Source organism: Chaetodon auriga, chromosome 15 (assembly GCF_051107435.1).
Source record: "Chaetodon auriga isolate fChaAug3 chromosome 15, fChaAug3.hap1, whole genome shotgun sequence".
Classification (NCBI taxonomy): Eukaryota; Metazoa; Chordata; class Actinopteri; order Chaetodontiformes; family Chaetodontidae; genus Chaetodon; species Chaetodon auriga.
In genome coordinates this window covers 10,947,564-11,012,170 of record NC_135088.1, presented here as the reverse complement: position 1 = coordinate 11,012,170, position 64,607 = coordinate 10,947,564, and the positions used below count along the sequence as shown (strand labels likewise).

The following is a 64,607-nucleotide window of genomic DNA, read 5'->3' as shown; positions in this document are numbered from 1 at the left end:
CTTTAAATCTGGGAAATCTGGGAATGGATCACACTGCAAATCTGAGCGGACCCTGAATTATCGCTTCAGAGCACTTCATTCGCTGAATTTGGAAAGATGCACAAATGTTATATTTTGGTTGATTTCACCTGCGAACGAACAGTAAACTGCGCCATGGCGCTCCCCTGTGCCAAATGCCTGTCTGAGCGGTCGCGGTGAGAACATACACTCCACTTACATACCTTGGCGCTGTGAGGGAGCTGGGACGGCAATTACGCACTGTAAGGGTCCCAAAAACAGGAGAACAAAAGAAGTTACTGAAACACGAATGTGTGAATAGAGGAGGATTTTGCATGGCGCCTGGGTGCGCACAGCAAGCGCACTTACACACATACTCACAGACAGTGAAATTACGATGGAAAAGCCGGAGGGACGATGATTCCGCACTGTGGCAGTCCAAAAAAAATTAATACTAATTACTTAGAAGCGGCCTAAGTACATGACAGCTTGCAGCGCATCTATCGGCTCTCCACAGGGACGACTGTGCGTGCGTAATGTGCCCAAAGCTGCGTCTTTGTGACGTTCACACCTGAATGAGTTAGATAAAACTCAGACCCACACGCAGACAGAATTGAATATGAGGACACGGTGAAGCCCGTGATACTACTGAAAATGCATCTGAGGAGAGCTGTGGAAGACGACAAGCTGTCCTTTGATATGAACTATTTTTTATTATCATAAGGATCAAAATCAATACTTTTCCGTCTAGTTTTCTTAATATCTTATGGCTCATTAAGACCCATTAAGTGTTCTGCCTCTTTTTTCCCTCTCTGAGACTGAAGAAAGCCTTCAAGTTATTTGTTAGCTGATTTAATGTGTGTGTGTGTGTGTGTGTGTGTGTGTGTGTGTGTGTGTGTGTGCTAAATTACTAAAAGTGATCAGATGAAATGCAGTAGTGTTTTATATTTCACAAAAAATAACACAGGGATTAGGACTTGCTTTATTCTTACTTATAGTCAAGTCTTCAAATAGTTGCATTTGTTATATTATCATTTACTTTGTCTTGATGTGTAAAACAGGCAAGAAAAAAGAAAGCGCTGCTTTAGTATATCCTGTCAGTTCTGCTGAGGAGCAGATTTCTATGATGCCTCTTGGGAGCCAGGGTTGTGCTGCAGCATTACCCAATACAGGAGAAATGTTCCTTCTGAGATAACACTGTGGAGCAACAGTTGTTCTTGTTCTTGCTTGTCTCACCACGGGGGCCTGCAGATGGAAGTGTTCCCTGTGACATCTGTGTTTCCCCTCAGAAGTCACAGACAGCGCATTTTACTACAGTTCAAAGGGTTTTTTGATCAGAAGATTTGAAGCTTAAGTCTGTATGACCTGATTATTCGAATAAGTTCTAAATGCCACATAGATGTATCATGACCTCATAAATTTGATCGTTGCTTGCCTGCACTTCACTCAGTTATTGTCTCCAGAAACTCCTGAGCGAGATGTTTGGCTCTCTCTGTGTGGTACTGGGCAGGTAGTGGACAGTGGGTTTATCAGAGGGGTTTTTAGTAAACTGCTGCAGCTGTAAATGGAGTTATTAAGAGCAGAGAGAGTGAACCTAAACTGGAATGAAAGCAGCTACAAAGGTGTGTAGAGCTGAGAGATCATCAGACTTTTTGTGGAATCAGGGTTATACTACAAGTGTGTCTTCAGACTTTTTCTCTTCTCCATACAATGTGGAAGTCAGTGACATTGTGCCAGACACTCTTACTTTGCACATTAATCACACAAATTTGAAGTATATCAAAGTGTGTCATCATTTTGAACTAATAAAAATCTACTCATTAAAAGTTATGGGTCATAATTCTTATGCATTACTTCATCCTATTGGCAAGAGAACACCTAAATCTAAATTTATCTCAGCATCTGTCACACATTTCATTACATTCAGTTTGAAATATGTGGTTTCCTTGTGGCCTTCGTCGGATTGAAGCCCCTCTGTGGCAGAAAATGGGTGGTAGAACTTCAGAAAACCTATTAAATTTGATCAGTATCAGTGAAAGCATCAGATGCTTCAGAAGCACTAAAGAGACCAGAGAAACAACAATTGCTCCCAGCTGTGCGCTCACAATTAACATAAAGAGTGAAAACAGCCAAATTAACTTTTACCAGGCATCAACCCGCCATCTGCAGTGGATTACATTAAAAAGGACAAAGGTGCAAAGACACACAAATACACACACACAGACTGAAGCGGTTCATTGCACTCAAACGCATCACAAAGTGGTGTAATCTTAAGGTTAAAGATAAAGAGAACACACACACGTAAGCTCATGTTTATTCATGAGGAGTTTGTGAGCAGCTGGAAGGGGCTTTCAGCTGAGAGACACAGACAACTTCAGAGAGCTGAAAACAGACTGTTTTCTCCTTAGTCTTCAAATAAGTCTGTTATCTGAGTGATGGATGTTCAAAGCTCATCAACTGTACAATGTGCTTATTTTATTAAGATTTTCATCACCAGGTTATGGAGCCCTATAACGGGAAGAAGATAAGAAATGTTGCTTGGGGGAAATAGGAAATGCAGAAATGATTAAATATATGCCAAAAATAAAACAAATAGGAAAACTGTGGGGTTGAAAAATAGAAAGAGAAAATAAGGAGTAAAATTCTTTTATTTTATTTACTGGTGGTTTAAGTAAAAGCCCAAAGCTTTATTCATTTAGCTAACCATATCATTCATGGCTGTGTTCGGTCATATTTTTGCCTTGTCTGCTCAGTTTCAGGGCTCCACAGTGAAGCAGCGGGATGATGTCAGAGTATCTGAGACTGCACCAAGTGATAAATTTGTGTGTGATGTGTGATTTGCGTCTTGTTTGTTTGTTTTCCAGATGCTCTGGTTAACAGGTGGAGCGCTGTTTACTCACAGCACAGAAGCAGGGATTCCAGGCTGAGAATCACGAAGGCCCCGCATGTCTCTGTCTGCTTTCTCTGAGTTTGTATGTTTGATGTGCTTAACAAGAAGACAAGAAAGGTCTACATTAATCCTAAATAGACAGAACATTCTGCCCTTCTCTTTCATCTTGTTTCAACTCCAAAACATGCCTGGCTATTGGCTGCATTATCAGGCCAATCTAATCATTTCTCTTTCACTTAAATGTAGATATAGACAATTACACAGCTGTTCTCCTTAAGCTGTGTTTGTATTAATGTTATCAGATGATTATAAGATAATGATTTGATTACCACCGCAGCTCAGTAGCTTGTCTTGCCACAGCTCTCACCTTAGTGTTCAATTTCCGCAGTTGCTGGACCAAAAAGGGACTTTGCACAACCCACAGACTCATTGTATTGATTTTATCTGTAGGTGAAGAAGCAAGAGTTTGTCATTTTACCCTTCAATGCCAAATAATTTTCACAGGCACTGAAACACCCAGAGGACTTTTCACCGCAGGCATTTCTACAAAGGGCTTGTTTGTACCATCCAAAAAGCGGAGGCAGTAATTTCATGTGACTTTCTGCTCCACTGCTCCATTAAAAAAGTGGTAAATTGGGGAGCTCGACTGCTTTTTCTTCATTTTAGCAGGCAGCCTTGCAAACAGCCCTGCGTGGAGATGGATGTAACGAGCAGAATTGGACTTTGTAAGGCCAAATGACCACCCATTCATTTTAAGGGCTCCTGTGCTGTGTGACCCTTAAGTAACAATACATGTGCATTAGAGACTTTTTCCGTGGCCATCTGGGCTCATATCACAGACCTCACACAAACTGAAAGTCTCAAAAATGTTGGTAAGAATCTCGTTATACGCTGACGAACAATGAAGGTCGATTTCATTTGTTCTACAACATCTGCTCTTGCAATAATGCAACTGAGGCACAATTCATTCTTTTGCAGTTCTGTTCAGGAACTTGGCTGAGGCGAGGGAAAGATTGTGGTCTCAGGCAGGCAAGCAAACTTATTGCTCCTACAGTTTTTATAACTGTCTCCTGCAGGCGACAAGTAATACTGCATTTCCTTTTATAGCTGCTGTGTGTTTTTAGCATTTATCGTTTACATTTGACACGTACAAAATGGGATTTTTGTCAACTGGATCATATTTTTTGGAGTTCTGAGTGTCATTGTTGGTTACTTTAGAGAGGGAGAGGGGGGCCTTAACCAGATTTTTCCAAACTGGGATCAAATATAGGGGCCATTAGGCAAGTTTGATTAAGACACATATTTGTTGCTCAATATTTACATTTGGCAGTTGGGTCTATACATTGTGTGTATACATATATAATTTTCTTCAACACTTATTAACATTCAGTGCATCATAAAGCATCATGTTAGCCTTGCTTAGCAATAAATGTTATATTCATTTGCATTACAAATGGTATTTTCCAGTGAGCTGAATTGGCTCGTTTAGAAGCCATTTCTTTCCAGGTGGTGCTTTGCATTAAAATTGCAGAGGGTGAAAGGCCCAATTATTAAATTCTCACTGGGAGCCCAAAGGAGCAGAGCTGAAGGAAAAACCTCACACAGGCAGAAAAATCACTCTGAAAACAAAGAAAGTCGGCTGCTGATGAGCATCTGACCAGACCTTTGGCAGCTATTTGTCTGCAAAGTTCAGGTCATGATAAGACAGACCTGAGTCCACGCACCAGCTACATCAGAGGTTAAGGAAGTTTTGTTGCCTGGAGCAGAAACGAAGCCTTTCTAGTTTTAAGGTCCATCAGATCTTCTACCCTGCAGCGGCGTGAATGACTTTGAGCTTTCAGCCCACAATGACCCGACCAAAAGAAACTTTTACTTCTGAATCTTGTTTTGCTTGTTGTGTTGTTGTACCTTAAACTGCAATTATGTTCCTACATATTGGCCTCTTTCCAGTTGCTCATTAACTCATCCTCATTCCCTGGTGAGCATCCCTTCCTCGCTTCTTGGCCTCTCTTATTTAGAAAGGGAGGGAAAGATGCAGGAGGGTGAAACACATTTGCCAAATGGGTCATCCTCGTTCATTTGTTCACTGTGTGTCGTTGTAAAAGTGACATTCATTTCTTATGAAGTGCTGTGTCGCCTCTCACTGGACTTTCTCTAAACTTCACACTTCTTGATGATTAAATCAAATATATTGAATCAAATATGAAAGCCAGTATGTGTGGATATGTAAATTTCTTACTTTGGCAGCATCCAGTGGTGTCAAGAATGACGCTGCCAGACGAATGAAATGGGATGAAAGCATCTCATAAACCCAGTTATGGACTCATTAGCCATGTTTCCAACCAAATGTATTTCATGTATTAATTTGAGGAACAGTATTGGTCCACACAGTGCCCTGCTCCGGAGCAGGGTTAGTCCAGAGTTAGGCCTGGGCTAAGAGCTGACCCTGCACATGCAGTGTGAAAAGCCAAATCATCAGTGCCACTTAACATTTATCACTCCCACTAAATACCATTTAATCTTTTCCCAGGCTTGTGTATGTGCATGCATTATAATACCAAACTTGGAAAATGGCTGTGAGTCAAAAACAGAGGTGAGACAGCAAGAGAGAGAGAGAGAGAGGGAGAGAGACACTGCAGATGTATTACATCTGTGCAGCAGAGAGGCATTTTGTCAGGAACACCCGGATCTTTCTTACTCACATCAAATCATTGATTATTAATACAAAGAGGCTAAAACCTCTGGTCCCATTTTAAATGTCACAGGCAGGTCTGGAGAACCCGTGACACACATTTAAATAGATGTTCAAAGCTCACGTTAATTCAAAACTTAATAAGCAGTTGGAGCAGCAGTGATGCCTCTGTGCATCTCAACGCGATGTTCAGTGCATGCCAGGAGTCACTCTGAGATTCAGTGTATTTCAGTCTTTGGAGTAGCCTCGTTCTACTTCACTCTGACTGAAATTGAGTGAGTGAATAAAATTTTCACCTCACTTGAATTTCAACAGCTTCTAAGAGAAGTGGAAATGCAGTGAAAGTCTGATTTGGAGAATGGGTTATGAATGAATATTCAATGTTTTTGTACACTTTCTGAAAGGAGCAGAGGCGCTTTGGGATTGAATGACACACAATTTTATAATAATCAAAATAATAATAATGAACTTTATTTGTTTGTTTTGCTCTTCATTTCAGCTTGAAGCTAGCAGCTTGAGGCTACATGAGCCGCTACTAGCATAGCACAGGTGAACCTCCAAACAAACTGTTGGCTTTCCAGTTGCATTGTGGAAATGCATGGAGTAAAAATGATGATATCTCTGGTTCTGCTGTGTAAATGTTGATCCTGATGGTGTTAGAGGAATGCAACGCTACACTGGGTTTCAGGTAAGGCCTGTCTTTTCTTGTTGAACGGCAACCAAAGCATTCAGGGTATGTTGTGGCCTGTTTGGTAGTGTACCATAAGAAGGCTTGGTGATAATCCCACAAGATCAAACAACAAAACATTTTAACAGTACGACCTGTACGCTCACAGACCCAACAGAGCAGAGCAGCCCTGGAGCTCTACCAAAACTGGTGGAGATCGAATAACTTTGCAAGGCAGAGAAAGTTGATTAACTGCTTCACTCCAACTCGGGCCACCTCACTCTGAGACTTCTGGGCTCGTTAAGAGTTTGACAAGGGGGATCTCAGAGCTTCTTACGACAGATGTGCAGGCCCAAAGGATCCCGAAACACAGGAGGCTCCACATGTACATCCATCCATTCTCTGCCGCTTATTTGGGCCCAATGCTGTGTGTAGTTGTACAGTACTAAGCCTGCAGGAGCTTTCTAATGGTTGCAGTGGGAATCCTTAAAGATGTTAAGTTAAAGATGAAACCTTTGAAGATCCATGCCACTGTTGGCACAGACGGTTCACAGGAAACTAAATGCAAATCACACAGAAATGTCAAATTTCAACACATTTGTATAAAGCAAAGGATACAGAATTTGCAAATACAGCATAATGACCCAGTTATACAACCAAACCACATCTAAATTCGGGTGTCATCACAAAAAACCTTTTAGTGTACAGCTGGATATACTGACTGTGTCATTTTAAGTAAGTAGCAAAAATAATAGTGGTCTAAATAGTGAAAAAAAAAAAAAGTGAGAAAATACCACTGAACATCCGTGCAGCAGCTATGTCTTTCCTCCAAACGCATTTGGAACAACAAATTGGTGGTAAATAAATGTACAGTAATTTCTAAGAGAGAGCGGTTGACGATGACGAGATGTGATCACTATGCAAATTTGAACTAAACATTGGCAGTTTATGTCAGGGAGGACATACAGTAACACAGTGCGTGTCATAATAATGACATGATTCACTGTGCAGAAGATAACTAAATAAGTGTCAACTCTGCTGAATAAACATGAGTATGTTGAATGAAAAGGCTGTATGTCATCATTTACCTGTTTGCTGGTGTATGTGCAATGTGGAAGAAAAGTGTGTGAGGTCACAAAGGTCACCAAACTAAAAGAGTAAATGAAATGTTAGCCAGGCTGTTGCTCCCACATGCTTTAAAGCCAACACTGCTGTATGTGTGCCAAAAAAGTTATCTCCATCCTGTTTCAATGAGCTGCAGCCTCATGAAGTGCTTTGAAAGACTAGTCATGCAGTAAATAAGCTCCATCCTCCCTCCCTCCCTCCCTGCACTCATTTCTGTTTGCATATCAGGCCAACGGGTTCATGGATGCTGCAGTCTCTGCTCTCTACTCAGCCCTCACCCACCTGGACACTAGAGGCTCTTACGTGAGAATGTTCATAGACTTCAGCTCAGCATTCAACACCATCATCCCTCTGCAGTTCATATGCACCTCACTGCTGCTCAGAACGATGCCCCTCAATTACAGACATCTCTCCCGTCCATTTTCATCATCACCCTCTCCGACCAGTTGTCTCGTTTGGCAGTAACCTCTCTTGAAATCACAGCTGAATCATAACGTCTCAGTGACGTGTACAAATCTTTCAAGTAATACATATTTAAACTAAGTGCTGAATTTATCTGCCCCTTTGTGTTTTCATTCACATAATGCAGGGATGTTTACAGCTTTTCACTTTCAACCAGATATCTGATTCTGACCACCTAATTGCAGTCACTTTGAATAATATAGGAACTAGTTAACCCAATCCTTGTATCCTTAAGTCCCAATGTTGACGGGTATGGCTAACGAGGTTGCAACGAAACATATATGATGCGATATGTAATGTCACTGTGGTAGTTACTCATTAGTAAAAGAATCAAATAAATATGAAATAAATGCACGTTTCAATTCAAATAAACATGCATCTCACACACAGAGACATCCTGTGCACAAGGCAAATAACAAATCTACCAAAACACAGTATCTCAAAGGACTTTGGTGGTTTGCTTCTTTTAACAGTTGAAGTTTGTTAAACACTAATAAGTGTGCATAATTAGCTTGCATATGAATACTGCCTCTGAATGAATAATCAGAGCTAAAGCCATTTTTGACTGAATTAAGAGTCAGGGTGGATATTCCTGAACCTCTGTGTTGTTGCAAAGACACAAGAAGAGTGTGTCTTTTTTTACATCAAACATGTGTTTTTGTGCTCAGGAAACATCACTGACTGGCACAAAAAGAGAGGACAGACTGAAATAACAAACGGTACAAAGTTGGAAATATGCACGATGGAAAAGCAGAATGAGGGACACGCTGGAGGGGAAAGATGCAGCAGTAAACCACTTAATCGACAAAAAGCCTGGAGGCCAAGTTGACGCTTATACAGAATCTATTACTGAATGTCTGGAAATCTTAATACGAGAGCATACACCGAAACTTTAGACAAAAGTCTCAGCTTGAGTACGCCCTTGTGCACAAAGCCAGGTCGATAAACAAACGTTGAAGTCCCAGGTTGTCGAGGAAGAAGCTGACTGACCTGCACAGAGCCTTGACCTCAGCCCCATCCAACAGGAACGCTGCTCAGAGGCAGATCCTATCATCCATTGTCAGTGCCAGACTTTGCAAATATTAATGACTGAATGGGAGGACAATCACTGCAGCCAGGTTTCTGATATATGGAATAGTAAAGCAAGCCGTCACATAATTACTTGAGTGGGAATAAATCTCTAATCTTCAGCCGTAACATAGAAAAAAGGAGAGGACGTGTTAGTCTAGTAAATTTAATTTGCTCCATTTGCACAAAAAAGGTCAGTGTTTCTAACTTGGTGCTCAGGCAGCAGCATGGTTCAACATGTGGTATTTGCTCTGTATGCCTGAATATGTGCACAGAGTGAGCAGATTAAATGTCTCTCTTTTCTACACTGAACTGTTCTGTGCTATTAATGAAGAAGCTAAGTTTTCCACTGTTTCCAAGCGGACTGCAAAGCGTAGTTGAAATGTGACAAAAGCCATGTTGAGTTTCATTGAAGTCTAAATTGCTGGGAAATAATTATGTGAGTGGGCAGTCCTGTTTTCAAGCTAACATACAAGATAACCCTGATTTCTAATGATTTAATAGGGCCCCACAAAACAATGACAACAAGGAAAAACACCATGAAGCCCATTCAGCCTATTATACTGACATATCAATGCTCCATCACAGTTTTTGGCATGAAAGCATCACAATGCATGAGCCAAACAACAACCAAACGATGAATAAGCTCGGCCACAACAAGCACAATTAGCAAGTTAAATATTCCACACAAAGAGATGACAGCAGCCTGAGAGCAGAAATTAGCAGCAAGCCATCAGAATGGCATTGCCCAGATTAGTCACAGAACACGTCAATAGAATATCCAGCTGTCTCAGCAGCCACATAGCCAAGTAAGTTTAAAGCTAACATGAAGCAGCAAATATTCTGCTTGGTAAAGTGAAGTAGTGATCCCCCTCAGGACTGTTTGAACATACGCAATAAACCCCCAACATCAGATTCTGTTGAACACTGTCACATGAAAGAGGACCTGAACCCATCTGGCCCAGGCGAGGGTCTCTTTTTGCCACAAGTGACAGAGTCCATGTCTTTCACAGGACTTTCACTCAGGAGAAAGGGATGGAAATGATCACAGTTTGGGTGCAAATAGCGTTATTGATGGTTGTGGACACCTGGTTGCTCATAGAAGCTGTCTTCATTTTTTTGTGAGGAAATCTTGGTAGAACCAATAAAGAACATGCTTTCTGATATGCAGCTGGGACCAGGCCAGAGAACAAGCGGACGCCCTTGTAGAGTGAATTAAAATGGAAAAGTTATGATAACAAACTAGTGCAGTTCTCCATTTATAAGACCGAATAGCAAGATGGCTCCTTTGTGTTTGTCGTTCAGGTCTGCGTATGCCTTCCCGCCAACACACCCGCTCTGCTATCTTTCTTGTTTGTTTATCTCTTGGACTGAACATCTCCATCTGCCCATCATGCTGTTTATTGTCTCATAGCAACATCTGAATGCCACTGGAGCCCTTTTTGGCCTCAGCGCTGCGCGAGCAAACAGAGGAAGTGCCAAGTAAGGAAGGAGGAAGAGCCGTGTTTTCATGCAGAGTAGCCAAGACAGCAGGCGGATCAGTGAGATTGAAATACTTGAGATGTGACACAAACGCTGACTGATGAGTGTTGTGCTTACTTAGAAAACTTAGAAATGTGCTTCACTTCCTTCTGTCGTCTCCCATATCAGTGGATATCAGCGAAACATCAGAATAGTCCACATAGTGGCTTCTTTGACACTGCGCCAGCTGATCTGAGAGACTTTATAGATTGTGAGTACGCAAAAGGACAACTTGTTCTTATCATGGAACAGCCTGTGAACTGGTGAATGCAGGTATTTGGTTTCACCACAGAAAAGGAAAAGCGCACAATTTGATGCTCAGTCAGTCAGTATGGTTCAGTGCATTACAGCAGGTCTGTGATGATGTACCTATTCTGCCTTAATTAGTCATTCCCAATGTTCCTCATAATGGTTTTTGACAACCTCTAGGGAACATGGCTTAACATTTCAGGTGTGGGGTTTTATGTGGTTTGCAAGAGAAGAAGGAAAAATGCAACAGGCCCTGCAGCCACAAACAAACAATACACTGCCTAAGAAGGAGGGCAGTGATGCATTTGTCATAGCTTTATTTATTCACACTCATACACTTTGCTGAAGCTGAGCAGCTAATTACCAGTGAACCAGTGACCAAGTGACTTCTCCCCAGTGACCAAACTGGTCACTGGGGAGAAGTCACTTGGTCACTGGTTCAACAAGCTAAGATGCGGGACAAGACGTGTTCATGTTTGTTGGATAAGGAGACTTTAGCAGGAAAGCTAACGATGGGTGTTCAAAGTCCGTGTCAAGACAGTGTGCCTAAGTCTGTCAGGATGCACTCACTGTGATGAAAAAGGCCAGTCTCAAGCAGCGTTACAGCTTAAAACATGCTAAACTGGATGATAGATGATAGTGTTATGTAGGCATGTTTTGTGAAGAACGAGCTAACAGCTAAGAAGCTGAAACCTCATTCACAAGGAGAATGTGTGAAGGAATGCAAGCACCGGACAAAGTAAAACCATACCAAAGTGTCAGTTTGTCTGGAATCATTCACAGAGATGAAGGTAAGACCTGATGTGGAAACTCAAGCAAGTAATAGCAAGTGTGTGCTTTGGCCTTCATGGTGGACATTACCAAGATCATCTCAGAGCTGAACCTCGAGCTCCAGCCAGCTTCTCCACTCTCTGCTTTCAAATGTGAAGTCATCTGAAGCCAAACTAAAGCTGTGCCAAGTGCAACTGGAAAGAGGAAACGCTGTGCATTTCCCTACTCTGCAAGAACAAAAGCTGCTATGACACCTGAACGAGCTGCTGAGTGTGAAAACTCCTTCAGGCATTTGGTGAGAGGTTTCAGGACGTGAAAAGCAAACACAAGGAACTGAACATATTTGCTACGCCTGTTAATGTGGAACAGACTCAGCTTTGCTCAAGACTGACTGACCCAAACCTGGAAAACCAGCAGCTAGTAGCATAATCATCATCATCATCAGTACGATCAGACATCAGACACATCTTTGAAGTGTGTGCAAGTTGCATGACCTGCAGACACCAATTGATACATCAGTGATTCATCATTAGTTAAGACTAGCTCCAGGAAGCACTCTGATCCATTTATGCCCACAAACATGACTCCTAAACACTTTTTCAAGACTATGCCAACAAGCATATTATGGTCTGGTGAGAGATGAAACTTTAAATATAACACACTGTCTCATGGTGACAATCAAAATGATCTTAAAATAATGCCTATAAGACTGAAAAATAGCCAGTTGGTTTGTTAATAACTAATATGATGAATAAATCAGCCAGTCAGTGGCTGTGCCTTGTAGTCAAAGTGTGACAGTAAGTGATCCACCAGCACCAGTCAGTCAGTGGTTTAATATCTTTGACGGGATCCGTGTGTGCTTTGTTTTTCTAAATGATTCCTCTGCTAAGCATCAAAGCTTTCAGTGCTGTGAAGAAAAATATCTGAAATGAGCTTCTTTCACATCTTTGTTCAGAAGTGTTGTCAATGTGTTCTCGCCTCTCTTTGAAGCAGCTTCAGCGTGAATCATTCGTATGGATTGAGAAGATCCCCCTCACTTCTATTCCAAAGCTAGACCAGATAAGGTTGTACTAAGTGTGAGTCACATCCTCGCTTCCCATGCATAGAAATCAATGTTATATACAACGAAGCACAGCATGCACAACCCCAATTCCCAAAAAGTTGGGACGCCATGTAAAACATTAATAAAATGGAATTCAGTCATTTGCAAACAGACTGTGTTCACCGACGAAGTGTCCCGAACAAAGTGTACTAATATCCTTTTTTGGAATCGGGGTTGTACAAAAGGTCAGTGGATAAAGCTTGGTCCCGCTGAGCTGCACCTGGGTGATCAACTAACAGGTCTGACAGGTGGCTGGTTTCACCATACAACAACATGCATTACGCTCCATTACACTGAACAAACCCACAGACAGACAGGCTGGTGGAAAAAAGCAAACAAAAGCTGTGTTTGCAGCATTTATATGTGATCCTCATAGGTGCCTCGGAAACAACATGAGCACTGCTCTCAATTGACAGAAAGTGTATGTTTTCCTAATTAATCCAGGGTTTTTTTTTTATTTATTCAACGATCAGTCTGGAGTCTGTCTGGAGTAAAACATTTTAATGACACCTCTGATGGTAAAGACTCTGCATCTGCAGATCTGAGGACCTGGCAAAGTCGCCATCAGGCAGAAGGTCACGTTTTCCGATGCTGTGGGGTCAGGGCATGAAACATTCAAGGTACAACAGATGACCGATGGACACTGAGTCAGTGTGACCTTTTTTTTTGTGAGTGTGTGTGTGTGTGTGTGTTTGTGTGAATGAAAGTGCAAGAGGAACAGAGTGATCCATCTTTGTGAAGTTTGTAATGCTGCATTTACACATGAAAGAGCGCAGTAATGATCAAACTCTACTGCATGGCTGCAGCTGTAACTTCTCAGAGTTAAGGAGAGCAAAGGACAGCAGGCTGATAACCAAAAAAAAAAAGTTACCAGTTACCAACGACAATTCAAGCAATTATTCCGTGAATAATGTGACAGTGATGCATTTCTATCTTTTTGGCAACATGTCACCTGCCTGGCATCATACAAAGCCTTTCAAAGAGTGACTGTCCCTCCGGTCCGCTGATGCTCCTATTGCTATAGTAACTAATGTCACAGTGACATGATACTCAGGTGCCTGACAACTTAAGGGATTCTGTCCTGAATGAGAGCGGCACATCTGTAAAAATGAAAGAAACACTCGGGCTGAGTCAGAGAAAGGAAAAGGCAGAGTCTCCTGTAACATCATGTGGTGACCAATCAGTGATTGACAAGCCTGCTTTTTACAACTTTCATCACAGATACCCACTTAAAAAATGTTTGGCGGTGCAGCTGATGGTCTTCTGAGGTCAAATCCTACTGAATTTTCTTAATTTTCGGTATATTCTGCCTGTGTGTGAAATTATTCTCTAGATAAGAGAGAAAAGTGGACGAGGACAGATGTCACTTTAAGTTTCTCTGTGTGTCCTACTCACCTCCTTCACACAGTCGGTCAAGAGGAATAAAAACACAGAAAAAGTTTTGTTCAATCGAATGAATATTTTATTTTCAAATGATTAAAAAAAGCCTATTTTTATTTAAGGAAATAACAGGTTGTCAGCAAGCACGCACACAAACATGAATACTTTCTATTCACAAAAACAGCTTGTTGATATTGATGCAGGCTTGCCAGCTGTGGCTGCAGTTACTCGTACACACATCATCACTGACTAACGCACACACACAGATCAAAAATAAAGTTCTTCTATTGAAAATTCCTCCATTAGAGACTCATTCACACAATCATGTTCCAGTGTGGCAAATTCATAAAAATATGTACACACCACTGAATTTTACTTCAGAGACTAAAAATATATCTTAAAAAAAAATGTAAAATTTAAAGGAATAGTTGGACATTTGGGGAAATCTAACACTGTGTATATCCACAAATGACTGTTCTTATAAAGTGTATTTGTCTGAAATCTTACAAAATATTACTGAAATAAATTGATTATTATCATTCATCTGGTTGGCAGTTAAAATGAAACTTAAATTGAGAAATCTGATATGACTTTTTTTTTTTTCTTTTGTATTGTCTTTTAGCTTTATTTTGTATTGTTTTGTCTGCAAATGTGCACACTGCTGTCATGACCAGGTCTGCTTTTAAAGAGGTTTCCACCCGTCAGGCTTAATAAATAAAACAAACACTGAAATTCTCTTCACTGAAACAGCACAGATCACATTTTTAACCTTTCTCACCATCACGCCTAATTACCCAAATGAGAAATATATTAACTTTAGAACAAATACATAAAAACACAAGAAACATTCTTTCTTCAGTACATTTTTTTGGTTTGGTTCAGATTTAGTGTGGGGATGACAGCAGTGACACTCAGACGTCCCCTCTCACCACACAGACAGCGAGCAGTGTCTTAATGTTGAATCAGTGTGCACTTTCAGGTGCCGTCCCTCTAATGGCTGCTGGACACAGGAAGAAGCTGAGACTGTACTGAACGTCCTCCTACGTGTCCAGAAATTTTAAAGTGTCAGCACAGTCAGTGGGTTGGTCCACTTCTTTGGTCCAGACTGAAATATCTTAATAGTTAATCGATGGACTGTCAAAAATGTGTGAGGGTACAGAGTTCTGATGTGATCCTCTCACTTTTCACATGTCGACCGCAGCGAACGCATGGTCGCATTGTCAATGTGAGCATGTTAGCATGCTGACGTTAGCATTACAGCTCAAGGCACTGCAGAGCCACTAGCGTTGCTATAGACTTTTTGTTAGAAGTGAGGATTTTAGTGGCTTAAATAGTCAGTTTTCAAAATGTTATGGTCCAAGCTACATTACAGTAATCGATATTAGGCCACTATCAGGCAAAAAAAACAACAGACAGCCATCCTGATATCTAGGGTAACAATCGTCTACTGACACATCTAGCAAAGGCAAAGAAACGTTAGCATTCACTCAGCACATTTCCTTCATTTTTTCATGAAAATTCTTTGCTCTGACTCCAGGCCAGGAACAAAAACAATGAGCTAAAAGAGGCTAAAAAGGTTCTGCAGAGCTGCAGACTTTGATGACACACAGTCATTTGATTTAATGTTGATATCAAAAATATTCACAAACGCAGGTAGCAAGGGTGTTAAAAATGGCATTGATTGTCAGGTATTACAGTTTGCGTGGTGGTGGCTACGCTCTACGCTGCGGTGCAAATTTGGATCCAGTGTCTGTCTACAGGTCAGTATATTTCACACTGTACACACGCAGTGCTTCTACAGTTCATCTCGTGGACGTGTGTCCTGCAGCCAGTGTTTGTAGACAGCCACGGGATCTATGTTCCAGTGCTTGTGGAAGGAGATGGCCTGCTGTGAGGAGATCAGTGTCTCAGAGTAGTCATCCGGTCGGGCCTAAAATATCAAGAACATGGGGCTTATCTGTTATGTTTGTGTACCCATGTATTTTCCCATCTATATTTCAGGAAGACAAACAAGAAGAGAGCTTCATGCAGAGCATCACCTGATCCTGAATAAAGGTTAAGGTTGCTTAAATCTGCACTTGGAAGTGCTTTTGGCTTATTTAGCAGTTTCTGTGTGCTTGTCTCCGTGTGAACAGGATGAGAGATGGTTTTGCAAATGCAGAAGAGACAAACTGGGTGAGACAGACAGAAATTCATCAGGATGGCAGAACAGTGTGATCTTCCACAATCTGTGTTCTCTACTGGCCAAATGCACCCCGTCCATTTTTTCATTTGTCCATTTCCAGTTTCACTAGTCAAAATTTGTGGTCCTGATTAGTTCACACAGCCTGATATGAATGTCTGAAAGCTGGGACCACATGTCCACATTTATGAGGATTTCATATGACCTTATAACATGACATCATATTCATCATGGAAGCTAAGATTTGAGTCCTCCAAAACTAACCAGACTTAGTTAGGTTCAGGGAAATGATCCTAGTTTGGGTGCAAATGGCATCGGCCTTAAAAGAGATGATCTTTGGCGTTAAGTTACCCATAAACCAGGCACCATGAGTATAATTAAAGTAATATGACAAGCTGACTGCAGTCCTGTGCAGGAGAAATGTAAGTGCTGCTGAATGAAAAGCGCTCAATGTTTGACAGGAATTTAAAAGACAGAACAACAGAGTTGGAGAACTTCCTTCTTGCTAGAATGCATAAGGTCAAGATCAAACAGCAAGTCCAGTCGTCTTTGGCTTTCTTCTAGATGCCCTATGACCTGGATTCCCTTCATAGTCTAAAGCTAGCGGATTAGAGCAGTAACTCTGACACTATTTGGCAACGACTGAATACTATCACAATGATCTACTGCTCCAAGTGCCTCTCTGAAAATAGCAATCAACATTAAAAACTGTGTCCAAAGCTGGAGTTGTCCTTTTAGGCTAATACATACTCAGAAAGAAGCTGCTTTTCTGCCAGAGAAAAGCTCCTTTCCAACTCTGGGTTCAGTTTGCATCACCCACTTTTTGTAACACTTTGTTTTATGGGGCTGTAATTTCCTCACAAGCTCCTTAGGAGATTTTAGCAAAGCTAGTGTAATTAACTGATGATGAAGTTACTGAAGTTTAGGAAGCTGTGTTCAGTTCGTAAACTGCGGATAATTTCCAGAATTTTTGTCACTTATGTTGAATTGTATGCTTGCCGCTGGACAAATTTCACATTTTGGCACATTCAGGTGACCTGCTGTAACGCTGACCATTAGCTCTTGGTTGTGTCACATACGTACAAATTGTACTTGTGTGTGTGTGTATTGTTCCCTACCTGGTGGAACAGTGGACTGTGTGTGATGGGAACACCCAGGGAAGTGAAGCACCTGCCCAGCACCATGTCATCGGGAGCATCATCACTGTAGCAGCCACAACCACTGGAAAGTAGCCTGCCCACCGCCACCCGACTCAGGACCATCCTACACACAGAAGACAGAAAACAGACTTTTGAATAAGGAAGTAACTGCCCAGAAAGAAAGTGTGTGGTACAAGATTTATTTCCAATCTGATGACTGAGTTTAATCATATACCCATGGCAATAAAAGCTCTTCCAATTCTTTGCAGTGCTCCTTGAATTCTGGGGTACATTAATCACTTCCTTCATGGATCAGGGAGTTTGGAACTTGCTTTGTGCGTCATTGCTATCAGTGCTTCCACCACTGTTTTTCATTTTGACATGATGTGTAGCCAAGAAGTGTTCGGGGCGAATAAACACGAACAGTCCAAGAGTGAAATTCAAACGACATGTGGCCAGAATTCAGTGTTTTCTGTCTGAACACACCTTAACACCAACAGCACAACCACACCCCCCTCACCCCACAGCCTCACCCTCCTCCTCCCGTCGTGTAGCTGTATCCGTTCTGGACCAAGCCGTAGCCGTATCTCTCCCCCAGGCTCACAGCTTCCTTTGGGTCATAGCAACGCAGCAGTCGCCGCAATCTGGGTAAACTGCACATGGACAATAATAATAATAATAACCATTAGTAGTGGCAGGTTAAAACAAAAGCTCTTCTTCCAGTTACCTGATGAGTGTATCGTCATCAACAATGAGCAGCCAGTTGGCCTTTGGCACAGCTTTGCTCAGGAACCGCCTCAGGATGGCAAAAGTCTTCCCACAATGTCCTGCAGGGAGACAACAGATGGACAAGTTCAGGTTTGAGGTTCATCAAATTGCTAGAGAGGAGCAAACTCCCCAGATCCCATTAAGCATGATATAAAAAAGCTGTTTCTGACCACTGGGATAAACGAGAATTTAGCGATGAAACAGTGAAAACTGTGAAAACTTCCTATTGGCTGGCTGGTTGTTGTGAGCGTTCCAGCGCTTTGCACTGTAGGACACAGAAGGCGAGGTAGACTGGTGCAATGCGTACCAGAGATTTTACTTTTGTTTGCATACTGCTTCCTACATTTTGGCCAAATCAATACGCGCTGCTAGTATAGCAGGCAGTTTTTAATACAGCCAAAGTCTTGTTCACTATTTTTTATCAAGCATTTAAAATAGTGATCGCACCATCAACGACCTGTTTAGATTTAAAGGTAGAGCGAGTTTTTGTTCTGGAGACAGACTGTTGATACTGCCATCTCTCCTCCCCTCTCACTCCTTCCGCCTCCCTTCCCTCCACCTGTTGCTTATTGGCTGGAGCAGTTTTATGTGGCTCTGTCGGAGCCACTTTGTTTATTTCCCATTTACAGAGCCGAGGCTGTGTACCAAAAAAAAAAAACCAGATTTTTTTTAAGCACAAACACAGAATCGACAGCTGTCGGACTGAACAGATATTCATTATTGTTATCAATATCTTTCTCCAGAATGCCTCAGCCCCCCTTGAACACGCCCATACAAAATAATGAAAGATATTTACATCAAGACAAAGAAACTAGGAACAGCCTGTAAACATACCAGTGAACAGGAAGGCCAAAACAGGACAGGACAGGAAATACTGTGGTGAATAAATGTGAAGAATATGTGCAGAAAAATCTGACATCCAAGCTGATATACAGTATTCACAAGAGAAAAAAGAACATAGGGAGGGACAGGGGCCTTCGCTTTTATTCTCCTGAACACAAGGTTAATGTGGTTCTTCAACAAAAGGAAAAAAGAGGAGAGAGTACAAAACTACAGGGAGAGAGAGGAAAAGATGAGAAAAAGAAGAAAAGCAGTGGCTTGGAAAGCATTAAGGGGTGTGTGTGTGGGGGGGGGGGGGATACAAAAAGAATGAGGAAGAAAGGCAACATGACAGGCCAGACTTCCATCAGCCCGTGAACAGGAGCAGAGAGGAATATAAGAAAGGACAGGAGAAAGAGATGGAGGTGTCATTGACACAGTATCTGTGCCCCCTGCTGTGTGACTGGACTCAGAAGTACAGAAGGAGAGTCTGTAATCACAGACTGAGAATCTCAGACAGGAATACGTGTAACTCAAAGATGAAATTTGTGGCTGTCAATGAAACTGATCATTAGTGCAGTTATTGTTTCTGGTTCTATTATGAGGAAGTTGAAGTGTCATTACTGTTCATTCACTGTGTCATTGACTGTTGTCCATCCATACACCGGTTCTTTTATCTGTGGTGCACTTCAAGTGTGCCAGGACAGGAAGTTGGGACCATCACACCTCAATCCTCAAAGGCCTTAAGGACTTCCAATCTACTTTCACAATGATCTCACATCAGAAACAAAACACAGGAAGTCAAAAGGGGATGGAGGAGTGGCGGAGTGTGAACGACCACTTCAACAGATCGATTGCTGAGCTGTTGGTCCGATAACATTTGGAAAGTCGAGAGGAGCTGCACAGTGACAGTCCCGGTCCTGCAGGGATCAGTAAACACTGTCTCTGAACAGCTCACCTCTCTCAGTATTGGGCACTCCCAGACTGATCGTGGGTATGGAGGCATCGGCGACATCGCTGTAAAACTCTAAAAACCCAGCGTCTTTCTCCCAGGTTGCTTTCACCACTGGTACTGTGAGGAGGAAGGGGAGAATAAAGGAAAAGATCGGGTCATTGTCTATGCAGTGCACATGCAGGGCTGTGTATGTCGAATCGCTTTTGATGGCTGTAAGAGCCCATAATTAAAACTCCAACTCCTTACTGCATACCGGTGAACTCCAGAAGACTCTGTACTCAAACAATGGAAGAAGTCTACTAACTCTGAGTGGGGGGACAAAACAATTAGACTGTCTTTGAACAAGAAACCAGACGACTACACTCACTGCATGTTAATGTGGATAAGAGCAACATTTAGATTAAAATTACCAAATGTTAACTCATAATCACACACAAATAATTCATTTTGATTGAAGTGGGCCCAATCCTACATTAATTTATTCTCAAACAAAACCACTAATTAATGGACTGAACAGAGCACACTACTGTGATGGTTTGCCACGCAATTCTGAATTTAACCTGAATTTAAAGTGACAGCCAAGTTAATCACACAGTGTTCTTTCTACTTTTGATTTTGTTTATTGCTTTTAAATAGTCAGTCCGTAACTACTGGCTCATTTCGATCCTAAAAACAGATACCAATGTTTTGGATGATGACTCAAAATGTTGCAATTTCAGCAGTCAGACTGGATGAGGTTGTGAATTTTAACAGGTAGTTTTCACCTGACAGGTTAACTCGAACTGAATGACCAGCAGGCTGTTAAGAATGTGGCAGTAAATGGAAAATACAAGCGACTGTGGCAGAAGTTTAGCATCAAAATGTCATTTCCATTTGATTTCCTTTTTTTTAAAACACATTTTGTTGGGAGATACTGCAGTTTCTCTTAGCATCACTTGAAGATTATCCAAAGACAGACTGCAGTACATTGAAGGTATTGTGCGGGTTTTGGGTAAAATAAATAAAATAAAAAGATATAAAATGAAGGCATTGCAACATTTCTATCTGTTTTACAGCTCGCCATCTGTAGCACCAGTGTTGGTATTTTTACTTCAGTAAAAGATCTGAATGCTGGTCTCTCTCTCTTTCTCTCTCTCTCTCTCTCTCACACACACACACACACACACACACACACACACACACACACACCTCGATCTGAGTGGAACTTCTGGCAAGTTTTCACAGCAACAAACACGTCGTTCTTCGAGACTGGGTCTCCCTGGAAAAGAGAGGAAAAAAAACAATGTCCCCCCCTCACAAATGATGCATTGTAGCTAGAAAACGGTAAAAAGTGCACAGGTGAACATAAACACAGTGTGAGGTGCAACATGTGCAGAGTGGAATGGAGCTGAAATTGAGTCAGGATGGCAAAATGAGGCACATCGAGTCCTAACAGCGTTGTCATGTGGGAAGAACAAATCACAGCCATGTATTAGTGCACTGCTGAGACCTTCTGAACAGGCATATCAATACTTACATCTCTCCTGCACTGAATTCCTATTTCGGGTGTTCTTACTCCAGAAAATCGCCAACAGCAACCAGGATGTTGTTACTTTCTTATGGCTGTCATTTTTGATCTGCACAATATGAAGTATAAATACTAGACTTGTCCTCATGACAGAAGACAGCCATTCCTGTAATCTCATGGTAAGTGCTACATTAATCATGTCATCTTTGTGTCAGCCGGTCTTTACATTTCTGCTCCCATCAGGCACTTCAAGCCCTATCATGTGAGACAGCATATATATATATATATATATATATATGTATATATACATATTTGTAAATAGAGATAAATGGAGATCTGCTCAGAGGAGATCCTCAGATCAGTCCTCTTCATCCACCACTAGCTGGTTTCTTCAGTGATTAAACTTTCTCTACAGCATCCTGTGACTGCATCTTCCTCTCCTGCTTTCTGCTGCAGCCACATTCACAGATACTAATCCTGCCCGCAATTAGTTTCCAGCTCTTCCTTTGCGGTTTGGCAGCCTCTGGCGTTTTTACCATCGCTGTCCTGCTGAGCACCTGCAGTGGATTTGAAGCACTTTGGGTGTTTTGATTTCTGCTGGTTCTGGAAGGTGATGAATGATTGAGCTGCTTTGGTGTTTACCTCCAAACAGATGACAAAGTTGAGTGAAGTTAAGTTGACTAACAATTACACTTCTAAGACATTTAAAACTACTGACAACTGATTGTCAAAGGTCGCGGTTCATGTGCTATTGGTTAAAATAAGCTATTTAGTTTTAACTACATTGATTTCAAGCGAACTCTCCTACCGTCACTGCCAAAGACAAGCGTGTGCTAACTGTTTTACTCGATGAGTTATAGGCGTGATTTAAGGTGATGGATTATAAAAGCAACCATGAGAGATGATCTTGACCTCCTCCTTTTGATCATTACCTTCATCCATATGTTATATTTACTAATGATTAAAATGATTTAAATGATTACCAAAATTCAACTTTCAGCTTCTGACACTTCCATCCACACACACCCATGCCCACATGCACAAATGCATGCTCAAAACACATGCAAGCACACTCTCTAAGAGCTGAAGTTTAATTTCACCTGAATGTAGTGACTTCAACATCAATAAATAAGAGTTGTACATACACAGTTGGGCAGGTAGGTTGTAAATGTCGTAGCACAGTTGTCTCTTATCTCTGTACAAAACTCTGAAACTGCTGTCAGCTTTGGACCGTTTCCTTCCTCCCAAATATACAATGCAATCTGGAAAAACGGAGATAGAAGTGAAGATGAATGTAAATCTTATGGCGGTAAAACTTGGAACAGGGATTTGCGATTTATTTTGCTATAATTTTTGGGCTAATATAGACAGTACAAAAGCTCATTCTGGGTCCTCAAACAGTAAATATCTTCAGTTTCCCAGCAGTTCTTAAAAACTTTGTCTCTCTCTCTCTCTCTCATACACTTTGATGATTTATCCTGTATCCTGTATAAGTCAGCTTGTATAAGACTCACTATGTATTTCAATTACATCATTTTAAGGAGAATATTAAAGTGAATTGATGTTTTTGCTGGGTCTGGACACCAGGAAAGTAAATATTAATATAAAAACATCAAATAGAAAAAATGACATTTTGTTTCTCCGTGTTATTTCAACCTGTTCTAAACAACCTGATAAAAAAATCAGTGTAACCACACGCGCACACACAGAGTTAGACCCATTCGGAAGTAGAGCTTTTGCATTAATAATATGATAGTAGATCTGTTAAAAGCTGCAGGCATAGAAAGCTGCAGAGGTTGAGCCTGACAGCTTTTCACCAAAAGGCTAGTCCGTCACTGGGGGAATACTGTCTGTTATCGTTACATGTCTGACCTGTTCAGCTCAGCAGGCGGCCTGAAATACGACACTGACGACACTTTTCACAGCAGTTGTTGAGGTGCAAAGCAGAATTAAAGCAGAACCAAGTCTTAATAATAACACAGTGACAGGCAGGAGGAGACACACTGATTCACGAAGCTTCGGGGAATCATTTCAAAGTACCTCGTGTTTCAAGTCGATGGTAAAATCTGACTTCAGATGCTCGTGTTGGATCCGCTCAGCCAGTCTAAAACACGTGGAAACGAAAGATGTGTAAAGAACTTTCCTGCATTGTATATGAGAATGTACCAGTCCTGGTTTGGTTCAGCAATCCTCCTTTGTGTTTAGACCAAATGCATCAAAATGTGCATTTTCTGTAGATTATAGCCCTAAAATTATTTTCAGGCACTATAAAATAGCAAAAGTTGAAGATTTGAGACAGGTAAATGCAGTGGTAGAGATTGTGTCCTATGAGTCTGTGTTTGGTAGATTAAAAAGGTACTTTTGAAGATGGGACTCCTTCAGGAACCTTTAACGGGCCGATGCTGCTCAGCTCAGCTCAATGTCAGAAAAGATAAGAGCGGACATTTCAGTGACAGATTCATGCTCATTCATCTGCACACACACACACCTCTGGAGCAGCGGCGTGCTGAGAGCCCAGCCTGCTGCGGGATCGGGGTAACTAAAGGAACCGGGGTCTTCAGAGAAGGCGTAGTGGTGGATGATGGAGGCCTCATTATCGTGGAGACCCTTACCCAAAAACCATTCCTGTGAGTTTCAAAAATGAGCACAGGGACAGATGATGTGAAAAGGTCTTGCTGGTTTGCTGCAAGACATTCAGATAACAAAACAGGCTGTACTGTACAGTATAGTGTATAAAATCAGGTGTGTGTATCTCACCTCTTGGACTTGGTATCTGTGGAGGACCTGCAGCAGAGCAGGCAGTGTGACTCTGGTTTCCTCCTCTATGAAGAAAAACCAGGATGCTGATTGGCCATAAGTGGCAGACAGACTGGAAAGATCCACAAGAAGCCATTAACTTTATGCCTCCATTGCCCCTGAGGAGTCATTAAAACTAAATGAAATCTTACTGAATCGGATTTAATTAATTTGTTTATCATCTCCATATGTGTGTTTAACGCTCACTGAGGAAGTGCAGGGAGGATACTCCAGTCCCCCTCATGCCCTGACAGCTCGTGGAGAAGAAGAACAACTGGAACTCCCTGCGCGAAACAAAACAATTGAGTTTTACAAAACGTCCTTAAATTAATTCACCAACATCCCGCTGTCACATGAAAAACACTCAACAAACACTGCACAGGGCTGATTGAATTTAAGTGTAAACGAAATAGTTTGATCTACTGTATCTCAAGAAGATCTCACATCCTCTGCATAATTGCCCCAAACAAAGACGTCGGCCCTGTGGGATGATGGTGCTAGAGGGCACCACTAGAGGGCACTGTAAGAGGGTGATCGTCTCCCTGAAGGATGCCTGATGGAGGGAAGTGTATGGACACAAGATCCAAGCACTGAAGTGACACATTGGAGGAAAAGACCGACTGACGCTGACAGATGAGTGGGTGGTCGAGGCCTTGATCAGCAGCATGTTGAGTAATAACATCTGCACATCCTCCTCTGTGTGTGTGTGTGAGTGTGTGTGTGTGTGTGTGTGTGTGTGTGTGTGTGTGTGTGTGTGTGCTGTTTGGGGTTTTACAGAGTTCTGATTACAGTTTTGACAGGCAGACTCAAAATGAGGGTAAAAACAAGAGACGAGACTCAGAAGCTGCTGTCTCATGCCTCCCTGCTCACTAACTGACTCATGCTGAGGAACTCACAAATCTCTGCCATGCAGCTATTCATAGCGCGGACATAGACGCAGTTGTAAGGATTAATGTAAGAACAGACAAAAATAGCTTTGATATGAAAGTCTGTCTGCTTATTTCTCCCTATTTCCAGGCAGAACTCGGGTCCCTCATTCAGTTAAGTCCATGTTTAACACCAGTACCAAAGAGCAATCAAAAGCAAAGTCGGCCTCTAATTCATGACGAGTGGAAGCTGTCCCAGGCTGCAGTGCTAATGAGGCGTTTGAAACAGAAGCATTATGTCAGTATAATAGGTCATTACTGCACACATTAATCCCTGCAGGCACGTGTGACTGAGTAACGCAGAACACGCTGCCATTTAGCAGAGTGTCTACAGTGAGGAAGAGGAGCAGCTCCCACAACACCTGATGTATAATCAACACATAAGGTCTCACTCTGGTGCAATGTAGCATGCAGGGCACATATGCATTCAATTGCCAGTTTATTAGGTACACCTTGCCCATGTAGTGGTGAACCTCGCTCCATCCTCGCTTGTGAACAGTTGAGGATGTCCCTTTCATACCCAATCATGATGCTATCACCTGTCACCAATGAACCTGTTTACCTGTGGAATGTTCCAAACAGGTGTTTTTTGTTTTTTTTTGTTGCTCCTGCCCCAACTTGTTTGAAACCTGTTGCTGCATCACATTCAGAATAAGCAGATATTTACAAAAATCAATTAAGTTGATGAGGTCAAACATTAAATATATTTTTTCAGTGTACTTACAACGGCAAATGGTCACATAATAGTGACAAAAAGCATGAAAATTTTACTTCCGCGCAGACAACCACAGACTGAAAGATTGAACTTTCGCATGCAGACACGCCTCCTCTCGGGTCCACTTTAGATTCTGAGGGTGCAGGGAGGGTTTTTAACCATCTGCTGTAAATGCTGCGGTGACATGTGGGCGAAAAGAGCAGCGGCCAAATGAGACGACTCTGTAATGAGGTTGGATGACGAGGCTGAAAAGGCGAAGCACTGGCACTGACGTCTTGGAATAAAAGCCTACGTTTCCAGCCAATAACCAAAAAAGAGCCATGTGACACGGCTGTAACGAAATGTTTTTCTCTCCCAATAATAAATCCGTGCAAACGAAGCACTAAAACTTCAACTGACCCGCTGCTGCTGCTTATATTTTGGTGACATCATGACCACGGCTGTGTCGCTGGGATTTACAGTATGACAAAACTCTTTTGAGTGTCACCAGATAAATGAAAAAAACAGGCATACGTCAAACAAGCTGTCAGAGTTTCTAAGTGTTTGTCATCCTCAAACCCTGCCTGCAGGCGAAATAAACACCTGCTCGTACGTCAGTCAAAAAACGCATGACGCACAACTGCTTGCTACAATCAAGCTCTGTCTGGCTGTGATACACCTTCCTCACTTAGACGACGCCGCAGCCTGACAGCAGACATGCGGAGATGATTGTAGACACGCATGCATCCAAATGTGCCATTTATGGACCTCGCCATATTATTATCAGCACCTTGAGTAGACATTTACACAGCACACAAGTCTGATTTTACATAGATGATGCATTATTTGACACAACCTCTTCACCGCCCTATGCTCATAAGAATTATCCCCTCATTCAGTTCAGAGACAGCTGTTTCTGTGAATTTGTCTTGTGGATGAGTGTTACAGCATGCAACCAGCTATATCTTCACTTGAATATTATGGATGCCTCATTTTCATACTCTTCTTCTCAGTGAAGTCAGAACCAAAAAATGAGAAATGCTGTAAATGTAAGTTGAAAGTCCCAAGTCCTCGAACAAGAAGAAGAAGAAGAAGTCACGTGTTTACTCAAAGATCCCTGCACAATACTGCTTTACTGCTTTCATTGATGTTTTATTCCAAAGAGCCCCAAAACCTTCATCAACCACCAACCTTTCATGCACACTTGTCATAATTCAGATTATCCATCATTCACTGTATCTAAGACTATAGTCTATGCAGACACTGCAGCATGAAAGAGTAAAGCTTATATAACATATTTCCACTCAGGCTGAAAATTTCAAAATGTCATGTGGGAAATTATTAATAGAAATCTTAAATCTCACAAGGATTCTTGCATTTCACAGTTCAGCTAATACAAAGTGATTTTTTTATGATTGACATGGGTGTGAACATGATTGTGTTTATGCTGAATCCACATGACAGTTTCAGAGAGTTTAGTGAGGAAATCACAGCGAAACAGGGGACACACGTCCTCGATTTCCATCTCTTTCTTCTGTTCTGTTTTATTATAATCTCCGTCTAATGCCTCTCTGGCATATTCCACCTGAGTTTATAATTGCGCTTCACAGCTGCCGTGCACGACGAGTCATTTAACAAGCTACGAAACACGAAGTGGAGTTCATTGATGTGCATCTCGCTCCTTTTATATTTTGTAACGACGGCGCTAAACTGATGTTTCTCGACATTCTCACTAACTGGATTTTCTTTCCGCCTCTCAGGAAGAAATTGGTGCGTAAACACCTCAAATCACCGCGTGGTTTCAAATCAAAACAATCATATGTCGAATTCAATCAGCGCTCCCGCTCTGTCAGCGGTGAATCACTCACCGAGGTGACACTCACAAAGCGCGTGTGATTACAGTTTTTCCAGCTGCTACATCACATTTGCTGTTTACAGGCTGCAGTGTGATTGCATTAAAAAAAAAAAGACGAGAGAGACTACAGTAAAGACCTCAAATCCAAACATTTTAAAATCATTACTTCCTGCTTTGACCACAGCCTGATGAGACATTCATCGGAAACATGCGAGACGGTTGAAATTTTCAGTTGTCAGGGGAAATAAAGATTTGAAATAACTCCTCTCCTTCGTAACAAGAATCTGAGACTGACTTTTTATTTCACAGTCACATCAAAGGAAAAAAATCAACATTTCTGTGTATCTATTCAAGGCTGTCGTGTCCACATGCCCGTCACCTCATTGCACTGAGGTTCATAACAAATGAGGTTTCACAGCTACTCTGCAGGCTTGTATTATTGAATAACTGGTGTGTGAGAGCCGAAAGCTTGGCTCCTCTCAGCCCAGGGAGGGGAGCGCTATGACAAGGAGGACACCTATTGGTACCAGTGTAACACCACAGCAGTGCAGCTGCAAGTCAGCCTCCAAAGCCACTGACGAGCATGAAAAATGGAGAAATGAATAATAATATTCATAAATAAAGTAACAAGTCAAGGAGTCTTCAGCCATTCTAGCATCTCTGTGAGGCTGTACTTCAGGTGCAGTGCTGCTCTGAGCTACATGCTAACATCAGCATGCAAACATGCTCACAAACACTCTGCTAACAAGTTGATGTTTCATTTTTAGCATGTTCACCATCTCAGTTTAGCGTTTTAGCATGCTAACATTAACGAAGTGCAGCTGAGGCTGATGGGAATGTCCATTTTGTGTTGCTCAAAGGGGAAATTTGAGCTGATGATACAGATTCTTATTTTCATACATATTGTCTCAATGAGGCAACAGTGCTAACAATGAAGCCATCCACTGCCTGCCAGATGTTACCTGTCCCAATCCAGCTGCCTGCTGCAGAATCTCCAGCCTGCTCTGATCAGCTCGACGGGCGTGGTATGAGTTCCTCTGACTCTGGATCACCAACACCACGTCCTCCAATCCTGAGAAAAACACACGGAAAAGGGAGAGGGATGACAAATTAGGGAAGAGATAAAGAAACAGAGGATAAAGACACAGTATCTCCCCAAATTTTAAACTACTCCTTTAACTCCATTCAGATTCATGTATTGTGATGAACAATCCTAAAGATTTTGGAGTCAGGCCATCTGCAGTGAGATCCCTCACTCACCAACAGAGCTGTGTGCGGTGGACTCCCGGCGCTCTGCTGCCTGCGGGAAGTCAGACGGACTCTCGTTAAGTCCAACACACACTGTTGAGACATGCGATGAAGCATAAGCACAGCAAAGAGACTGGAGGCAGCGCTTACCTGAGCAACACCTGTGTGTTTGTCTGCAGCAGAGGGACCTGGAACAGAAGCAACAGTGTTATTATTATATCATGATGCTGTAAAATCAATTTACAGCTGAAGTGATCATTGATTAAACGTTTAAGTCATTTGCGGTGGTAAATGTATCCAACCTATGAGAGTAAGTATAAAGGTGTATATGTACTGCTGGAAAACACAATTGTGATGTGAGAAACTATAGTTAATATTAGAGGCAATAAAATCTCTCAACAGTACAACACTCTAATTTGAAGTGAAATTTCCCTCCAAAATATTTGTAAACACACAGTGACAACTCACCTGGCAGAGCATTCCCACAGTTTTTGTGCCCTTAATACATTTATGTGACACAGGCTGGATGTAAATGAGGATGGAAATGATGGACAGTTGCTCCCTTCATCTCCCTCACTTGGACGTCAATGCAAATACTGTTCATACCAGATCAGGCACCACTCGCTGGGCTGTTATTACTTATTATTCCTATTGGAAAAACATGGAGGCTGCCTCCTTCACCACCGAGCGGCAAAACAAATCAGCTGGTTCCTGCTATGAACGGTTAGAGCTGCCATACTAGCAAAATAATAATAATAATAATAATAAAAAATTTAAAAAAATCATATATTGGAAAAAGCCATTCTGCTCTGTTTCATATCCAACTAAGCTCAGTCAACTGGTATTGGGTATTTCAAGCAAATGATTATCCAAAGTATCTCAGCCTATATAAGCTGGAAGGCCTCTCCCATGACAAACATTTGGATTTGACGCAGGTGTAATTAATAACATTAATGACTGTCCCTGCACACTCATGTTACGCCCCCACAGGTGTTTTCTTATGTAGCCTGACTAGACTTCTTCTCCGGACTATGAACCAATTTCCTTGCCCTCTTAGTTCTGCTGCTCCTGTGAGATCAGGACAACTTGGACCTTCATCCTTCATCAGTACCCAGAGGTTGATGACCTCATGTATTCCCCAGCATAGCTCCGCCCAGCTTAACCCTGGCCAGAGGTCTGATTAGACAGAGCAACTGGGTGTGCAGGGTTTTTATTTCAATATTTGCATATTTAAAAATAGCTTTGCCATCATATGATTAATTAACTTAAACTGCCCCTTATTTACAAAGCCCCAGCCCTCACCTGCGCTTGTTTGTGATGCATCAAGTTATTCAGAATACGACGATGTCCTGTTTATCGTTTCAAAATAAATTACGCCGATATTCTCTACCACAGCAAGTATCACTGAGACAGAAATTAATAAGTCAAGTGGGTGATACTTCCTACAATACATACACTGGTACACTTTCAAAAACTATAATGTACTCTACTCTACTTCCTTATATTACATTGATAACTTTAATTTGGAGGCCACATCAAATCAACTTCCCGTATTTATCAGCCGGCCTGATGCAGTGTGTCCAGCTTGGTGTTAGCTTTTAAGCTAACAGTAGCTCCCTCAGCAGGGCAATGACCCCACTTACCAAGCCAAAGAAGGAGCACGGCGACCAGTTTGCATCCGATAACCACATTATGGTGTGACATGGTTCCGGTGGCTGCTGGTTTTCGTTTGAAATCACCGTCTTTTCATGGCGAACTGGAGAAATTGATTAGCAACATTCCTGTAGTGGCAGAAGTCTGAGCTCGACTGTAGTGACTGTTAGTGCAGAGCTTTAGCGACCTCTAGCGGGAACCCCGTTTATAGGTTACTGCCATGAAATACTGGAGCTCAGTGTATCAGGATGATGATCATTTTGAAATAATGTATAATGTACATTTTACTGACAGGACCTACTTTTCATGCTAAGCTACAGCAAATTGTCTTTTTTTATTTTAAACCTACTCACACCTCAAAAATAGGCCTTTATGTGCACCGAAAAGTCAATTTTGAGGGACTTTACTTGAGTATTGTTACTTATTCTATACTTCTGCTTCATTACACTTAAAAGAGAAATATTCTACTATTTTGTGCACAACAGGGGTTTGATAGCAAGGGAATAATTACTAGAAGATAATAATTTTATTTTATTGGCTGATAAATATATATTAGACTAGCCAACATTATATATTATAAAGTAGTTAAAATTTGCTCTGCCTTGACTGGATACATTAAAATGTTGTTTACATATTGACTTTTCAGTTAAAATAATAACTGACAGAAACCAATCTGCTACCTGATGAGTAGTTCAAGAACATTGTAAAAGATCAGATTTTTTTCTTCCACTGCTGTTGATGAAGATAAAGGTGATTTTAATCTAATCCCTCATGCAAATTTAGAAAACTATACTGTTGCACTTACAGTGTATTTTTATTATGTGACATACTGACCCTGCTCATGTGCTCATTAAAGTGAAGTGATTTCCTTTTATACCATGTGTTTGACTTTTAAATGACCAAACAACTTCACAGCTGAGGAGTCTGCGAGATTAGACAACACAATTATCTCTGTCTGCAGCTGGATCCTTCCAATTCAGCCTTTTTTGTCTTATTTATGAGCCTGTTTCAGCTATAACAATTCGATATAACAACGATTCTCTGCACTGAGCAAAACCTTGCTCATGACTTTAAAACATTTGTTGAATCCTTCAACTCCTAAATCCATTCAGAAGTACATCAGACAAATATTTCCAACAAACCTCCTGTGTCCTGCAGATCAACAAAAGCTGCACTGACTTTAATCCCTCCACTGATCTGAGAGCAGCTACAGCCTTTGCTGGGTCTGTCTGCCCCCACAGGGAGGTCAGAAGTTAGCTACACAGCAAATACATACAAAGCAAATGAAGATAAACTGAACTTTTTGCGTTTGCAGAGTGGGATATTGCATTGTTTCAGCGTGTGCACATGTTTGTGCTGGTCTCCCCCCGGCACATACAATCCATTACAAGGCAAACCATCATGATTTATATGAGGGAGAGGTATCCAGAAAGGAGGCATGTTTTCTGCTGTAGGCCATGCAGACTGATGGAGACATCCAGAACAAATGAGTCAACAATCTCCTGACCAGCGGAGTCTAAACATGGACTTCTCGGCCACAAGAATTAAACAGGCTGGTTCTGCTGTGAAACCACGGCTGTGAGTGTTCACATTTTTGTGGGGGTAAAGTGAGCTGTGGGGAAAGAAATCCAAATGAGAGCGCTGTCCGCTACGGCAGCTTGGAGGAATCAGGAAAGTGTAAATACCGTCTGTGCGGAGGGACAGGCTGTCATAATTCACAACTGGGTCACTTTATCAAACAGCGAGAGGTGGAATAAAACCAGACAGCTGGAACTGGTCTGTAATTTGCTGATGAAAGCAGCAAACCCTCCAGAACTTCAGATCATCAGGTGCTGGTCTCTGGTGGAGGTGCGTTCAGTTTCTGTGGGCCCACTCTCTGCAGCAAAGTGCCTGATGTGCAACAGCTGTGCCGTCTTTTAAAAGCAAGCTTTAAAATGTAGGTAATATGTGTTCATGTTTTCTGTTTAGTTTGTTCATATTTGCTGTGTGTGAAGCACGTTGAGCTCATCGTTCTATGAAATGCTGTACAAGTAAATTTGATTTGATCTCATGACTTCATTTACAGGAAAAAAAGGTCTGAACAAACATCGCTTATGAATGAAAGCTCACGTTGTTAATGTGAAAGACAAACATGGAGACTCATAAGTCACCGGTGTTTCAAATTAGGTGCTGTACTTTTCCTTCAAGAGTTCAGGAGACTGCCTGCTGTTGTTTCGAAGAACGAGGCCAAATGCTGCTTTCAAGTGGCGTCCCATAAAGTCGTGCATTCCAGCGCCATTAGTCTTAAAGTGTGGAACAATTTAGTTTTTCAATTTGTTTGACCGTCTCATCTATTTATTTATATAGTCATAGTTTATTCGTAATCATCATGTACTTTTTTATTACCTTGTGTATGTGTGTGTTATGTATGAATGCAGGGTGTTTACGGAAGAGCCAACCAGCCCCAACACGAGCCTTGGATCAGTTAATGAAGTGCTCAGACTTTTGGAAGAGCTGTCTCATGCCCGATGGGTCAAGCCATGTATACTGAAACAGGAAAGAAATACGCGTGTCTTCAAAATAAAAGCACAGTCGTTGTTAGCGGTGGAAGAGCATCAGAATCAAACTCGACTGTTGTACTTTGTTGCTGTCACTTTTATGTTCCAAATTAACTAAATAATTGTTTGGTCGTCAGATAATAGTGAAGCCATGGTGATGTTTTCAAATTGTTTTGTCTGACCAACAGTCTAAAACCCAAAATATGCTCAATGTCCAACAATTCACAATTATATGAAGTTGCCATTTATGCTTGAAAAATGACTTTTAAAAAGTTCTCAAAACATCACTTAATTTTCTGTCAACCAATTTATCGACTTAAAGATGAACAGACCACATTCGGGACTACTAATTAGTGCGTTTTTATGATATTAATATAGTGCATGTACAATGACAGACAAAAGCAGCAGGTGGTTTTGCTTAATAAAGGACTTAAAACGATCATCCAACAAAACAGACATAAAATATTCCTGTTGGAGGGTTTGACTTTGGCCAAGGGACACCGGAAGTCTTCTTGTGTTAACGTCTCTAACTTGACAGCGGTCGGACGTTATTAAAGCTGCAGACTTGAGTCAGTGAATATAAACAGCCGCAGCCGCAGCAGCAGGAGGTGCTGGGACAAAAGTGACACCATGACGATTAACGCGCTGCCCCTCAGCGGGATGACCGTGTCCCGGGTGGAGGAGTTCCTACGAAAGCCTCCGGCCGGCTTCTCCGTGGAGGCTCTCGGCTCCGGCTACAGAGTCCACAGCGATCCGGAGGAGAGCCTGGTGCTCATCGATGACTTCGACTCCTGCAGAGGAAAAATAGTTTTCCAGAACTCTACGGGAAGGTGAGAGACAAGATATATACATACAAACACATATTGACATTCAGCTGATCTTAACCTCGTTTGTTTTCCACGACAGGAAAGTTAAGATGCACAATCTGTGGGAGTACACCAGCACGAGAAAGAGTCTGCTGTCCAAGAGGATCTATGTGCTGATGTCTGCCTGCGAAGAAAGCCGCTCAGTGGCCAACAAAAAGGCACTCAGAGAGGCCAGAGGTAACTTCACAGAGTGAACTGTGTGTAATTACACAGTGGGAAAAGAAATGGTGCTCAAAGGCAACAATGGCTTTTTTTTTTTTTCGTTTGCACAAAACTGTATTTTTGAACCCAGTGTGTGCTCCACAGCTCCGGGCTGCTAAATGCCTCATGCAGTTTGGTGGCATGGGTGACTCATGCTGGCCTCCAAACTTGCAGTGGGTGGAGTAGAGAAATTACAATGGCACCACAGTGCTTGCACCACATGACAGCATGCTTTTCTGCACTCTCTCCTTTCCGCCTTTTTCCCTCCTCTCCCCGTGAATTATCCTGACCTCTGCATCAGTGCTGCAGCAGTACGTGGTGTCCATTGATGGCAGCAATCCTTTCATCAGGTGGCAGATGGAGAGAGGCCTGGACTGGACCATCTCCTCTGTTGTGGGGGAAAGCTACAGGGTGGATGTAAGCAGGACATTATGCTCTGTTTGTCACTTTTTACATTGCTCTGTGCTTGATTTGTTCTTGAGAAGTGACTTTTCTTCATGTCAGATTGACTTGACTGAACTTCTGGAGAGCTGGACAGCAAAAAACATCCACATCATAACTGAGAAAGGAGTAAAAGTCAAACCTGTGTGGAGAGATGCCTCCTTCACCCTCAAATACCACTCTGATGCCCTCTTTGACTTCCCACACTGGTTTGGCTTCAGCAAAAGAAAATTTAAGGTGAGTGCCTCTTCCTCTTCTCCTCACCACTCTCTTCATTTGTGAGTGCAAACTTGTCTAACTTGTCCCCTCTGCTCACATCTGTTACCATTAAAGCTGAGGCTGACATGAGCCAGCAGAGGATGGCGAGCAAGTCGGGTTTATCCGCTCAGGTTTTGACGGAGTCTGCTTCCTCAAGAGGGCCTCTTGATGGACAGATGAACAGCAGCCTGCCAGGTGAAGGACCAGCCTTCCTCTTGGGACTGTAGGAACTACTTTATAATCGTTGTCTGGGTGCAGATATGTCCTCAGTTCAGTGGGTGGAAGTCCACTGACAAGGACTGACAAGGAAATTCTGAAAGCCATGAAGGTTATTTCAGCAAATTCTGTGTCTTAATTTGATTTTAAATGCACATTTTTATAACCATTTTACTTGATTTATAACTGTTGTATGATGGGTTGAATCTGCGCTCTTGCAGGAATCAGAGATTTGTAGACTTGTGCACTTTTGATTCAGCGTTTGTCTGTGAGATGTCTTTATTATTATTTTTTTTTTTTACCAAACTGAAATACAATAAATGCTCTTTTACAACAAAAAAAGTGTGAGTTTTAATTCAGTTTCATGCCGTGAAAAGATGAATGTGGAGGAAGTGCTGCTGTGACAAACTGGACTAAGGCAGGAGGAGGAGAGCGGATGCAGCGTTGGTGATGGTCTCCACATATTCTTTATAGTCGCTGCCGTAGTGACGCGTCAGCAGGTAGTTGAAGATGCCCACGACGCACATCAGGAACAGGAAGAAGATGATGCGTTTTCCAAACAGGTAGCCGGGGGTGCTGTAAAAGAAATTCAAGAAAAGAGCAGTTAGAGGACGGCCTGTGAAGACACGCAGAGCAGTCTGAGCAGTTCATCTACCTTTGAGAGGTCTGGCCCATGTATCCAACAAAGTACTTCTGCCTCACGACAAGATAGATGATCCCAGCGAAGGCAGCAGGAGCTAAAAACAGATGAGAGAAAAAGACAAAGAAACACTGAATCCTGGATATAATAATACACTATATGGCCAGAAGTATATGGACACCCCTGACCACTTTTGGTCTTGTCTTATTATTTTGCAATGCAGTCACATTTTTGTATTCATATTATCTTAATGTAAAATTTGTTTTGCATAAAGTAAACTCCCTGTAAAATGTACTGATATACTATTTTAATGTGCAACATGAGTTAAACGTCCATTGTGTTTTCTGTCAGCTGTAACAGTTTATTATCAGTATTCTCAGTGAATCATGTATTGGCATTAAGAGAGTGTAAATATGTTAAAAGTTGCAGATAAAACACAGTGAATCCGAATGTGGATTTAAGATGTCAATAAATTCGGCAGGGAGCAACAACAAACACTTGTCTCATCATTTCTGCTGTCAAACAGGACATTTATTGCTTGCCCGGCCATCTGGGACCAGTTCCACGACTACCATGTAGGCAAAGGTCCATGAAGAGATGGTTTTCCAGCTTTAGTGGCCTCCACTGATCCCATAAAACACCTTTGGGGTCAATTGGGAGAACAACTGATTGCCCTACAATAGATCAATGCCTAAAATAGCTCATTTTCATGCTCCTGAAGGGGAGCTAATCCCTGCAGCCAGGTCACAGAACCTTGTGGAAATCCTTCTCTGAAGTATTTTAATGCCTGTGAGATGTTAACAGATCACATTTTTCCACATGCTTTTGGCTGCATAGGGTAAATGTTGCCAATTTGAGGTGCAGTTCTGGATTTTTACTGCGTCTCAAGCAGTAAAGACATCATCTGTACAAAGAAATGATACCTATTGAACAAAAACTACTCTTAAATGTCTGCCTGTCTGTCTTACCTCAGTTGAATTTACTCTGTGAGGGTGTGTCTTGTTTACAATACAAAAGAGTGGCTGTCTCCTTTACAGTAACTGATTAATGATTACCTTGACTGAGACACAGACCGGCACACCACATCACTGCCAGGAAAGTGGGATAAGCATCCATGCAGTTACGACTGGAAGAAGCATAAACAAGAAGTGTAGTTAGCACATTTCAAGGAAGTCACCTGCAACGAGAAGCTATGAGGCAACCTGCTGCGGACGGACACCGCGGCCTTTTTCTACAGCTTTTTGGAAATGTGTTGAAAGTGCAGAGCAGAAGCAGCTGCGAAGAGTCAAAGATCCAAAGGATGAAAACAGTCCATGAGCTGCAAAACCCAGTGTGGCTTTCTGACTGTTGGTGGAACAAAGTTGAAATGGGGAGCCAGGAAAAACTGAGCCCTCTCTCAGAGTCAGCGCGTGCTGGCTGGTGCAATAAATTGCAATAATCAGTACAGTATGTTGCACAGAGCTGTGGCGCTCAACCTGCGCACAAGGAGTCCCAAGAGAAGTCAGAAAGTTCTCGAGCTGATTTGTTGAACAGTTTTCATATATTTTTACCTTATTTACCCCTAAAACTACACAATCCGAGGAGGAAAAATTCATCTTTGGGTGAACTTTTCACAACTGTCCACACTAAAGCCTCAACCTCTGATCAGGGATCACATGTAGACTAAAAGAAAGATGGATCACCAAATGTTTGCATCTCATTTTTAAGGCAAACGTTTGTTTTTTGTTTTGTTTTTGTTTTTTGGGAAATTCCTTACGTTACTTACAAGACAGGATGTGGCTCAGATATTTCCTTTAAAAAACAGGAAGTGAATTGTTGCTCATGGACTAGTAAGGCAACGAAGGCTGAGCCGCTGTGCTGCAACTCATGGTTATTTTTAAGCCTATTTTTCTGATTGACGGATTGATCGTGTACTTTTTTAATTGTTTGGAAAATTACAATGTCCCAAAGTCTAGGGCGACACATTCAGATTGTAAATTTACTCTTGAGGTTTTATTAGAAGTAAAATTCTTAACAGCCAAATTTCAAGACACCAGTTTGAAATGCCACGAACTGCAAGACTATGAGCAGTTTTCACTCCTTTAACTTTAACAGGACCCACAGATGACGATGAGTCACCTCACCGAGAGAATGGAAGAATAAACGCTTTCCCAAATGCAGTTGACGCCTTCCCAGCAATAATTCAAATTAGCTGTATGGCAGCTTTTTTCCCTGTCTATTTGGGAGTGCTCAGGCAAATGAGGACCGCCTATTGATGGTGGTAATATTTGGGGGAAATGTAAAACCAAATGGAAAGTTTATGAGCGTTATCGTAGGAGACCAGAATAACATAGATTCATCCGTTGTTTCATGGTCTTATATTAGATTATCTGAGTATTGAGAAGAGGCACTTACTTGGCACAAGCAACCCGTTCAAAGGCAGATTTCTGAGCATTTTGACTGCATTGGTTGCATTCCTTCTCTACCTTCTGGGCAAAGAGTGCTTAAAACACAAAGATCACCACAACATAATTACAACTACAGTTTTTTTTTAAAGATTATGACATGATTGACAGTTACTTGTAGCAGAGGATGCTTCTGGTTTTCTCTCACCGTTCTGAAGTACGCTGATGAGCGTGACGATGACCAGGAGGTAGATGTTCTCCACTACTTTGCCGGAGTCCATGATCACTGTGCGAGCCGTGGGAGCAGGTGGAAGGAGAGGCTGAGGGAGACGGAGCTTCTCGATCACTTTCCAGAAGTGTGTCTTCACAGCCAGATGCACAGCATGAACCTGGCCTGTCCCTCTGTGACATCATGCACTCCCCCATCCCACCTCCATTCCACATGCATACTCCTTTGTGGCTTCCTCTTTATGTAAATGATGCTCTGGGTAAAACAGAGAGGTGCAAACAAGTAAGCCTGTCACTTCCTCTGTGTGTGTGTTTGTGTGAGATTGCCAGATTGCACACACATACAGGAAATTTACACCGCTGTTATTGCATGATTCGGTTTATCAGCCCTCTTTGAGGGGCCTTTACAAAGCATTTCTGGCAAATGAGCAACACTAATGCATGGGGAATGTGTTAATATATGACAGGACTGTGCTGTAGACAAGTTGAAATATCAACAGGCCTTTTCACAGCAGACATTGGGACTTTGCAGAGTAAAACCCAGGTGTTATCATTTCATAGCTCATTAATGCTATCAGTTACACCTGTGTGCTTCCCTCTGTGACAGGTCAAAGGGTCCGCGGCAGTGGTGAAAGGTTTTGAGTGTATGAGCACAGTGAAATAAAGCTATTTACAAGCCATTTCAGTGACCGGCTTATTATGATTTGGCCTACGTACAGTCAAACAGCACCTGCATGTGCTGTTGGATGGTAATGCAGCTTCCTCTCTGCTTCTTTTCTCTCTCTGTGATTAATTGTACAGTTGTACTGTTTTGTTGCCACAGTTTAATAGATGTAGTATGCATGCAGAAAAAGCTGGACAAAATAATATTTTCCAATTAATGGAATGAATCCCATTTAAGTTACTCCCCCTACCCCAACTGGTAGTGTTCAATCATTATTGAATGAATACATTTTATAGAGATATTATAAATTAATTAATTTAAATGGCCAGACATTGTTGGCATAAATGGAGGGAAAGCAAAAGGCAAAAGGTTTTTAAAATTAGTTGTGCAATTCCTTGTTAGATTTATTATCATTAATTCATCACTTATGATAAGGAAATGCAATTATTAAATGGCGATTAAAAAAAAAAAAGTTTTATTGAAATGCAACACAAAATTAAAATCCATGGATTTATGATAACTCTTTAATTTGACACGTCTTAATTAATCACAATGAATACTGGAAAAGTCTTCAGTAATTACACTGGCAGGTAAATGAGGGAGTGTGCTGTAGATGAGGGGCTAGCATAAAATAAAACCACTGTGACGACTAGCAACAATGCTAACATCATTATCTAAGAGGAACATGGCGCTAATCCTGACACTACAGGATGTAAACAGTACAGGAGCCTTGTGAGACCGGCTGAACTCAAGGTCTGCGAGAGTGTGCGTGTTTTCGCATAAATATAACAGATAACTACATCGAAATGCCTCATGTCAGGTCGTAATTGAAAAGTCTAAGTATGCTAATACTAACAACGCTTCCCATATGGTCTAGCGGTTAGGATTCCTGGTTTTCACCCAGGCGGCCCGGGTTCGACTCCCGGTATGGGAACGACTCTTTTGCGCTATAAAAGAGCATCGATCACGGTATGAATGTTGTAAACCCACGTTGTATTTGTGTGTCTAACAATTAACCATCTTAGGCTCATTCGACACACTGGTGTCCCCCGTCACACAGTGGCCGCTAGGTGGCTCATGAACGCCTGCCAAGACAGGTTAGTTGATGACCATCTTCACTCGTTTGAAAGACATGAAAGGAGCAGACAATTTAGACTAAATGCATGCTGTCCAATAACAAGACAACACTCATTCGTTAGAGTTCATGTTTGTTTATCTGGCTGCGAAAACAAGCACCAAGCACCTGGCAATTACATCAGCACTGTACATATTTTTCTAAAAAAAAACATTTATGGGTCCTAATTAAGAGGAATTATGTTCGCTTGACATCAGTGCAAAGGGAAACTTGAATTCTTTTAGGCTGCAATCTTGCTAGATGCCAGATTTAATGTATTTACAGGTCACTTTTAACTTTTCAGAATTGGTACCTAATTACTATTTGTGACATAAATAATTGGGTACTTCAATGACTACAAACACTTAGATCCATGTCAATGTTTAAAAAAAAAAAATCAAAGTATTTTATTCCCCTATTCATTATTTTAGCAAAACAGCACAAACATTTACTTAAATTTTAGAAAAACTCCAACATTTTGTACGACAAACACAGGAGTCATTTAAAGTATTTATTAAATGATGCAAAAAATTTTTCAATTTCATTTGTCAAAATAACAAAACAGCAAACAAACGGCTTTGACTGTCAAAGCTTCATACAACCGAGTTACATACAATATTTACACTTCAAAGTATGGAGTCAGATGTAACACAATGCCAAACTTTCAGAAAAAAGTTCAAGATGCATGATTTACAAGTGTTATGCATGATACAACATGCTGCCTGCATTATTTCACATACATACAAACTTAATTAACTCATCTAAATGAACAGCAACATACAGTAAACACACCCGGCACTTCAAACTTGCATCTTCATGTGGACTCGGCTGCTGAGGACCAGCGCTTCTGAGTGATAGATGAGGTGTAAACGAGTGCATTTTGCATAATTTTCTCATCATACCAAGCCAAGGCTAATATTATCTGTGCTTGGAGACAACATCCGCCCCCACAGCTTAGACGAAAAGTTCAAGTGCACTTAGTGCCTCGGTCTCCATCTCAGTCGGTCTCTGAGCCACGGCCTGCGAGAGGAAGTTGTCAAGGAAGTTGTCGGCGTTGGGCTCGTTCATGCAAGTGTTCACCTGTGGCGCTGCGTCGGCCGCACTGACCCCGCAGTCCAGCTGGTTCGCTCCATCTTGCCCGTTGGTGAGCATCTCCAGGAAGCCAGTACTGTCTGGCGAGAGGTTGCTTGCTGTGGTTGCCGGCGAGAGCAGGTCTGAGAAGAAGTCGTCGCAGATGGAGCCGTCATAGGTGCTGGAGGTGACGGTGTTCGGAGAGTCCAGGTAAGTGCTGTCCGGTCGGAGGCCAGCTCCTCCCTGATGACTCAACATTTCATTCAGCTTAGCGAGCTTCTTCTTCTTCGCCTTCAGCTTCTTTATCAGCTTGTATCGGAGGGCTTCGGTGTCGCTGAGGCCTTCAGGGACCTTCGAGGACCGGCTGCTGCGTTTCTTTGAGGAGGACATTTCAAGCAGCCCCTTTGGTCCAGGCACAGGAAGTGACGTACCACACACCGCTGTAGTGTTCATTAGTAATGTCTGCTGGTTGGAAGTTATGGATTGGCACAGCTTTGACTTGCCATTGAGGAGTGCCGGGGGTGGGAGCGGCGGACTCGAGATGCTTGAGCTCTTGGCGCCGAATGCGTTGTACATTTCTGCAGCTTTTGGCGGGAGACCCTGACTGTCCTCTGTCTTCAGCTGTGGTTTAGGGAAGAGTCTTCCAGGAACCTGCTGTTTCTTCACAGGGATGGGGGTAGAGTGAATGGGAGGACTGGGCTTTACTTGCGTGGCCGGGGTGGAGGCGAGTTTATCGGCTGGCTTTTGAACTTGATGTAGAGGATGTTTGCTGATCAGGAAGGACCAGCAGCTGTTCTCATGTACTGCTGGCAGCATTGTGGGACTTTTCTGACTGGCGGACAAGGGCGAGGTATTGGTAGAGGACACGGGGGATGTTTGCTGTGCAGTTTCAACAGGTGGTGTGTTATCCTGAGTGGGATCAGTCCTCGCAGGTGTGTTACTGTTCACTTTGGAGGGCTCTGAAGAGGCAGACGGTGAAATATGTGGAGCTGCTTTGGACGACGCTGCTTTTTTACTCATCTGTCTGGTTTGGCTCCTGCCAATTCCTCTCCCTCTTCCTCGTCCTCCCCTTGCAGCAGGCACAAATTTAAGCTCACTCGGCGAGCCGTCCTCAGGTTCAGATGCGTTGGAGGTGGTGGGCAGCTCAACAACAGGACCATGAGGCATTTCACTACCTATTACAGTGGAGGAGCTATCCGGTGTAGAGTCAAACATTTCAGTCCCGCCGGGAAGACTCACATCCTGAGTTTGTCCATTGCCGTTTCCAGGCTGCATTTCTGAATCCGCTTTCAATTCCACCAGCGTGAGCGTAATGATGTCATTATGGGAAAGGCCCTCAAAGGCGTCGAGCAGCGTTGTGGAACCTATCGACGTATCAACACCAGCTGTGACCGTCGTGTCCATGATGTTGCTATGGTCTTCAGATGCTGTGAGTGCACAGACGATGTCGCTGTCACCGTGAGACGCGAGGAGAGAGTGATCCAAAGAGGGCGCCAACAACGCATCCACCATCACGTCCTTGTCACCAGGACTGCGGATACTCTCCTTTTTAGATGGGTGGCATTCTGCTAAAGTGCTGGATGGAGAGCAGGCTGCAGGCTCTTTATGCTCCTCTAACTCCCAGAAGACAACGTGGATCTCCTCTGCGGGGACCGGAAGCTGTTTATGGGTTTTACAGTCGGGATGTTTCAAGTCGTCATATTCCAGCCACGATCCTGCCAGGAACAGGTGCCACAACACAGAGTTAGAGCATCAAAAAAAAACACATGCAGCAATGCTGGTGGTCATTTACAAGGTGCCAATACATGTGTAATCAGGGTAAATAGGCAAGGTGTAGCCATGATAACAACAACTGCGTGACAGGGAAATACAAACTTGCATTAACTGCATCGGACTCAGGTCGTAAATGAAAAAAGAGAAGGCCTGTTGGATTCGGGTCACGCTTGGACAGAAAACATGTAGCCCGAGCTGCACTCTGCCGCAGATACATTCTTTATAAATGACAAGGAAACAAGCCCTAAATGGCTTCTGTAGTTTTAACACTGCATGAATTATCCAGCAGAATGTGCTGTTGGCTAACTACGATGTAGAGGAATATAAATATCACCCTTCATGTGACTCAACCATGAGCTCCAGCGTTTGTAGTTTGAAACTGCAAATATAACTTTAATTAATAGAGAGAAGAAGAGAAAGTGTTCTCTGACTTTCGGCTTCAGTTATTCGTGTAAATATACTGCAACTAATGACAGCACGCAGAGCCCATTGACCTATATTTTAGCAAAGTCAATGGCATAGATAACGTTCACTTATCACATCAGTTAAAAAGGGGAATAAAACCATAAACTTATAATACTTACCATCAGAATTACAAATCCAGGTGACAAAGTGCCTCAGTTGCTGGTTGTACTGTATGACAGTGGTGACGGAGTAGTGTTTCCCCTCGAAGGTGAAGGTGTACATTCTGACATCGCTGTCAGGCAGCCCCTCCACAAAGTGCAGCACAAACACTGGAGGCACTCTGAAGAAAACACAAAGTGTGATTCAAACTTTGAACTGCACCTTTTTTCTCGTTCCCACCCCTCCTAATGTGTTATCATTGGAAGAGGTGTGCTACTATAAGATGGCTGCAGTTAATATTAGCTTGTGGACATTCAAATTTAAAAGATTAATCTCTAATTCTGCAAACAATTTATGCGTCGAGTCATAATTAACTGGTAATTTCATTCGTCCTGGCGATCAGTTAGAGCCACTTTAGACACAGAGAGCTTTGGCTCAACATCTGTAGGCGTTTGATTGGTTAACGTGGAGGTGGGGGTGTACACGTTTCTTTAAATCCTGGAACTTCTGCTGGACTTGGAAGAGAATATTTGTGTGTTTTCACGCTGACTTTGTTGTGAATAATCTGGAGACACTGAGAAAGCCCCTCTGCCCGTATATAAGCATTAATTATTCAACAACTAATACTGCATATTAAAAGGACGCCTGGTGTTGACATAGTAATCATGTTAGCCTCTGTGCTCCAACAACTACAGTGTCGCCATTTCCAAAGAGAAGATGTCATTACTTTGCAAATCCGAAGCAAATTCGGACTAAAATCACACCATTGTGTATTCCAAAAAGGCGAGTCATTGCAAAAGCCTCTGTTAATACACAACATTTAAGACTAAAAGTGGACACACTAACAGTTTGATTCTTACCTCTCCAGCACCATAGTCCTCCTCTGATTCTTCTTGCGGCACACGTTGCACGGCGCCGACTGAACGGCGTGAAGCGGACGCCAATCAGGGCAGATGTTTGTGAGGGTGGGGAGAGTCTTCACAAGCCTGAAAAATCCAGCACGAGATGCATTCAGCTTTTATACACTTACACAGCCCAGGTAGCATTTAATAAGATGGAGTGGTCAACTGCTTCCAGAGGACATGGTGGGAGCATAATGTTACATCACAGGGCCAAACTATGACCACAAACTATTACCCTGAACAGATCATTTCCACTCCTTGTAAAAATCTTCAGTCAAAACCTCCTAAATAGCTTTAGAGAACACGTTTTTTCCCGCCATCAAACATCTTGCTAATTACCCAAACGTAATGAACTGAGAGTTTTAAGCCGTTACTAGATATCAATCAACAATCCACTGTTCACCCTCACTTGTGGATAAATGAGGTAATGTGTTAAGAGATTAAAGGGAAAAAAGAAACCTTATTACAAGGAGTTTATAGCAGCTTGCCTTCAATGACTCATTACTTCATATACTTCCTTTTCTTTCCCCCAAACAAACCTGAGGCAACACGATTACTTTCAACACAATTACTTTCTCTGTGCTTTCTGTCTCTAAAGCAAGTTTCCAAAAGACAACACGCTCACTGATTCAAGTGCGACATGTCACGTGTTTCACGGCCTACCTTTCTTTTGAGGCACTTTTGCATTCGCTGCACTCGAACTCCCAGAGAAAGGTCGACTGGAAGAGAGGCTCCGCGCAGGAGTCCATGGTAAGCAGCAGAGGCAACGCAAACACCGGAGTTTCCCTCTGGCCTGAAAAGCACAAACACGCAGCAGTTAGAGCGCCGCCACAGGGACGAGTGCTGACAGAAGCTGTGTTTACACTCTCCATTTCCAGGCAATTTTAAAGAAGTGAATGTGTGCATGAGGTGCGGGCTGGAGTTTAGAGATCACATGTGTCAGCAGACCTGAAAATGGCTAGTATGCCTCTTCTGCCTGCGTCTGAACTATGTCTGCATTGCTACCCCGTCTCCCTCTCCGCTGTCAGTTTGCAAAGAGTGACAACCACCAAGAAAGCTTTCCCTCTTTCATATAATGTAAAGACTTGGCTGCAACAAGCGAAGCAAAATCTGAGGTTTGCACGCCCAGACTCGTCACTTTCTGTGATTATCATGATGATAATGGTTGCTTTGAAACAAAGAGATTAACTCTTGCTTTGGTTACTAAACAAGGACTCATGAGCAGCAAGTGAGACGCCAAATATGTCGAAGCACAATACATCAGAGTAGAAAAAAAACTAAACATTGAAGCCCTTTGAAAAATTCACATGGAGCTTTAATTACATGGTGTATAAGCTACGCGAGTTCATTTTGCAGACGAAACCAGACAGACTTCTCCTTTAAATACTTTCTTTTTGTCACTGTAATCTCTCAGAAAAGTGGCATTAGGTTATATGAAATCTAATATTCATGAACAGAAGGCTTGAGGGGCCTGGGAGCGTTGTGTTGTTGAGTTTGAAAAGTATTTGCTCAGACATCTCTCCTTCGCTCACGGTAGCTTGACACAGTTTGCACACGGTTCCTGTTCTGCTGGTGGCTTCAGAAGCACACTTTAAAAGAAGCTATGTTTTTATATAAGGGCCGTACACAAAGTTCAAGGTTCGGTGTATAACTAGCACTCACATACGGTCCTATTGTCAATAAGAAAAATGAATAATAATTGATCGTTCCTGCAGTGCTCTTCAACACAACTGCAGCCTGAGCTCATTTATACAGCGCAGCACAACAGACTGACTAAAATGCACATGTGGAGGCACATAATAGTGAGCCTCGTGCGCTCTGACCACACGCTGACATTCTGTACCCTCTCTGACCGAACGTGGGTGGAGGGAATCGCCGTCCACTCTTTTTGTCTCATTGCGTTAATCGACACATTCGGGCGATGCTGTCGTTCGTGGCATGTTTGAAGTGTTTGCGCAGACGAACCCGACGTCTGTCAACAACGTCAGCTCGCTGTTTGACACTAATCTTTATCTATTTTCGCTGTAACTAATCAGGAAGTCTTAATGTGCCCATACAGGAATGGGAGGATCCTCCAGCTTCGGTCGCTCATGTGTGTTGACACGACACGAGCTTGACTAACCGGGTTAAGCTGACTAGCATGCAGCAACTGCCAGATAACTGGTGCGCTGCCAAAACTTTCCGGGAAAAACTCGCAAATAAACCTCAGGTATGACACGTCATGCATCTCTAAAACCACTCAGAACTCATTTGCAGGGAAATGATGAATTTAATTTATTGTAATTACTGTAACAAAATTGCTTTTTGTGTACTTTTTTTTACAATTAGCCTTGTTAATGACATGGTATTGTACTTGGCCACATTTCAAGTCGCATCCATTACACAGTAAAAACAGAAGTCACACGACGAAGTGTCGATGAAACGTGTGTGAATGGAATAAACAAAAGGAGGCAAATCAGCCGCTGCAGCAGAGAAGAAGCTGCTGCTGTGTTTGTTCACCTGTCTGTCTGTCTGTCTGTCTGTCTGTCTGTCTGTCTGAGGCTGCAGGTGTGTCTACGGCTGCAGGAGGGCAGAGCTCCAGAGAGCTCCATGTACAGACAGGAGACACTTTTAGCTGACACTGAGGAAAGCATACGTGTTGAATGTGTATGTTCACCGGCTCAGCGTCAGGGGGCGTTGGGTGCAGTCTCACCTGAGCCGAGCCGGGCCGGGCGGTTTGTACAACAATGCACAATAATGCACTAAAATGAAGGATGATGTCATTATGGGTTAAAGGTAGGGGCCTAGCGAGCAGGCTGAGCGACACAAATCAAACAGACCCAAGATGTTGCATAACCATGAAGTGCACGCTGGGTTTGGCTAAATGCTAAGATGCTCATGGTGGATCCTCCAGCTGTGACTTCTACGTTCTACGTTTTCTACACTGCTGAGGAACTTCTTCCCTCAGTGACATGTGTAAGGCTTTAATGCTGTTTCTGAGAGGCTGAGGGGACTGGTGTGTGTGTGTGTGTGTGTGTGTGTGTGTGTGTTCTATGCCGTGTGTAAAAACTGTGCAGCTCTCTTTGCTTTAAAATATGTGTTTGTGGCTGCAGGCGCTGCAGTTTATATTGTTCACGCATCTCTGTTTGCTCTGGTGATGTTTTATTCAGCTGTTAAATTGGCCGTTTTTTTTCACTTGTGTAGCCTCATACTGCTTGTTGCATCCACCGTGGAGTCCATCACGCTTTCATTTGTTTCCATTCTACATTTATAATTGATAATCTGTGGTATGCACACGCTGCCTGATCTGTCTGTAGAAATGAATTTCTTGTAGGTTTGGACATCACAGCCTGGTGGAGTGATGCTCCTCCAGTGTTGCTGCGTTGATTTTAGCCTAAATGTGTTCTTTAACAGTGCCATCATATATCACCACACAGGTACTTCTTTCCACCTTCATTCAGCTCTGAGCAATAGTATCATCTCCTGAAACGGACATGACTATTCGGCTGCCACTAGCCTGAATCTGTACGACGCTGACACCTTTTTGATGAATGCAAAAAACCTGCGTCTACAGTTAGGCTTCATCTCAGAACTGTGGGTCAACAGAAACAGACATAAACTGAGTAATCACGATTCAGGGTATGTCCTCAGTGTCTGCGCTTACCCAGTTTGCAATGCAGCTTGGGCTGCAGTAGTTTGAAGGCCGACATCCTGAGACTCTGTAGGTCAGCATTGGCCTTTTGCAGCACGTGATTTGGCACCATCACGACGCCATCTAGACAGAGACAGCTTCAGATGAGTCAACCGCACATGAAAGCATCGCATTCTCTGATAAAAATGAAAAGCTTATTCACCAGTGAGTTAATTTAAAATGCTTTTTGCACAACGGGATCTGCAACTTGTCGCTGATGGAAAAACAGTCAGATGGCAATAGGATTGGTGCTTGTCCAAAATATTTTCATTTCATGCAAACAAACAAACAAAACAGTGTTTTCTCAATGAATACTCGTGTTATCCAGCAATGCAGACTTTCAGTTTGACGCACACAGGTTCTGATGTGTGTCCCCCTCTCAAACATCCGCCGCCATCGCAACACAATGGAGCAAAGTCATATCGCTGTTGTGTTTTTAAGAGCACAAACAAAGTTTCATTCATCACTACTGTACTGAGGCTGCAGAAGAAATCTCTGGGAAGGATATCTTAAAAACCAGGCCCTGTTCTTACCAAACGGATCTTAACTAATCCAGGACTTTTTAGGACTTTATTGAGCTCCGATTATCCTGTTAATTCTCATCCATCTGATTTGGGTCTTCGAAAGCAGTCTGAGAATTAATTTGCTGATCCTGGATGAAGTAACGCTGCGCTCTCATTTTAAAATACAGGCTAAACGAGCAGAGAGTTGAAAACATTACGAGCAATCACGACTGGCTGAGAGCTGGACATGTGGTTGCAGTCGGGCATCGGGGTAATTGAGTCAGACACATAAAGCTCATGTTATGCACGTTCCTGCTGTGCTTCACAACGTTTCCCCTCTAAAATAGTTGTTAGATAATTTGAATGAACGTGGTTCGGCCTGTGACTGATGTTATTGTTTATTGTTTTAATCCATGTGAACAGTCTGTATTTATGATGTCACTGTCATCATGTTGCACTCAAATGTCATGTGTTTTCTGTTTCCAATGGTCAGAGTTTATTGAGTTCATGACTGTCTCTTCAGGGTTTCTATCTGAAAACGACTGTAATGGGTTCACCCCCAAAACATCTCTGTCGTGATCCAACCAACAAAAGTATTTGCTTTCCATTTTCCATTCTGTGTTTTAAGATTTAAGCATAGAGAGGGTGTGGTGGATGAATACAATTCCAACAACTCAATGAGAAAATCTTCAAATTTTAATGAATATCAATGAATCTGATGCAATACAACATTGCACTGTTGTTCATTGAATGGATCTTCTGCAGGACAGCCTCCATATGCAGCTGGAGCACATAGGGTAAGCGGGTCTGATGGAGGCTGCTCTCACGTCCCGGCAACACTCCTTGTTTACAATGCTTGACCAGAAACGGACATTGCTATTTCATTTTTTCCAGCTGAGCATGTGACTGCACACAAACAGCCAGGAACCCTTCAACAAACTCGCATCTTTCATCTGCCAATGCGGCTGCACTTCTGACATTTGTTGAAGTGATGAGCTCTTGCTCGCATGCTGTCTCCCTCTCTCTGAGGACCTTTTCCACATGACTGTGTGTGTGTGCGTGTGTGTGTCTCTCAGAGCCACCAAAACATTGCAGCATATTTTTTGCAGTTCATTCACCTTCAGTTTTGTGAAACAAAAATGCTTATAATGGTTGAGAAAACACACATTTTTGTAAACTGCATCCAATCGAGCTTTTTTCTGCACCATCAATGATCAACTCAAGCTAAGTCAGTTATCCACGTATGAACGACAGGACTCCGGGCAACTGAAACCAAAACAATCTGCACAGCTGGATACCACTGGAGGCACAGAAAGTGAGATAGCACAGGTGGCTCAGGTCTTTAAGTGACAGCAGTAGTTGCGGCTAGGTGTATTTTAACAAACAAGTACAAAGGAAACAAAGAGTCAATTTAATATTTCTAAATTTCACAACACTACAAAATGCAAATGCAAGAGTTCAACAAGTCTCTCGACTGTTTAACTTACCTCTGCCAGGCTGTTGGTGGAGTTTGATGGCAGCACAAATGTCTTCATATGATCTCATCAGCCGCCAGATGGACGACTGCTGAGGCTCATCTTTAGGTTGACGCCTTCTCAAGTTCTTACAGTTTACCAAAGCAACCAGCAGTGAGTCCAGCCAGCACAGGTTGTCGCTGTTCCTCCAGAAAATCCGATTCGGAACAGGAACAAGCTCCTCTGACTCTGTTATTGCGGTAGAGGACAAATCCCCAGTTTCTGATTTAATGCTTTGTGCGTCCTTAGATTTGGTGCCATCGGCAGCCAGTGGTTTCTGTCCCGTCCTCGCCGTCTGCTCGTTGTGCCGAGGCGACCGAGTATCGATTTCAGTTAAACGAATGATCTCACCTGACGAAAAGGGCTGACTGGACTCAAGACTGCAGCGTCTGTTTGGTGCCTCAGGAGGACTTTTCACCTGCCTGAAGTCATCCTTCACCTCTGATACGCCAAGAGCAACGTGGTGAGGAGAGCGCGCAGGCTCAGTCCCATCAGCGTCCGATGAGCGCTGCAGGTGTCCAGGTGAGACCGAGCACGTAGGAGGGACAAGTCCATCCACACAAGCAGCACTGTTTGATTCCTCCTCCAGTCCACCAGCCTCATCCTGTGATGAATCCCATCTGGTTTTCTCTGTAACTGGAGAATCCCTGTGGTATCCATTTACCTTTCCACCATCTGTTTTGGGTGCTGCGCGTTGGCCATGACCGACAACGTTTGCAGCAACATGCTCTTCTTGGCTGTTATGTTTGTCAGAAATACTTTGTGGGCCAAGATTGTCAAGCCCATGTGATCGCAGGTGTTTGTTTGGTTTGATCAACTCTTCCTTTTCCAGTGCCACGACATTCTTTCTTTTGTTCCCAATAGTGGGCTCCACAGGATCCAAGCTGGCCAAAACATCGTCCAAGGACCGGCTGACCAGAGGGAAAAGGCACTGTGTGGGAACAGGTGCAAACAGGTTAACATGACAGCAAACAAAAACATGACATGAAACCCTGCAGATCGATTGGCTGGTTTTGTGTGTGTGTGTCACCGCAGTACTTGGGCTTACCTGTGGGTTTGTGCAGAGGGTGACTGATTCCTGCAGGTTGATGCGGTAAGAGCGCAGAGCATAAGTCAAGCCCTTTGAAGTGCACCAGGGACAATACTCGAGTGAAGCAGCTCTTTCCTGAACCTTAAAAAAATTAAATCAAATTAAGAAAATGTGATATTCATAAAGACCACAGACCTCAAAAAATAAATGAGTTGCACTATTTCATGTTAAAACTTAAGATATCAAAGAGTTTTAAAGGACATACAGAGATGGATGTGTAATGTTTGACATTAAAGCACATTAAGCACATTATTTGGATTTGTACTTTGGCTGCAGATTTCTGCTCACCAGCCTCAGCCTGATCAGGCTGAATGGCACATGTGAAGATGAACTTTATCAGAACCAGCAGGTGTGAAGTACTTAGAAAAGTAAATGAAACCTAAAAGTAAACAGTGTAGTGACCCATTAGTTTCTTGAATGAATAAAGTTGGAACAAAAACACGTTTGTAGTACAGAACCAAATACTTTCGCCTTTTACTACCAAAGATTTCCGTTTTCTTTTGTTGAATTTGGATTGGTACTGCCCAGTCACAGCATCGTTCAAATTCAATTCAGCTTTGCGCAAGTGACAACACTGAGAGGAAAACATGAGCTCTACTGACTTTTCCCAAATACCCCGCCAGTGGTGAGGCCAAAGCCCCCAAACCAGTGTCTTCACCAGTCATTGGCAAACCACTCCTGCTCTTGTGGTCCATAGCTGTCCGGTGCCATTCAAAAAGCATCGGCATGTCACTGCAACTTGGCTCACCTCCGAAGGAGCTGAGGAGAGAATACAGCAGCACATTGGACATGTTACTCAATGCCTACAAGTTATGAGGGTACATGGAAATGCACTCCACTTTGACCACAACATGATACCATGAAGGTGTGTACAAAAATTTTCATGCCTGCGTAAGAGTAGAAATTTGTCAGCCAAGCTTTTTCTACATTGTTTATGCAGTGATTAATTTAATATCCATACTTGTATATAAAGAGCAAAATGCATTTACAGTTTTGATACAAGTGCACATAATATGAAGATTGCAAGGATTATGTGAGTCCTTTTACCTGAATAGTTTTTGCTAATATCCATAATATTACAGGAAATAAGGCAGGATCCAAGCAGTTTCCCTGTCTCTATACACAAAATTAGCCTGAAGATATGTTTGCAGGCCCACACGTGGGACGACCAGACCAGCTCGGGTATGATCTCCCACCTGGGCTGAAGCACATGAGTCTGAGCACTGGACTGCTGAAACAGCACTCAAAATAGTTCGTAATACAGAAGAAAACGTTTTGTGTTAGGATTAGCGTTACATATTGTATTGTGAGCCACGGACTTATGCGGTTGAAATATAAAGCTGATAACACTGAATGAAGGGACATCTCCAAAGTCAAATACATCAGATGCATTCCACTCCATTTAATTACGAGAAAAAATATGTACGATGACACATAACACTTGTTTCCCCTACCTAGGCACTGCATTAAGACTGTATTGACTTACTTTAAATCCAATCAAACTTATTGATGAGAAAAACATGAACAAAGCTTACAGGGACGAACTATCAATCTAAACACCTGGCGACTAGCATGCTAACATGTTAGCCTAATCCCGGGAAAAGATTTTAGTCGCTCACGAGTCTTATTTTCAGTTTTCATGAATAAAAAAATATACGTACCGATACCAAATTCAAATTATATTTAATATTACAATGCTGATCGATGAAATCCATCCACGCAGAGCTGTATTTGTCGATCCCCGCCTGCGGAGAGGGTCCATGTGCATCCTTCTAGCAGATCGTGTTAGAAACGTTCTCTTTCCGCTCGCCGGCAGTTGTGCGGCGGCCTTTCTCTTCCCCCCACTGACGAACATTAGTTCCGCTGGCCCCCACTCGGTAGTTCAAATGAACTGCAGTATCTTGTGATCAAGTTATTGTTCATGTTGGTACTGTAGGTTTGTCTGGCACTGAAACCAGTGTTGATCAGTGCGAGGATGAACGCGTTAAAATAACTTTCCACGTGTTAAAAAATCTTTTAGCACAAAGCACCTAATCACGTTATTAAGTAGCATTATTATCATTAATTAATTGCAGTAGGCGTAACTAATTATTATTGTTACTGTTATTATTATAATTATTGTTTATTGCAATCAAAGGTATCTTTATAAGAAAGGGATACATAAACATTGCGTGCCAAAAACTGAAATATATAAAACAGCTTTAAAGTAGGCTAAAAATACAACAGGTTAGATTACAATTCAAATTTTTAATATAATTTTTCAACTTCAGTAGTGGCAGTATTACTTTTCTATCTAATAAAAGACCATTTACCCCACAGAAGTTTTGCTCATGTCAGGGTTAGTCTGAGTTCATCATAAACAGCAGAACTGATATATTTCAAACTGATATGAAACAGAAGACTAACCAGTCCAAGCAAAATTAATTAATTAATTAATTAATTCACATAAAATTTCCTATGAGACCAAAATGATGGACTAATTGTCAAAATGATTAGCCTAATTTTCTGTTCTACTATTTCAGATGCACAGCAGTAAGCCATCTGAGATACTTATTTTGACATACAAGCTTGTATAAATTTCTCCCTCATCCAGTCTATATACTTATCCTTGAAGACCTACTGTATGAGGCTTCTTAAGATGTAGAAGGGTGGAGTTGTTTGGATGAGGGTGGGATGGGGGTTACATATGTCCCTCATTCTGGCTCTGTAATACAGCCCAGCTCTCACACCTCCTGTTCTTGTACCCCCCAGCCCACACACACATTCATAGACATGCACACACAGATCTGCCAATCCCGCCTCTTGCATGTGCCCTCCTCCCTTAAGCCCCTCCTGTATCTGCTGCTCTCCTGTCCTCTATTTTCCTCTTGATGACAAAATGAATTTGCATATTTTTCCCAGGGAGCGCTCATTAGAATGCATAAACCGGCCGCCTCCTAGCCTCATGAGCAGGCTTTAGCTTTCTGCCGTGGCATCTCCTGATGCAAAATGAGACACAGACAGGCAGCATCACAGGCAGACATGTGGCCTGAGTCTGGGTTGTGATTGGCATTTGGAATCAGTTCACCCGTCCCATTCTTAATTCAAGGATAAGAATAAACTCTGTGTCAGCCATTTTTCTTTGTTTCTATATTAGCTGTTCAGCAGAAGCATATTTCTGAGATTCCTATTTCCTCATTAACTGCATGATGAAAAAGAATAATTTCTAAGGCATATATAATATTATCTCCAGTGGGCATATGGCTACATTTTGCAAATCATAAGGATCGTGGACATTTCTCTATTCTAGCACCCCAACCCCCCACCACCACATTTAAACACACAGACTAGCCTTTAAAGTCAGATAATTCCATTAGCTCCACTTTGGGCAGTGTAAGCAAGTCATCTTGAGGAAGGCCACTTTCGCAGTCTGAAATGACTCTCATAAAATTTTAGAAGGCTGGCCAACACAATTTCTCCTCTGTCTGTATCTGAAATTTTGTCTATGGTGTTGCTAGAGAACAAGTCACAAGGTCACACAAATCAGTATTGTACCTACTGGACAAGTGAATCTAATCAAAACATGTGTATGTGTCATTCTTCTTGTCATTACACTGACTTATGTTAAATTATACTAATGTGCAGCACTTTTAGTGTCTGTGGGTTACTGCTCAGGAGACACCATAAAGACCATTTATCTGAGACACATTCATTAAATAAATTCTAATCTTTGTCTGATGGTGGCGCTAGAGCCAGGTCACGGGGTCATCAAACATGTTACAGTAGGTTTCTCTGAATATCATGAATTTGCACAGCAAATTTCATGCCTGTGTAAGCTTAGCTTTTAAGATCTATCATTGAGAGAGAAACAAACAAATACACAATCACCTCTTTTCACAGAGCTAATGAGCAGAACTGTTTGACTGTACAACAGCAGCACAACAAAATGTGGTCTAAGAGCACTGTTTAAGTTGAATTGGATACATATGAGAGGAAAAAAAGGTGGAAAAACTGTTAAAACCTTAAGTGATTAGCTATATTATACATTTTTTATAGTAATCTGTATAAAATTATCAAAAATGAAGACCCTGTTAATATTAAAATATTAGTTATTAGTCCAGACCAACACAGATTGTAATTTCATCTAAATAAATAAATAAATAAATAAATAAATAAATAAATAAATCTATGAGCTGCTTCAAAAGCCCTGATCTATTTCCAGTATATAATATGACTGGCAACAGTGTGTTGCATTGAAATGAATGGATTCCACACACCTGTCTTTTTCCAGTTTAATGTAATAATTTAGGGCTTCAACCTTTTGATTACACAGAACACTGTGTTGCTGTGCATGAAAAACCCACTGCTTTGAGGCTAACATACAGACCTGTTCATATCAACGGGTGCTGCAATTAGCAAAACAGTTGTTAAAAAAAAAAAAAGCTTGCATATATTACTGCAAAACAACAGACCTATAAGCAATACTTGACGCTATCTCATTAGAGGAAAAATCTCCTTTAGATTTAAATTATTGCCAGATTTCTCCTTTATAAACTGTTTTATCCACTAACTTTAGTAACTCTTTGATCCCACTAAGTCTTTTAATTAGGGATGAGCACACTGTCATCTTTTAAATTAGCCACTGCATATGAAGCCTATAAAAATGAATACTGTGCTGAGAAAAATAAAAATGATCAATCTCGAGGCCTAGCTTGCCTATTAAATGTATTTATAATGATTTGATATCTGTTGCCACAATCTCATCTTAATAGGGACTGTATGCTCATAAACATAGGTATATCATTGAATGAGTGCCTGATAAAAGTGATTATTATGTGTACTTGTCAGAAAGACTAAGAAAACCTTGTTTGGTATGTTCAGAGTAGTTACATTTTCTCAGTAATGGGCTGAAAATGAAAACCATGGTTTATACTGTAATTAAAAGGTAGTCCATTAACTGGCTTGTTCCTGTGTTTTAATTCTAACTCAGAGCCAAAATGCTTTAAAATATCATATCCAGTGCGTAACTATCCCGTATGGGATGAGCAAGTGAGTCTTCTGTCTTTTACACGTGCATACGCGATGTTTCCTCATGCATTTTCAAAGTCATAATTTGCAAATAAGCTCACGTGTATTGAGGAGAATGCACAATGGAGTCGGTTGATGAAGAGGGGGACAGCCCGTCCAACACAAGCAGACAACATTTTTGAGCCGCCTCGTTCACTGACTACAAGTGCTCCACGTTGTCTCATTCATTTAACTTGCCTACTGTACACTGTGCTCAACGTAGTGAATTCAATACTATGGCAAACACACTACACTACTACCAGCTCCAGCATGCTCGCACAGAAATATTTTTGTATCCACGCGCCTCAGAAAACTTCAGTGACGTTTCACAAAAGAGAGCCAATCGGACCTCGTCTTCTATTAGGACAATGAAAAGCCTCTGTCCAATCGGAGGAGCGCCAGACGGAGCACTGGCCAATGGCGTGAGAGCCCCGCCGAGAGTAATGTTAGAGAGCTGAGCAGTGAAGACACTGCGTATCGCCTATGTTCCCTCACACACAGCCATTGCAGAGCATTGAGATCCAGCGATAGTCCCTAGGTAAGTATCACACACGGAAATTTTAAGTGTTCGTAATGATGAGAATGACGATAACATTTCTGAATATCTTACTTATGTGTTTGCCACGGTCGAAAATGAAGCATTGTGTTGCTTGCCAATGATTTTATTGCGGGGGACCGTCAAAAAAACAACAAAAAATAGCCGGCGCTGAGCAGGTAACATTACATTGCCCTGCCTCGGAGTGGGGACCAGACGCTCTGTAAAAAGGAAGAAATGAAAATTAACATCAACTAAACTCGACGAAAACCGTCGATTTCGTCAAATAAGAATAATTTTGTATATTACAGTCGTGTCATTTTCACAAAATGGAGTCGAATCCAACGGTAGTTATCGCGTAAAAATTCAGGAATGTCTAGCGGACAACACGGTTAGCGACAATGGTAGAAGACTCACCGTTAGCTAGCCATTGGCATTGCAGTGCATTGCGAAGCTGAATGCCTGTCATGTGAAGCGTGCGGGGTTTTTGGTACAAACGCCAAAATTTCTAAAAACAAAAGAAAAAGAGAGACTGTTTCAAAATACTCACGGGCCTGTGTTTGTTTACTGCAATACACCCGACAAGACGGCGAAAAAATTACCTCACGATCTGCGCTTTACTGTAATGGCTGACTGTATTCGCATAGGAGGCAAGGCAGCGAGGCGAATGGGAAGCCAGCGACAGAGGCGCAGTTCAGTTCAACTTTTTCTAACCGTGTTTTCTCGTGAAACAAACCCGTAACTATAACATCTAACGACGGCAAAATAAAATTCAACCTTCCGTGATTCGAACGACCCCGCTGCGAGATTTTTCCGATGCTCGGAAAGGGTTTAAATCGGGGATTGAAATGAAGTGGTCGCCGCGGTCGCTCTGCCCTCTATTGCATGCAGTGCAATGGCTGTGCGTTGACACAAAGAGAAGGAGCCATATTCTCCATGTTAGTGGATGAAGACGAGCGGCCATTAGGAGCTCATAGAAACCAAGTCAGTAGCACAGCCCGCTCATAGACACAGTGCAGACCCAATGTATTACTATACAAACCGGCTAGTGCAATAGGAATCAATCGGGGAAATATTTTGTCAAGATCGCCGGCTTTTTAGACATATTTGTCGAGTTGCAAAGCGAACTGGGAGGCGGGAGGAGACATTTGAGGGGGACTTTCTTTCATGAAGAAGGCATTCTCACAAAATGGAAGAAGAAATATTGCCGTCGTTGTTGACCTCCTTTTCCTCAACGAAAGCCTATGCGCCATTACTACTTCGGTCGACGCAGTTTAACTGGGAGTTACAGTAGCATTTAATAGGAAAATGTGAAGGGAAAAATGTCGGTTTTAAAGGTTTTAGATCCAGATGGAGAATTATTTCCACAATAAGAGAATAGGAAGGCGAATAGGAGAGGAGTGTTAAATGAAGACGAATCGCAGCTTTGCGTGTTTTATTTTCAATAAATACGTATTTATCTGTAATTTGTGTCTTTTTTGTGTCAAAGTTATTGGTTTGATGAAAACATCACATGAATGAAACGGGGGCTTTCCTGGAGGCCTATTCTTATCTCAGATGAGGTTTGGGGGTATTTTTCTCCAAAAACACGAGTCTCTCTCTCTCTCTCTCTCTTTTTTTTTAAGCCAAGTCCACCGTTATAGTCCCGCGGAGGGTTGTAGTTTATGTTATGCGGTCGCGCTTTTGAAACTTTTGCTGTTTCTTGTGAAAGTCTATCCCTGCAGGGAAAATACATTTATGGCTGTTTTATGCGATTTCCTCCTTCAATCTGGAGCGATGTGTTGGGCCAGTTTTAAGCCACCAAAATGGGAGTTGACCACGGATCAGTGATTTTTATGTAAAGGCCACAGCACAGATTGCATCAATAAATGGAGTCATTTTCATTGCATTAGCTCCGCGTGCGCCGATCGCGTTTATTTGAGCGGGTCTTAACTTAGTGCAGTTTGACAGCCGCGAGGGCGGGTCACCCCAGCAGCGCTATCAATACTACGGCCAATGAAGAGAAATACAAGTTGTGCCTATTAGGCAGTGCAAGGAACATGGTAACAGCAGACAATACATTATTTATAATTATCTAAATTTAGAATAATTGTTTGAAGGGATAGTTAGTAAAACAATATTTTTTTAATGATGTTTATAAAGCTTTTAGGATGCAGAATTTAAGCATTGGATCACGCCACAACCGGCCAGCAGTCAGTAAAATAAAACTAGTTTTGGATATCTTGTATAGTGACGCTGCCAAACTGTACATTTGTTTTTAGATACGGTCATCAGGATGGGGAGAGATCCAGCAAAGCCGAGGGGCAAGATGTCCTCCTATGCATATTTTGTCCAGACCTGCAGGGAGGAGCACAAGAAGAAACACCCCGATGCTTCGGTCAACTTTGCCGAATTCTCCAAGAAGTGCTCTGAGCGATGGAAGGTAGGAGAAGACGGGCGGATGGATGACAATGATCTTATGAATTTGTAGCCTCTTGTAAATGGACTATATGCCGCTTTAAATTGGTGTGCATCTGAATTATTCAGGTGCAGGAAGTTGGATAACTTGCGGCTCTTGGAGACGGTTTCTCTCAGATGGCCCCATTGTGCAATAACTTAAACGATGCGGTACCATCTTAGACATCAGGGATACTCTTCACAGGGTGTTTACAAGTTACCTCTGCTTTCAGACAATGTCCTCCAAGGAGAAGGGCAAATTTGAGGAACTGGCCAAGCAGGACAAAGTGCGCTATGAGAGGGAGATGATGAGCTATGTTCCAGCCAAGGGAGGCAAGAAGAAGAAGTACAAGGACCCCAATGCCCCCAAGAGACCCCCGTAAGTTCTGCAAGCCAAAAATTCATAATTTTATAGCCTCTTGCAACAGATAAGGTCTCTCCCTGCAGATCGAAACAAATCTCAAATCAGGGGCAGCTGACCTGTGTTATAAGGACACAATATGAAGAGTGTTGTGTAAATGATAAGCTCATTCTTTTTTTTCCCCCATCCCCCAGATCTGCCTTCTTCATCTTTTGCTCAGAGTTCCGCCCTAAGGTGAAGGGCGAAGCCCCTGGTTTGTCCATTGGAGATGTTGCCAAGAGGCTGGGTGAGATGTGGAACGGCACCAGCTCAGAGGCCAAGCAGCCCTATGAGAAGAAGGCCGCTAAGCTGAAGGAGAAGTACGAGAAGGTAAGAAATGACAATCTGCATGTTTCCCAGATGCTAATTAGTCCCTGTTGTGCTGCTCTCCCTCATGAGCTTTGATTACAAATGGCTGCTCGTTTTGATGTCGATGTCTGTTCAACCTATTTTCATTCCTCCATCGCAGGAGGTTGCAGCATATCGTCAAAAGACCAAAGGAGGCTCCGCACCAGCAGCAAAGGCCCCGGCCAAGGTAGAGAAGAAGGCAGATGACGACGACGATGATGACGAAGATGAGGAGGAGGAAGAGGACGACTACGACGATGACGACGACGAGTAGATGGCGAGTGACATACAGTATATAGTGGTCATTTTCTTGTTTCTAAAGCATTTAACCCCCTTGTACACACTTCACTTATTGAAAGAAAATATGTTAGTATCCAAGGGGTAAAAAAACAACAAAAAAGGCTGTGTATATCAGTTGTTTTTATGCTGTACAGTTTTTTTCTCCTTTTTGTATAGTTAACACTACACAAGTGTCGTGTCTGTATCTTTCTGCCAGTCTTATTTTTTCAGTGATAGTTCCTAGACCACTATCCTGCCTGGTACAGTGTAAAGGGGTGGGCTTACAGTATTTACCCTAGCTAGAGGTGCACAGCACATAAAAAAACGTTCTGAGTTAGATCTGAGTGTTTCTTCCTTTTTTTCCTTTTCCTGTGTGTTTTTATTTTAAATGACATGTTATCAAAATTGACGTATCACAGTTGTTTTACTGATCTTTACGTACCACTGTAATAGCAAAAATAAGAAAAAAATGCCTTGTTTATTGTTGAAATTTAAATTGCTTCTGATGTCAATAAACATTTTTTTTAATAAATCTCTTCTGTAATGTGTGTGTGGGGGGGAAATCTGGAGCGGCATTGCTCATTTTCCTGCAGACTCGAACGGATCCAAGTTTTCTGATGAGAGCAGACTAACAATTCATCTGAGCAAAAACTGTCTTGTCTTTCTGCACTCGTGTGTCAGCACTGGCCACATCCATGCGACTGACAAACGCACAGCAGGTTGTTAAATTTCATACAACAGTCCTTTTCTGCTTGGAAATAAGCAGCTATGACTGAGCCCGTTTGGCCCAGTAAAAGTTAAAGACATTAGCGTCATTAATTTTATCTGTCTGGAGGTGAGTCTTGCGTGTTGACTTGCATGGCTGCCTACTCAGTAAAGTAAAATGGAGTTGGCATCATGATGCTGGGAGACAATTAGAGCGAGAAAACGTCTAACGACCCAGGCCTCGATGAAGTGTGACTCATCACCAAAACTGTTTATGTATCGTGTGCATTTTAGCCCACTGTGGTTGTATGCAAATAAGGTGTGTGCTGAAGCTCCTTGCCCTGGTGGAGGTGCACTGAAAGTAGCATTGTTGACTGCCCTGCATGCCAACATGCATCACTGACTGTTCCTGTTTTATTTAGATACAGCTGCTTCATCTCTCACGTACTCTCTAGGTCCTATCCAGGGTAAAAAAAAAAAAAAAAAAAGACCATTTATATAAGAAGGATTATGTGCTTTGAAAAACCCTGTGACATAAGAATATGGCTGGTGTGTACAAACCGCTGCAATCCAAACCTAAAAGACACACAAACGTACTGTACATTGTGGTGTCAACAACACAGTTTCCCCCATGGGAGAAGGCTTATTCAAGCAGGGGGGGGGTGGCTGCCATCTCTCAGCCTGAGCAGACGGAAGTATTCGTTGAAAAGAGCAGCACAGACATGTCTCTGATCTGTGGTGTAAATGAGAAGGATGCGTCTTCTTCTGTGCCTCCCCAGTCTGTGCAGTCATGTTAGCCTTGGCCCGCTGAACGAGCCTCGGTCCGGAGCAGCATGGAGGACAGGCAGACACAGGGCAGCAGCTGACCTCTGCACTGCTCTCATAAAGCCCAGTCGGCCCCACAAGGTGGCAAGCCCCCCCCCCCCCGCTACCCCTGATCATTCCTCACACCTACTGATGATGCCTGTTTTTCCCATTAAATTCAAATCCAGTGGAAGATGGCAGCCAGGGGGGGAATTATCTAACTCCCCTCCCCAACCTTGGGTCATATCATGGATGTGTTGTCTGCTATTCCCCCTGCAAAATAGCAAAGCTAACTTGAGGCAACCACATACAATCAGCCAACATGCGACAAGCTGCAAGCTGCTGTCACTGCTCATTATTATTTCCCTGTCGTTTCTGTGTGCAATATGCAACATGGCCTGCTTACAGTTACAGCAGATTTGATTGTTGACACTCATATCCACTGACTTGGCCAACAGATTGTACTTTTCATATTGCAGTGAGGCATGCTGGGGAGAGGCAGGCAAAGGGGAGAACTGTGCTGGAGCAGTTGCAGTTTCTCGTGGCTGCGCTCAGCTGTTGATCAGCGTCTGTATGGGCCTGTACAGGCCAGAAGTGCGCATACAGTGTAGCAGGCTTAGCTGCACAGCGCCACTGCCGGCTCCGGAGCCCGTTAATCCCAGCCACCTGGTGTCCACTGTACACACTGCGCTTAATCAATGGTCTCCGGGCGACACCTAGTGGTCACAGACCCGCAACTGCACCAAGACTGGCATCAGCAGGGGCTCAGTTTCAATCCATATTTAACCTGAATAACAGGTTAAATAATCAGTCAGTAGTGGAAGAATGATTGAGATATATTACTTTAAGTGCAATGGGAATTTTCAGTGGTGAAATGTAACTGACGATATTTACTTAAGTATCGTATTTAAGTACAAATTCGAGGTGCTTGTTCTTCATGTAGTAGGGCAGTGTACTGCTTTTTACTTTGACAGCTTTCGTCATTATTCATGCTGCAAATTAAGATTTTTACGCACAAAATATATGAGGAGCTTATAAAAGAATAATTAATTGGCACATATTTTGTCATTTCAGTCATGTTTTCCAAAACATTTCATGGTTCCAGCGTCATAGATGTGAGGATTTGCTGATTTTTGATAATTATTGAAATACATTTAATTTATTTGTAATAACCTTGAGTTTTTAACTATTGGTTGGTCAAAACAAGCATTGTGACAGTGTCACATTGGGGTCTGGGTATCTGTGACAGCATTTCTCCCTGTTTTGTGATTTTTTTTTATAAACAAAACAATCAATCGATCAATGGAGAAAATCAGTATATTAATCCAAAATAATCCTTAGCTGCTGCCCTATCCCAAAAGAGTTAATACTGAACTCCATCTCAACTAATTACAGTACAGTACAGTACAACCCTGCTTTCATATTAATGCATGAGTAATAATACTCTAATGATATGATAGTATAGGAGTGACACAGAACACCTTTAACATTTTAAGTACATAAAAATAACTAATGAAAAGTCAAAGTCCTGCTTCAAGTATCAAAAGTAAAAGCACTCATTGGGCAACAGTGTGGCTTCTGTCACTGATATTACTGGATTATTATTGACATATTAATGTTTAACTAGCATTTTAATCTTGTAGGTGAAGGTGGAGCTTTATTTACCTTTCAGTATACTGTTGAGGAGTTCAGTGCACAAAAATTCATCATATTCTGATCGGTCATGAAATGTTTTGCATGTAAAGTCTTTATGTGCTACAAAACTATTGCTGTTAAATACATGTGGAGAAGTAAAAAGTACAATATTTCACTCCAAAATGAAGCATAGTGGAGGTATAAAGTAGTGTACAAAGTAAAGTAGAGAATATGTACCTCTAAACTGTCCTTAAGTAAAGTACTTGAGTGAATGTACTTAATTACTTTCCACATCAGCAATCTGTTGAATCATTTAGAAATACTCACAAACGTGTTAACATGAAAAAAGGTTCAGAAATGAAACAGGAATTAAAGTTTTTATTGGTAGTTATTTTGTTTAATTTAACCTCCACTGCATAAAAATGGAATTGCATGTTGCTGCCCTCGACCTGAGATACTCCCCATTCAGCTGCACACTGCTGGAAGATGCACGCAGAAACCCCTCTCCACAAGATTTATTATTGGTCATGAATCCATAAATGCTCCACCTGCATTTTATCACCACCCGGAGATGAATGGGAACTTAGCAGCTCATGCAAAGCAGAAACGTTCTTCATCGCGAACCATTAAAATCGGTGTCTTTTCTCCGTGTCCGTGCCCTTTAACAGGTGTTAGTTTTATTTTTGCCAGCAGGGCAAAACAATTATTCAGTCTTATCTCTCCCCCAAACCTCATGTCACCTCCTCCACCACCAGCATCATCCCCCAAAAGCAACAAGAAAGTGACTTTTATGGTAAACATCAAGCAATCATGCAAATGATTTTGTGGCTCGTTTGCTATCTAACTTCTGCTTGATGAAGAGATTTTTAACTGAATATGTACATATGTGTGTGTGCGTATTTCATTAAGATGAGTCTGGGTGCTGAACCTACATTAAATTGCTTTGCCTGGTTAAAGTTGAATTATCATACATATTGTGCATTATTGTGCATTGATCCCAGTTTGCAAGTACCAAACCCTTAAGTCTCAGCAGAGAGCAGGGCACTATGATCAGCCCCCCGAGGGAAGACTCAGACCTGATGATAATCATTTCTACTCAGCAACAAATCTGTGGAAAACAACTGCTTTTTCAAAAGCCATTTTGCACAGTCAGGAGCCTGCAGTGGGCACCAGAAGCACATCATAACCCTGCACCTCTTGAGTTTGTGTTCACTGAAGTGAGCATATCAAGCTCTGCAGAAGACCGGCCCAATGGCTTTTGATTAATTGCTTTTTTCTGGATAAGAGAGAAGACGTCCCATCGGATTATGATTCAAT

General features: G+C 42.2%; 5 protein-coding genes and 1 non-coding gene across 7 annotated transcripts; 3 read left to right on the top strand and 3 right to left on the bottom strand.

Annotated features, from left to right (window-relative positions):
• Positions 1-14,541: 14,541 nt before the first annotated feature.
• Positions 14,542-30,631, bottom strand: b3glctb (beta 3-glucosyltransferase b). Its single transcript, XM_076749703.1, has 15 exons — positions 30,457-30,631; positions 28,964-29,001; positions 28,826-28,865; positions 28,528-28,637; positions 24,298-24,374; positions 24,052-24,163; positions 23,783-23,919; positions 23,335-23,398; positions 22,440-22,556; positions 20,976-21,045; positions 19,791-19,904; positions 17,973-18,072; positions 17,779-17,898; positions 17,225-17,369; positions 14,542-15,854 (listed from the first exon to the last, which is right to left on the bottom strand). Exons 1-15 carry the CDS (start codon positions 30,515-30,517, stop codon positions 15,720-15,722), a joined length of 1,440 nt encoding a protein of 479 aa, XP_076605818.1. The 5' UTR covers positions 30,518-30,631; the 3' UTR covers positions 14,542-15,719.
• A 2,950-nt stretch (positions 30,632-33,581) lies between these two features.
• Positions 33,582-35,321, top strand: medag (mesenteric estrogen dependent adipogenesis). The gene is made up of 5 exons (XM_076750203.1): positions 33,582-33,833; positions 33,910-34,046; positions 34,372-34,487; positions 34,575-34,748; positions 34,845-35,321. The coding sequence occupies exons 1-5, from the start codon at positions 33,634-33,636 to the stop codon at positions 34,857-34,859; spliced, it is 642 nt and encodes a 213-aa protein (XP_076606318.1). The 5' UTR covers positions 33,582-33,633; the 3' UTR covers positions 34,860-35,321.
• On the bottom strand, positions 35,317-38,421 carry alox5ap (arachidonate 5-lipoxygenase-activating protein). Its single transcript, XM_076750204.1, has 5 exons — positions 38,218-38,421; positions 38,020-38,107; positions 36,681-36,751; positions 35,641-35,722; positions 35,317-35,561 (listed from the first exon to the last, which is right to left on the bottom strand). Exons 1-5 carry the CDS (start codon positions 38,288-38,290, stop codon positions 35,399-35,401), a joined length of 477 nt encoding a protein of 158 aa, XP_076606319.1. The 5' UTR covers positions 38,291-38,421; the 3' UTR covers positions 35,317-35,398.
• Positions 38,422-39,763: 1,342 nt separating this feature from the next.
• trnae-uuc (transfer RNA glutamic acid (anticodon UUC)) lies at positions 39,764-39,835 on the top strand. Its single transcript has one exon. It is a non-coding gene; the product is annotated as a tRNA-Glu (tRNA).
• Positions 39,836-40,406: 571 nt separating this feature from the next.
• On the bottom strand, positions 40,407-52,899 carry uspl1 (ubiquitin specific peptidase like 1). Of its 2 annotated transcripts, XM_076750202.1 has the most exons (9): positions 52,764-52,887; positions 51,705-51,861; positions 51,061-51,183; positions 49,986-50,943; positions 47,969-48,079; positions 44,989-45,118; positions 44,284-44,409; positions 43,444-43,604; positions 40,407-42,801 (listed from the first exon to the last, which is right to left on the bottom strand). In XM_076750202.1, exons 2-9 carry the CDS (start codon positions 51,828-51,830, stop codon positions 40,970-40,972), a joined length of 3,567 nt encoding a protein of 1,188 aa, XP_076606317.1. In that variant the 5' UTR covers positions 51,831-51,861; positions 52,764-52,887; the 3' UTR covers positions 40,407-40,969. The 2 variants fall into 2 exon arrangements, with proteins under 2 accessions (XP_076606317.1, XP_076606316.1); XM_076750201.1 differs by having other exon boundaries at positions 51,705-52,899.
• A 3,671-nt stretch (positions 52,900-56,570) lies between these two features.
• hmgb1a (high mobility group box 1a) lies at positions 56,571-60,678 on the top strand. The gene is made up of 5 exons (XM_076751369.1): positions 56,571-56,686; positions 58,945-59,105; positions 59,353-59,498; positions 59,675-59,849; positions 59,989-60,678. Exons 2-5 carry the CDS (start codon positions 58,959-58,961, stop codon positions 60,139-60,141), a joined length of 621 nt encoding a protein of 206 aa, XP_076607484.1. The 5' UTR covers positions 56,571-56,686; positions 58,945-58,958; the 3' UTR covers positions 60,142-60,678.
• Positions 60,679-64,607: the final 3,929 nt, after the last annotated feature.

Coding starts and splice junctions, on each gene's coding strand:
- medag (XM_076750203.1), top strand. CDS start 33,634: ATGACGATTAACGCGCTGCCCCTCAGCGGGATGACCGTGTCCCGGGTG. Junction 33,834..33,909: donor TTCCAGAACTCTACGGGAAG/GTGAGAGACAAG, acceptor TTTCCACGACAG/GAAAGTTAAGATGCACAATC. Junction 34,047..34,371: donor GGCACTCAGAGAGGCCAGAG/GTAACTTCACAG, acceptor CCTCTGCATCAG/TGCTGCAGCAGTACGTGGTG.
- uspl1 (XM_076750201.1), bottom strand. CDS start 51,893: ATGTCCAATGTGCTGCTGTATTCTCTCCTCAGCTCCTTCGGAGGTGAG. Junction 51,184..51,704: donor TGGCGGGGTATTTGGGAAAA/GTCAGTAGAGCT, acceptor AATTTTTTTAAG/GTTCAGGAAAGAGCTGCTTC. Junction 45,119..47,968: donor CAAGCTGCATTGCAAACTGG/GTAAGCGCAGAC, acceptor TGTGCTTTTCAG/GCCAGAGGGAAACTCCGGTG.
- b3glctb (XM_076749703.1), bottom strand. CDS start 30,517: ATGTCACACCATAATGTGGTTATCGGATGCAAACTGGTCGCCGTGCTC. Junction 28,866..28,963: donor AACACACAGGTGTTGCTCAG/GTAAGCGCTGCC, acceptor GACTTCCCGCAG/GCAGCAGAGCGCCGGGAGTC. Junction 21,046..22,439: donor CAACCTACCTGCCCAACTGT/GTATGTACAACT, acceptor TCTCTTTTCCAG/GGAGACCCAGTCTCGAAGAA.
- alox5ap (XM_076750204.1), bottom strand. CDS start 38,290: ATGGACTCCGGCAAAGTAGTGGAGAACATCTACCTCCTGGTCATCGTC. Junction 38,108..38,217: donor CATCAGCGTACTTCAGAACG/GTGAGAGAAAAC, acceptor TTGTGTTTTAAG/CACTCTTTGCCCAGAAGGTA. Junction 35,723..36,680: donor CGGTCTGTGTCTCAGTCAAG/GTAATCATTAAT, acceptor ATCTGTTTTTAG/CTCCTGCTGCCTTCGCTGGG.
- hmgb1a (XM_076751369.1), top strand. CDS start 58,959: ATGGGGAGAGATCCAGCAAAGCCGAGGGGCAAGATGTCCTCCTATGCA. Junction 59,106..59,352: donor AGTGCTCTGAGCGATGGAAG/GTAGGAGAAGAC, acceptor CTCTGCTTTCAG/ACAATGTCCTCCAAGGAGAA. Junction 59,499..59,674: donor AATGCCCCCAAGAGACCCCC/GTAAGTTCTGCA, acceptor CCCATCCCCCAG/ATCTGCCTTCTTCATCTTTT.